The sequence below is a fragment of the Peromyscus californicus genome, unplaced genomic scaffold, assembly GCF_007827085.1.
Source record: "Peromyscus californicus insignis strain IS unplaced genomic scaffold, ASM782708v3 Scaffold_4__1_contigs__length_199733344, whole genome shotgun sequence".
Taxonomy (NCBI): Eukaryota; Metazoa; Chordata; class Mammalia; order Rodentia; family Cricetidae; genus Peromyscus; species Peromyscus californicus.
In genome coordinates, this window is record NW_026294562.1 from 18,752,614 (window position 1) to 18,824,421 (window position 71,808).

Consider the following 71,808-nt stretch of genomic DNA (forward strand, 5'->3'; position numbering starts at 1 on the left):
AACGGATGGCCTCCTACCTCTTGAAAGCAGCGGTGGTAATTCCTGGCCGGCTTTCCAGTGCAAACCTCTCTGCCTCCCTCCTTCATCACTGCCCAGATTGGCTGGCACTGACCCTGTAGGTGCGCCTGGGCTGGTGTGGGTGGGTGAAGCACAGGTTAGATGTTAGCTTGCCATGTCTTTGTTTCTGTTGGCACCTTTTATTAACATTGTTCTTCCAGATGTAAGATGCTGTCATGAGTAAGGGGAGGCGGTCACCCCAGAATGAGTTTTCTGTCATTCTCCCTAGGCGTGGCTTAAGCCATCAGGGGACAGTACCTTCACTGGGGTCAGACTTGCTTGCTGAGAGCAAGGAGTCTTGATTTGGCAGGAGAGATGGCTGAGTGGGTTAAGATTGCTTGTGGCTCTTACTGAGGACTGGGATTTGGTTCCCAGCACCCACGCGTGGTGCCTCACAACTGCCTGCGATTCCAGTTAAGGGCATCCGACAACCTCTTCTGGCTTCCAGTGGTACCTACATAGACTAAGGCATGCACATAAATAAATCTTTAAAAATAATAATCTTGATCATTTGATCCAAAATGTAGTTCTACTCCGGAAACTTTTACTAGGATGTAGTTAATTTTTCTTGTTAGGGAAAAGTAATTTTTCTCTAGGGGAAGTGCTCAAACCATTAGAAATAAGGGACAGCTTCAGTGGCTGTTCCAGTGTGCTAAAGATGCTTTTAGAATTAAAAAAAGTCAAGTGAGAATTTGGTGTTAATTGTGTGTGTATATGGCCTTTCGTTAGTGTGTCCTATACTGTGTCTAGGGCTCTGGATGTTTGGGGAAAGCTGTAGGACCTCTCAGACATGGTTCATGGTGGACTTCAGAGGTGGGGTTAGTGACAGAGTCTGTCTACTCACAAACAGGACACTCAGACTTGCCAGTTCCTGGTAGGGCAACCGTAAGCAAGTTATCCAACTTCTCAGGCAACCTTTGCGGGGCAGTTTTGAGAAATGATCTAATGGGTCCTTATTACAACACTTGGTAGTAAAGCCCAGAGCAAAACAATTGTTACCGTATTAGGGATCGAACAGCCTCTATTGAGTCTCCAAGGAGAATCTTAAATTGTTCTGGCATGGCCCACTAGTGGTGTTACACACCTTGCCAGCGGCCTGGCCTGGCTGTCCCACCATCCAGAGCTGGCTTCCAGCGCACCGTGTCCTCCGGCCCACGCCCCTGGTCTTCCCTCTCACCTCTGCTCAGGAACCACTGGATGCATGCCTTCTTTCCGGAGTCTGCAGGAGCCTGCTAGTGTGAGCAGCGGAGTCTCGGGCGTGTCTGGGTCTGGCCCCCAGGGTCCTGCACTTTTCTCATGGTCACATGGACTCAACTGGCAGCGTCCCTTCTCATTATCCTTAATACTCCCTTGTCTCCATTTACACCCAGGTTCCTGTTTCACTTCCCACTGCTGCCCTTCATTCTTATAAAATCGAACCCATCTGGCCTCCCAAAGTGAAGTACCTGAACGTCCCTGTAACCTTACCTCAGCCCCACACCTGCCTCGAGGAAGGCAGCAGGGCCACAGGTGAGATGTTTACACCCGTGCATTGTCCAACACACATCTCACATGACACCACTTTAGAACTCCGAAATTCCATGGGCAATTGAAGTGTCCACAGTCCAGGAAACACATTTTCATTTTATTCAAAAATTATTTACAATTTATTGAGCCTTCATAAATGCTTTATTTTAAAATCTTTTTTTAAAATTTATTTTAACCTGAAGAAAATGTGGGGGTCTGGGAGATAAGGAAAGGAGTGGTGACAGGCTCCTTAGATGTTCTGCAGGGGGGAGGGAATAATACAACAGCAGTGGCCTGGGCTGGTGGCCTAAGGGATAATGAGAGGGAGCGTTGTTTGTCCAGCAGGCTCCCTTGCGAATTCTCATTCAAAACTCATCACTTACTGGCCTAGGTCCGAGACCCCCAGCACCGAGTGCTGGCACTATCTATCCTGACCAGGCAGGAGCAGGCAGGGAGTGGTGGCTATGGAATTAGCTAGAACACATGCATGGCTGAGCCTCAGGCCAGCCAGGCTGAGCAAGGGGCTTGTGAAGTCAGGGACACACACACACACAGAAGAGGCATCCTGGCTCCAGTCTTCCCTCCCGTCGGCCGGGGCCCTCTCGGCAATACCGACTGTGGTTTGGTAGACAATGGGCAAAAGTTACATGGGATGTAGGTTGTACCATACTGTGTGGTGTGCCAAGGATTTCTGAGGACCCTGTCTTGGTGCCAACCTTCCCCCATTCACAAGAATGCTTGACCACTTACAATTAAACACCATTCTCAAAGTGTCCAATATTCACTCTGCATTGCAGAAACACTGGGCTGAAAGTTCCACTATTTAAAACTATTAAAAGCCTTTGTGGGTCTGGGAACTTTGAGAATATTAAGAAAGCTTCAAGTCTCTGGAAAACACACAAATATGCTAAGTTCCGACAGTTTTAAGGGCTTCATAGGCCCTCTGAAGTCAAACTACGGACTCCCCTGGAGTAACAGCCCCAGGTTAACAACCCCTGAGTTAAGTAAAGTTCCTGTGGGCAATCATTTTCCTTTGAGACACAGATAACGTAGAGGAATTATCAGCTGTCCATCTGCCTGTGACTGAGTGGGGGGAGGGGGAAAGGTGGCTTGGGAATGGCTTGGAGATGCAGCAGGCAGAACTGCATCTCTGGGTACTGACTGGAGGTGTGCAAGGGCTGGGAAATAAATCAGAAACTCAAATTCAAACTCAAACTTGACTTACGTTTTCCCTTAGGCTGGCTGCATTTCCCAATACCTACAATAGTCTTAGGAGTAGATATGCATGCTCACTCTGCCATCTTGTGGTTGTAATTGGAATTGCACCTGCCTTAACATCCAGGACTCAAACCCCCTGGATCTAGTAAATTTTTGGAATACTTAGCTGACCAGCAAGGGATATAGTAAGTGGCTGACAGTGGGGGTATGTGAAAAAGAAAAGTGAGCATTCAACATTCCTGTGTCAAGCACACTGAAGTCCCGTGACAGCACGGATCCTTCCTGTCTGAACTGGGCACTCTTTGGTTTATCATGGCTAAACTCACTGTAACTGAACCATTTTTTTCATGTACGTCTTTTTTTCCTGCTTTGATTTTCACTTAAACCCTGAAGTTCCACGTCTGGCTCACAACTTGGTCTCTGTGCTCCCTGATCCTCCCCTTGTGAAGCAGGCTTATTGAGAGATTAATCACTGGAAGCCCAAACTCACACGTCCTGGGGAGATACAGTGACCCAAGGCTTCCTCTCTTGCCCTTCCCCAGGCTTCAGAGAGAATCCAGGCACTGACAGGGAGTCCCACACTCTGAAGCTCTGGTAGAAGAATCCTTGTCCATCCCTGGAACTGATCTTCGTACCTGCTCCTCTAGACTCTAATACACCTCTCTCTGTCTGCATCACCTCCTGAGTTACTGCTAAGCATGAACTATGGTAGAAAGGGTTATTTTGTTCTGGAAGAAAGCATGGTGGGTTCCAGGACATGGGTCTCCTGTGGCTCAGGGACACCAAAGAACAAAGACTATCACTGGGAGCCTCAGAGTGGCTTTGTTAGCTTGGAGTCATCTCCCTGCCAGTCCTGGACTATGCTACGGACGAGACCACGTCTAGCATCTTCCATTACAGGCATCTCCTTCTGTGTCACACTGGAGACAACTGGGAAACTCGCCAAACTGACTGTGAGGGGTGTAAGGTGGAGGGCAGAGTGTTCTGTCACCGGTGGGAGGCCTTGGGGGAAGCAAGTGATGGGAGGGCGGCTCTTCCCCCAAAGCCTTGGAATCTCACACCCAGCCAATGAGGTCTTCCCCTCATCATGTGATCAGAGGTGTTAAATTGGAGTTTTCCTCGGAGGCTCTCTCTCCATCTGCTGACCTCTTCCTTTTCCCACCACCTGAAAAACAGGTTGCCAGCATCAATCCGGAGCTAGGGAGGACAGCCTCAGCAGGCTGAGGGCTCCTCCACACAGAGGTGGAGGAGGAGACAAACCCCCACTTTGGAATGCAGGCAACGGAACCCGCATTACACCACGGTGTTGATGTCAGCACATCTGCATCCTGAAGCAGTTACCCCCAATCCCAGGCATCAGTCTGCGACAGAGAGTTCATGGAAGGGACTAAGGTAGGCCCTGAGATGCTTTCTCTCCCTTCCCTGGACAGCCCCAGCTCAAGTGACTTCCAGACTCCCCCAAAAAGTACTAGTCTCCCAGTCTTTGATGTCCCATGGGCCGGAGTTGGCGGGTAGAGCTGGGAGCCATTCCCAAGGGCTCTGTTTCAGAACATCTGCCCACTCTGGGCCAGTGATGGTGGCTGCATAAATGTCCTCAAAGATGGAAGAGACACTTTTGCAGCTCTGCGGTTTTCAGGAAGGAACATTTTCATCCCGCTCTCTCTGCCACTGACCGCTGTCTAAGGAGGATACTGCTCTCTTTTAAAGAACATTTAGTGTGTGTGTGTGTGTGTGTGTGTGTGTGTGTGTGTGTGTGTGTGTGGTTTTGTGGGTACTGTGGTATACATGTGGAAGTCAGGCGACTACTTGTGAGTCAGTTCTCTCCTCTCGCCATGTGGGGCGTGGGAATCAAACTCAGGTCCTCAGGCTTGCAGCAAGCACCTTTACCCACTGACCCATCTCCCTGGCCCCTGCGTCACTTCCTGTGGTGTCTCCTGGACACAGAGGTTTTCTTCAGAGGACTATATAGTGAGTATTATGGGTTTTGTAGGTTCTAAGGTCTCTGTTGCGATTATTTAACCCTGCCATTGTGGTCACATAAAACAATGGGCCGAATGATCCAAAGATCTCTACCCATAAAGAACAGGAGGAGGAAGGAGGTCAGAATTTGACCTCAGGGCATGTCTGCAGACTCTTACCACCAGGTCACCAATGGAATGGGACAGATTCGAACAGTATTCCAGGCTTGCAAGTCTTCCCCTGGGAGAAGGATCCTAACACGCTGTTCCTGATACTTGGTGAGGAGCTTTGGTCAGGGAGAGAAGATACTCACTCAAGGTTCTCAGCAGCTTCTTGCCCATGGTTTCCTCAGAGTCGCTGCTGCAGGGGCTGGCCTCTGGCTCCAGGTGGATGTTACAACATTCAGCCTCGGAAGCTGAAAGGAGAGTAAACTCAGGTCTCCAACTTAAGTGTCAGGACCAGGCAGGGAGATTCCGAGTGCTGCCTCTCTGTGAGTGACAGGGTGGAAGGGTAGGACCTCTCAGTGTCTCAGTGAGTGGCAATACCGAACAGTGTGTGAGTGTGCATGTGTGGTGTGTGTGTGTGTGTGTGTGTGCGTGCGTGCGTGTGTGTGTGTGTGTGTGTGTGTGTGTGTGTGTGTGTAAGTCAAAAGACAACTTGGGTGTGTCCTGAAGGGTGTTGTCTATTAGTTAGCAAATGGCATTTTTACTGCCATGAAAGAAACAGAGAGACAATGGGTGCTGTAATCCAGCAGTCTATGATTCAGAAATAATTCTCTCTCCTCAAATGCCACCTGGCAAGAGAGAGGGAGAACATACTGTGTGCTCTGCCTAGTGTCTGTGCCAGACAAAAAGGACACCTGAGGCCACTAGATGTCACTTTCTTTTACCAGTAAAACCAAAGGCTCAGCAACAACTGGGCACATGCCCCTGGCTTCCTAGAATCTCAGAGCCCAGAAAGGGTCCCAGCTGGGAGGCAGGGTGCTGTGTTGGAAACTGACCTGCACCCAAAGCCCTGACATGGAGTCCACTTCTAACATGGTCACTGGGTGTGGACGATGCTCAACCTTGTGTGTTCTCAAGTCCACTCAGAGGTGGGCTAGATGTTCTCCAATGTCCATCCATCTCCATTCCCTCTCCTTTGCTCTATCTCCTAACTACATGCTTTAGCAGAGCTCCTAAATTTGGTGTGTGTGGGAGAAAAAGATCTCATTTTTTTTTTTTTTTTTTTTAGTTCAAATCCTGGACTGGTGACTGTTTGTGCCATCTCTCTGGGTTTGGTACACGTTGTCTCACTGATCTTACAAATTCAGGAGCCTCTGGAGATCTTTGCTTTGGATACTTGGTGTAGAGTGAGGTAGCTCTGAAGCCCTGGGACTGATGGCCTGGTGGGTCGGTGTGTGGAGTGCCCAAAGCTTGAGGCTGTCTACCTTCGTGAGGAAAGCTGGCTCTCATTGCTGCTGGGACACAGGGAGCTTTGAGCAGCTCCACCATCAAGGCAGAAGTGAACCGGGTCTCAAATGAAGGGATCTGAGAACACAGGGAAAGTTCCAGAGATTTTGGCCTGCTCTATGGCCCAGAGGAAGTGAAGAACCCCAGTGAGGATGGTGGCTGATGTCAGTTTTCTTCCTTCCTTCCTTCCTTCCTTCCTTCCTTCCTTCCTTCCTTCCTTCCTTCCTTCCTTCCTCCTTCCCTTCCTCCCTTCCTCTTCTCCTTCTTCTTTTTTAGTTTTTCCAGATAAGGTTTCTCTGTAGCCCTGGCTGTCCTGGAACTCGCTCTGTAGGGCAGCGGCCACAAGGCTGCCCTTGATGTCAGAGTGCAGCATGCTGAACTTATCTGTAGGGTAGTTGTAATATTTATAGAGTGTGATACCAGGCACCGGTGTGCTCTATATATACATTCTCTCCCTTAGACTTGAAACTGCTTTATGATACAACTACCATTATTTATATTTATTAACTTACTCTGGAAATTTACCTATTAGGATAAGGAAACTGAACCTTAGATTGAGTATTTGCTTAAAATTTCATAGTTCCTAAAAATCCAGTGTGGTGGCACATGCTTGTAATCTCAACACTTGGGAGGCAGAGGCAGGAGGCTCAGAAGTTCAAGGCCATCCTCTGCTACAAAGTAGGTCTGAGGCCAGCCTGGGTTACATGAGACCTTGTGTTAAAAAAAATCTGAATTGAGAGGCTAGAGTCTGAATCCAGGCAGAAGACAGCTCCTACCATTGCTCAAGTTTTCCTGGAAAGATGAATTAGATGGGCCCGATACATGGTAGGAGCTTGGTAAATGCCAACAGCACCCCCCTCGCCCCATCCCTCTCTCTCCCCTCTCTCTCTCTGTGATACAGGAGCTGGGGTTCCAGGGTTCCCCCAAGCCAGCTTGTTCTGAATCATGCTTGCGTCCCAGAGTGGTGATCTCCTTGCTCCTCTGGACCCAGCTCTGACCTGCTGTTGTGGGAACAGCTGCAGGGGACAGGGAGAGCTGGTGTGTCTTGTGCTCCTCAAAGCTGGTCATTTCTTCCTGGGGGAAGGCCATCTCCTCCATCCTCAGGTATACGACCTCGCCGGGGCTTCTCAGACCATCTGAGCGGCTGCCTAGGGAGGACAGTGAGTACATTACCTCTGTGCCTTGGAGGAGCCCTGTGGCTCTGTGAGGCACAAGATGGCTGCTGGGCAGAAGTGGGGAAGGAAGGGAGGGCCGTTCATACCACACAGCAGCCCAGCCTATCTGCCAGACTGACTCACACGGCAAGCTGGTCCTGTTGCTCAGGAGTGTGAGGACTGGGTCATCCTTTGGAGTCTGGGGTGTGCCCCGGGTCGTGGGGGCCTTGGTGGAGTCCCCATCAGTGAAGGCTTCCATGTCTGGGGACTGGGGCGAGCTGTCCATGTGGCAGGCCGTGAGCGCATTCTGGTACTGCTGTCGTGTGATCTGGAAGGAAGGAAGTGGACCGAGGCTCAGAAGAGCTCTGTGGACACTCTGTCCATAAGCAGCTCCACTGGGGTGCTTTGCAATGCCTGGTCTGAGGCCTGATGTCATGAAGTGCTGCATTAAGCCCAGCAGGGGAAGGACAAGGGAGGACCCTTTCCTTGCTGACCACCAATTCCCACGGCTCATTCTTATTACTGGCTTTAGACTTCGCAGTGCACTTGGAAGAACCTGCCTGGACCTCTTCTGTGTTGCCATAGCAAACTAGCTAAGCCTTGCACTTTACACAGAAAAGAGGTTTGTCTGGCTTGAGAGCCCCGTGGTTGGAAAGTATAACCAGTGTGGAGTTGGTGCTTGGTGAGCGCCTCCCTGGCTGTATCACAAGCTAGAGAAGCATAAAGAGAAAGAGCTGACTGCAGCAAGGGGCTAGGCACCCAGGCGAACCTTGTTCGACAGCAGCCTGATTTCCGGAAGACCAGTCCAGTCCTAGGAAAATGACACTAATCCCCTTCAATGGTGCTCCCCCAAACCCACTCACTTTCCTCTAGGCTCCACCTTTGGAAGACCCGCCTCCTAATACTGCTACACTGGAGACTTCGTTAACCCGTGGGGACACACTCAAACCATATCTAAACCAGGGGAACGGAACTGCTGTAAAATGCTCTATCTTCCTTTACTCCGTTTGCATACTTGGGAAGTTTCCACCCCTGCTGCACCTGTACTGAGCTCCGCTTCAGACACTGCTGGGTGGGGGGTGGGGGGTGAAGAATGATACAGGAATTAATGACTACTTCTTGATAACAACTCTAAGGGAGGGACCCCTGTGAGATGCTGAGGTCCCTGCCATTGGAAGCATTCACCATGTTAAACCCCCACTTGTTGACCCTGTCGTCCTGGCTAGTGTTACATCAACTTAAGACAAGCTAGAGTCCCTGGAGAGGAGGGAGCCTCAGCTGAGAAAAGGCCTGCATAAGGTTGTGCTGTAGGCAAGCCTCTAGGGCATCTTCTTAGTGGTTGATGGGAGAGGGTCCAGTCAGTTGTGGGTCAGGGCCACCCCTGGGCTGGTGGTCCTGGGTTCTATAAGAAAGCAGGTCGAGCAAGCCCAAAGGAACAGGCCAGTAAGCAGCCCTCCTCCATGGCCTCTGCATCAGTTCCTGCCTCCAGGTTCCTGCCCTGCTTGAGTTCCTGTCCTGACTTGCTTTGATGATGAACAGTGATGTGGAAGTGTAAGCCAATAAACCCTTTCCCTTCCTAAGGTTCTTTGGTCGTGGTGTTTCATCACAGCAACAGAAAGTCCAGCTAAGATGCCTGCTATAAAGAAGATCCAGACAGCTACAGCCAGGACTGGACGTGAGGAGAGGCACAGTGGTGTGTGTGTGTTGGGGGCAGTGGTTGGCCCTGGATACTGGATAAAGGGTAGAGTTGGGGGAGGGTCTGCGTGTCCGTAGGTGGCCATGAGAAAGGGAAGGTGCCGTTGATCGATTACCTCTCTGTTCTGACAGCTTTGCTTTCACACTGCTCTAAGGAAAAACAAAATTAAACCTGAAAGTACCACTGTGCTAATGCATCACTTAAAAACCCAAAACCTCTTGACATAAGGGGCTATAGAGAAGGCTTAGCAATTCGGAGCACTTGTTTTTGCAGAGGACCTGGTCTGATGCCCAGGCATACACAGCCATGTATGTGAACAAAACATGCATACACAGAAAATAAAATGACTACATCTAAACAAAATTAGAAAAGAGAAACTGTTGACATACACTCTGGTTTGAAAAATGGATGCAGGTTCAAATATCCAGTTTCATCATTTCTCTCCCTTGGAGCAAGTTTTGTTATTAGCGCTAGGGGATGAACCCAGGGCTTAGTACGTGCCAGACAAATGGGGTACTGCTGCCTTACACTCCCAGCCCTGACAACTCTTCAATTTAGCATGTTACTGTTAAATAGAAATACTGTCTAGTAAAGAAAAGAGAAGCAGACCAATGAGAGCTACATTGTACCACCCTGTGTCCAAAAAACAAACAAGAGAGAAACAGGCGAAAACATTTTATCACCATGGCCTTGACAGTCAACAGTTCTCACTGCTACCAGCCCAGAACTGGGGCAGCCAGACCCTTTTCGAGGTCTCTTCACTGTGCTACATCTACTGACCTTCCATAGCCATTTGTGGGCGGCGCTGCACACGACACTGCCTTAATTCCGCTCAGGTTCCTTCCTAATTTTGAAAGGTTCAGACAATCTCCAGATAATATAGTGCTTTAAAAATGCCACATAGGCCGGGCGGTGGTGGCGCACGCCTTTAATCCCAGCACTCGGGAGGCAGAGCCAGGCAGATCTCTGTGAGTTCGAGGCCAGCCTGGTCTCCAAAGCGAGTACCAGGAAAGGCGCAAAGCTACACAGAGAAACCCTGTCTTGAAAAAACCAAAAAAAAAAAAAAAAAAATGCCACATAGTTTAGTGCCTGCACTGGTCATTGTTATTTAACTTATTTTTTCCCTCTTAACTATTTGCAAGGTTGCTTTTATATAAAACATTTTACATTTTACATGTTTATATCTTTCTTTCTTTCTTTCTTTTTAGATTTAAAGTTTTTATGAGTCTGGGTGTTTTGCCTGTATGTATGTCTGGTGCCCATGGAGGCCAGAACAGGGTTTCAGATCCCCTGGAAGTGGAGTTATAGATGGTTGTGAGATATCATGTAGGTGCTTGGAATTGAACCGGGGTCCTCTGGACATGCAGCCTGTGCTCTTAACTCCTGAGCCATCTCTCCAGCCCCCATATTTGTATCTTATAGTCAGATATATTTAAAATACTGCACAGTGGTCATCTGCAATGCTAACGCTCAGAAAATGCACAGTGATTGTCTGAGGAAGCTAAACAAACTGATTTCCAACAGATACCATTTCCCCTCTCATTCTTGCTGCAATGCAACCATGTCCTAACAGTAACTGGGTTTAGAATGTCTTTTCTAACTTGGGCCAGTTAATAATTTAAGCATCTCCTAAATTATTACTTTGAAACTAACAAAAGGTAAGCTTCTCTTTTGGGCATCTTGATTTGGCAGCCAAGGCACCCAGAAGTGAACCTTTAGGCTGTGAGTATCTCTTGCCATTTCATGAACTTGTGATTTGGGGATGGTTTATTAACCTTCAAAATACGATCCTGCAATTTAGTGATTTTACCACTAGATGGTGATGGGGATCTTGGTCAAAGTCATACAACCCACACTTCTAAGGTACCTGCCCAAGATTCTTAGCTTAACAATGATGCCTACAGGACACACACTCACACCCCCCCACCCCCCCACCAACAACAAACAACAAAAAAAACCAACCAAACCAAACCAAACCAACCAACCAACCAACCAAACAAACAAACAAACAAACAAACAAAAAACACCAACCAAACAAAACCCCCGAAAACAAAAAATTCACAAGGACTGGTGGCTTTATAATATATTAACATCTATGAATTATGACTTTAAAACCTTTCCCAGAAGAACCATAAGATGTACCTTTCTATCTCATTTTAAACTTGTCTTGAAATTGTATTTCTCTTTAACTTAATAATTTTAGAACTTAAGTTTACTGGACAAGGAAGGTCACTGAGGACCTTTCCTGCTGCCAGCCACTGGAGTTTGGGCCCATGAATACACTTCTCCATGCAGTGGTCCTTTAGGTCCACAGGTACTGTATGGCTCAGATCACTTGCCTGGGGTATCTGAGGCCCCAGGTTCAATCCTCAGAACAACACAATAAAATAAGAAAGCATAGAGATTCTCCTGGCTAAAGAGAAGGTCAGAGCCGGGAGAGAGGTGGAGGAAGTTGCCTCAGCAAGTTCCTGAGCATCTTTTGAATTGGGAGGAGGGGATTTTTCCGCTTACATTTTAAGAACTATCTTATATTACACAGCAAAGGAGAAAACCAACCCCTAACGCATTTGTCTTGAATTTGAAAAGTGCCCCTCAGTAGAAAAGTTTTCTGAATCCACAGGCGTAAAGAGTTTGACTAACCCTTTAATTAGACACCCTTCTCAACTTTAAAACATTTAGGTGGAAAAAAAGGACTGTTTGGTGTTTCCCGGCAGCTTGGACCAGATCCCGATCCTCTCATGTGACAAAAAGAAACATACGATTCTCAGATCTCCTGAGAACTGGCCTTAGATTCAGGGTTCTCTCTGTCTCAGGCTGGAAAGTTTTCCTTGTTATTTGGGGAAATTTCCCTTTTCTTAGGTCTAGGAGTGGGGACGAGTTTTAGGAAAACCTTTACAAATTTCCTCTAGCCAAGGTCTTCTCAGTACATTCCTCTGAGGGACTTCCAAATCCAGGCCCTATTGTCCTATCCAATCTAGTCAAGACAAGGACCACTCCTCCAAACCCTCAGCTCCCACATCTGCTTATTTAAACCTGATGGATAAGTAATCTCACTTTCCACTCCATAGCAGCAAACCAGACTGGACACTAATTTGTAGTGGGTAGCTGTTCCAGCTATGACCTTGAAGCACAGCCCCTAGTGAGGTAGCAGGTAACTCTTACATCTGCCTATGACTTGAAGTACATGCCCCTGGGTCATGGCTGCTGGGGCTGGGGAGAACACCCTTAAGACCTGGGATATATGTACGCAGCACTCTCTTTACTCCCTCGTGGTTCTGGATGCTGGGACTGACCAGGCAGGTCTTAAAAGAAGATCAGCATGGGACATAGCTCGGCTTTTCCGGAGCCTACAATAATGCCTATGCTATAGTGAGTTACCTGTACCCTAATAAATTCCCTTGCTCATTAAATAGACTCTGGATTTCTCACATTACTGATTTTTCTGAACTTCAGCCATAAATAGTGCCATCTGACCCCCAAAATCTATACACTACATGCTAAAACCTAATCCCCCAGGAGAAGGTATTCAGGAGGAGGGCTTTGGGAGGGGGTTAGGTCTTAAGGGTGGTGGGTGCTGTGCCTTCTCTTCTATGAGGTCTTGTCTCCTTTCTCTGCTCTCTAACATCTGAGGACTCAAAGGCTGTGAGAAAGTGGGCCCTCAACACACACTGACCTTGACCTGCCAGCCTATAGCAGATTAAGCCATACAATTTGTGACAGTAGCCTGAATTGACTTCCTGAATTGAACAGGAAGGTCCAAGGGGGGGAAAAAAAAGCCCTCCTCCCCTCTTCCCCATCTAAATGTTTTAAAATTGAGAATGGTGACCAATTAAATGCCCTTTAAACCCGTGGCTTCAGAAAACTATTAATCCTACTTAACAGTTTTTTTTTCCCTTCCCAATTGATGGAGCAGTGCGCTAAAAATAGAACCCAAATTCCATATGCTGCCCCAGAAGGCCCAGGGGCTCTGCTTCCGATGCCCCCTTCCCATCTCACACCAGCAACTGCCTCTGCTCTTCACAGGCCAGTGTTCAGATCCCCGACACCCCCAGCACTGTGGTTTCCATTCTGAGCATGCTCCCTCCCTCCCTCGTCAGCCCTCAGCAAGTGCCCTCTCCTCAGCCCTCTCTGATGGCCACTTCAGGAGTAGCCAACCCACTTGTCTCTCTACCCAGTCTCTCTTCATGCCATGGCTCTGTCATCAGCACTTGAACTTACCTGGTTTATGACGTGCTAACCTGCCTCCCTCACCCTGCTGCTGTAAGCTCTAGAGGCAGCTGGCACAGTATCTCCTCAATGCTAAGGCAGAGCAGACAACGTGAGATGGCTGATAAACTGTGTCCTGAAATTTTGAGCCCAACACTGCAAACCAGTGGAGCTAGCACACTGGCCCCTCTTATCACCCTCCTCCTACCTCCACCTCGGAGGAAGGTCCCCAGGAGCACTGAGAGGTTTTCCAGGCTGGAAGTCACAGGGAGTAAAGTAAGCCTCTCTGCTCCCAGGCCTGTTAGATGTCCAGTCACAGCCCTGAGTAGTTCTCAGCTAGGCTGTGGTGGCTTCTCCCTGGGCTAACTTTCCACAACTCTCCCTTCAGTCCAGTGATTCCAGGGCCTGGACTCCAGAAGCAGACAGAAGTGTTAACTCTGAAGTGTGATTCCACCACTTTTCAGCCAGATGATCTTGCGTTCAAGCCTCAAAGTCATCTGTACAACGGGAATGGCGGTAGCACACACCTCAGAGAGTGGTAGTGAGATGGAGCAGGTGATTCTGGTAAAGGACTCAGAGAAGATCCTCGAAGAGTGCTGTCCACCCAGCAGTCCTTACCCGGCCCTGTCTTAGTCAAGGGTTTCTATTGCCGTGAAGAGGCACCATGACCAGCTCTTATAAAGGAAAGGCAGAGATGGTACTGGGGAAGGAGCTGAGAGTTCTACATGTTGATCCCCAAGCAGCAGAAGGGAATGCCATATAGGCCTAGCATCTGAGACCTCAAAGCTGTCCCCACAGTGACACACTTCCTCCAACAAGGCCACACCTCTTAATAGTGCCACTCCCTATGAGCCAAGCATTCAGATACATGAGTCTATGGGAGCCCTTCCTATTCGAACCGCCACATGCCCCCCTCTGGCACGTTCTGCCCCTTTTGCTGGTCATGTTCAGTGGTTTCTTCTTTTCACGGCTACTTTTATTGGCTGACTATCACTGAAGTATCTGCAGAGTCCTGGCACACAAAACCAGCCAGCACACCCTAGAAGTAATCAGTGTTGTGGGCAGAAGGAAATGACCTCCTGTCACCGTGTGATTTCAACAGTCGGCAGTTACCAAGTGTACTCACTGATGCTTCATTGCACTGGGATAAGTGGGCTCTAGCTAAGGTCTCAGGGCCGAGTTTATAATGGTTTGCTGGATGCCAGGAAAGAAAATCCAGCAGAGTAAGAGAAAGGTAGAAGACTGAAAGGACTCCCAGGCACTGCAACCCTACGGAAAGATCTGAAGAGATGCCAGCCTTTCTCCTCAGTGCCTCTGTCCACGCTGCACTTCAGAGTGGATCTTCAGTGACCCATTTTCATTTACGGCTTAGAAATGCTCTCATGTAAGTCAATATACTGTCGTAGAAGATGATCATGGTTTTCTACATGCTTGGCTTATTATTCCCTTGCTGACTGACTTTGAAAGAAATGGACAGAATCATTCCGGTGCCAGTGGCAGGGGTCCAAAAGAGACAGTTCTGTCTAGAAATATATCTCAGGCAAGCTCATCTCCCTTTAATTTGTGCCTTAGTGTCTCCACATGAAATAAAGGATCGGGAGTCTTGACTGGGACAAATGATTAACAACAACAATAATAATAAGCAGTCACGATCAAGCTTACTAAAAGCAGGGCTTTGTACAGTCAGGGAGGGGCTGCCACCCAGCATGGTCCTGGGACAGGGGGATGGAATGGGGAGAAAGGCCTGTCCCACTCCCGCAGCCAGCTGCCCTCCTGGAGGCGTTACCTTCACAAACTGCACATCACTGAGGATGTGCACCGAGTAGTCGGGTGTGTAGAGGTTGTTGCTGCTGCTGTACAGCTGCGTGTTGCTCCCACCAAAGTCACTGCGCTCTCGGTTTGGAGACTCGGAGCGATTCAAGCCGCTGCATCGAGAAGGGGACCGGTTTACTGCAGATGGTGAGGAAGAGGGAGGGGATGGAGAGAAGAGGCAAGGAATGGCAGGTGGGAAAAAAAGAGGAAGGACGAGAGGAAGGAGGAAGAGAGAAAAGGTGCTGTTTACCGAGGTCCCATGGCACTACCAGGCAGTGGTGGCATTGCAGGGTCAAGGGCCCACACTCCACCAAGAAAGGAGTGGCTTGTTGGGGTTGCCTCCTGTGAGGCACCACCTGACCCAGGGAGGAAGCCAGAGTGCTTGTTTTCCCTAGATGGTGGGCAGAGGTGGGCTGTCTTGGCTCCTGTCTTCAAGTTATGTACATGAGGACCCCCAAATATACAAGAGTAGTGCTATGTACATGGTACACAGCAGAGACCCCTCTATTGGGGCAAGGCACTGTATACAATGCAACAACAAATCCTTTTAGAGAGACCAAAATACATCTTCAGAATCACCTGTCACATCACCATGGCCATAATTTAGTGTGGCTAAACTCAGGTCTGCCTCAACAGTGGCAGGCCCTGGATCACGAGTGTAAAGAGAGGCCCATAAGCCATAAAGGTAAATACTTACAAGTTGTATAGCATGCTAATATGCAGTTAAAACGTTTTATCTTTGCCTTTCATAACTGTTTATATCAACTTGTAAGGAAAGGTTCAACTCCTTGATTTTTGTGGCAGAAACAGGGCTGTATGGATTGAGCCAGGCCCTGGTCTTCGGGCTTCTGGACTAGTATCTTTCAGGGATGTTTGGTTGCAGAACTTTAGGACTCTGCATGTTGAAGATGTGTAGCAGGAACTAACTCCCTTTGGTTCTATGAATGTCTTGCCTCATCCGGGGATGCAGCACTGAGGAGAGCCACAGTGGTCCTTGAAAATGGGGGTCATGGAAAGGCTCCGATCTAGCACAAATGGAGCCTGGAATAATCCACAGACTTTCTGCCAAAGACATACTCCACAGCTTCTTTAAATTCAGTAAAGACCAGCCATTTGGTTTTAAACGGGAAGTGAGCTATCTTCCCTAGGACCAATAGGTATGAGGAAGCTGAAGGTGACCCTAGGCATTGTCTCAACCATGGGATAAGCCTAATGAGAGAATACAAAGCCCTTCTCATCCCTCTGTTTCCCAACTGATGCCACTCTGCACATCTTCCCCAGAGGCTAAGGAGGCCATTGGCTTCTCAGAACTCAGATCTACTTCAGAGAGCTCAAGTGAAGATTCAAAATCTTCAAAGTTTTTTTCAGGGTGAAACAGTGATTTAATTCTGCCCCCTGAGATGCTGCTGCTGTCAGTCAGGATGTCTGCTTAGCACCTACTGGAATGAGTCACAGAGTTGGATGATTTGTCTATTTGCCAAGCTGTTACAGCTTGGCAAACCATGGAGCAGACATTAAAATAAACATAGGTCGAATCACCTTCTCTCTAGAACCACAAGAATCACTGCTTTCGTATGATTATAGAACTGAGGATCCCACTTTTATCTTAGTTGTCTCTGCAGATGCTGTTTACTTGTATGCAGCTATTTACCCTTAGAAACCTGGGAGTCTGCCTTGACTCCCCTACTCTCCAAGGAACACACCGAGACCTGCCATTGCCCTCTAACCCAAAGGCTCTCTGCTCTCTGTCTCTGTCTCTGATCAAGGACAGTTACCATCTCCATGGCTTGGGTCACAATCTGGCCTCCTCACTTCTACCCTTAAACAGCAGCTTTCCCTTTGTGGAGTGCATTCTAAGACTCCCAGTAGATGCCTAAAACTCTAATAGTACAAACCCAACTTATATGCTGTGTTTCCCTACACACACATACATACGATAAAGTTTAAATTACAAACAAGAGATCACCCATAATTGTGTATTCACTAATAAAACAGAATTATAACAATATACACTATAATAAAAGTTGCTTATACATTATGAATTGCCTATTTCCTAAATTTTCAGTTTAATATTTATGGATCTTGACTGCCACTGGCGACTGAAATCACAAAAAATTTAAAGTATGGATAAATGAGACCACTGAGATCCATTTCCATAAACTCATTTCTGATTCTCTCTGAATAAACCCAGACTGCTTGCTGGTGCCCACTTTCCTGACTGATTTCCTCTTGGGCCCCCTTCTCCTCTTTTGGCCTCTGGCCTCCTTGGCATCCTCAATCACCTAAGTGTCTCTCCCTTGGTCTCTTTGCCAGTCCCTTGGTTCCCAGACCTGCCTGCCAAGGTTTCTTCCTTTTCAATCCCTAGCTGTCACTGGAGAGGCTCACTTCTCTGAAGACTTCATCTGGGAGCCCTGAGAAGTCAACTTCATCTCCCCCATGTTCACTGTTGCTGCCCTTCTCCAGTCCTTCAAAAAGCACATTTCACGAAAATTACACATTCGTTAGATCTGCCTAACTCTAAATTCAGTGAGAGTAGAGACCTTGCCTTTCCTGGCCATCATCAATATACACCCACAGAACCTGACCTGGGGCAGGTACTCAATGGAAATGTAGAGTGGAAAAATCTGTACCTAACAGCCCTTGAAAGGACTTTAATTTAGAATCTACATTCTGTTTAAAGAGAGGTTTTAGAGCTCCAGAATGATCTTGGGGTCCCCAAGCCTTTCCTCTGTAAACTATAGTCATCTGGGGAACCCCTTCCTCTAAGAAGCTAGGGTTGGTAGCAGGATACCAGAAGTGCAGCTGGATGGAGTTAAATTCAAGAAGCCTCAGGCCTTGGCCAGCAGCTTAGGATGCACACACAAGACAGGCAGTCTTGGAGTCAGGGCCCATGGAAGCTGCTTATTTACAGGTGTTGGAGGACCAGATCCTCCAGAGCGACTAAGGACTGACAAGACAGTGGCAGAGGATACAGTGATGTACCAGCAACTGTGAATGATGAGACTGTGCTCTTGGTCCCTTGAAAACAAAGTGATGAGTTCTGGCTTGGCTTAATCTATTTACAGCTATTCAGGGTGGCAGCTGGCAGCCTGGTAGTTGTGGGAGTACCAGGTAGTCTTGCAGGAGGGCAGCTTCTTTGGCATATGATCAGGGTCTGGAAAGCTGAACCCTGACTCAATGGGTCTTGGCTTCCACTCAGTTTGGGCACAACTCGGGGAGAAGACGTGAGCTCTACCTGTGGCTTCAGTTACCCTGAGACAGCACCTCTATCTTCCATTTTTCCTGACCAGACAGGGGCTTCACAGCCCACAGCTCCTGCCCCAAATTCTTATCCTGGGTCATGTTTCTATAGATATTTGGAAAGGATAACAGGGAAACAGAACCTTTCTTATCTACTGAACTTCTCCCATCTGCAGAAGTGTTTGCCTGAATCACTTCCATTCCTTGTTGGGAGTAGAGGCAACCACTACATCCTAGTTCCCCATAAAACTCTCACCATACATGAGCATCTAGGATAAGGAGGTCACCCTGCTTTCACTCAGGGATTCACATGTCAAACACAGTTAGATACTTTGTGGTTGTGTTGTGAGGAGGAACATATTTTTAATTTTTTAAAGTAAATACACCACCGGATGTTTATTTATAAAATCCCAAAGATTTTCAACACCAAAAGATACAACTGTTTTGTAAAAGGAATTTTTAAGGGAAAAAAATAACCCTCATTTCGTGACAAAGAAAGTCCTAGCGCATCTGAATGTTGTGCAAGATGGATGTTTTAGTGTCCCAGAGCCTGACATTCCTCAATAGGTAGGATGCTGATGACTCGGCATTTTGGTAATTGTGTACACACACTCGGAGGCTTCAGAGCAAGGGAAATGGAAATGGAAATGCTTTTAATAAAAAAAGAGAAGAAATCAGTAACAGACGAGTGTCCCAGCAGCATGGCAAACTAGTTCAAGTTGTCTAATTCCCCTTGGCATTTCCTAAGAGCACGGAGGCACAGCTTGGGGGAATGAAGGGACGTGGAAAATCCTAAGTGCAGTGCAAGGAGGTCTGAAAGCAGCAGATCAAACAGCAGTACGCAATACTGCTGACCACAGGGACACCAGCAGGAGGTGGGCCAAGCGGCCAGCATGCCTTTGGCCTGCTTTTGGTATTATACCATACCATGGAGCTGGCTCTGGGGTGAGTGGGTGGAAGGGAGCACCATTTTCTACTCAGCATCACTAACTGCTCTTCCAGACCTCCGTCCTGCAGTGTGGTCATCCTGCAAGAACTGTCTGTCTTGGCTAGCAGTTTAGAGTGACTGAGGTTGGGTGGAGAAGATAATGCGGTGAAGCTGGGGGAGGTGGAGGAAGGCACGGAAGAAGATTTTACACAGTAACTGATGCTGGCCCGAATCCCCTGCATCCTGTACTACTATACAGGAGCCTTGAAGACTGCAGCAGTTCTGGACTGTTGCTTCACTGGTACCCACCTTTATCTAGGGAGCCTTCACAACCCTATTCAGGGATCAAAACTCAAAATTCACAAGTAGGATGTTTGACCCCCCCCCCCCTTGGGAGCATGAAGATTTGGGGAGCAGAAGGGCTCTGTGCCTCCCTGTCTACATCTTTTGGATCATCAGAGGGTTGAGGGGGAACAGCTTCCTTTGGCCATGGTTACTACCACAGACCATCTGTGTTCCCCAAATTGGATGGGGGTGAGGTTTAATTACATAGGCTTATAGGAGTACAAACTAAGATTATTAAAATTCATCATTCTTTGGTAGTTTAACATCAGACAACCAAATGCCAAGAGCCAGCCCTCCATCAAGCCCCATGTGAACTCTGCAAGTCAGCCCCAGTTACGATCCCAGATGAACTTGCTCACGTTTCAAGGAGTTTTAATGGTTCCCAAATGTTTACTACACAAGAGCCAACCCCAAGGAATATTTCCACTTGCCACATTGTACAAAGCTGAAAGATTATTTTTAGGGACTCTTTGTATATTCTGGGAGAAAACGCCATCATCTTTGATCTCAAAGCACATTATGGATAGACAATCGAAGCCTCAGTTGTGATGTCTCTCCTTTCTCTGTGTTCTTGTGGATTTGGGAGGATTGCCATGGGAAAGTCAATATTATCTGCACCAGGAGAAGAATGAAGGGATGAATTTGGTGGGAGGGAATGATAACTGCAGGGGGGCCAATGAGAAGTTTCATTTTTAAACAAAAGCACCTGCAAAGCTAGCTAATTGCACTGTACTCTGGAGGTGATCCATGGACCACTAAGCTCTCTTTACTCCAAACTCAAAGAAAGGCCCTAAGGATAATGATTTGCAATCACATGCTCAATATTTTTGAAATATTTGGTACAAGGACTCTTGGACTCAGTCCAACGTGAGCACCATATTCATTAGCATGGCGCATGCAAACTCACTGAAGCCCTCTAGGGGGTGCCAAATGCCTACATGGAGAAACGCAGTAACTGTCCCAGGCAAGAGAAAGCAGACCTAGGGACCTGGATCCTCATCCCTCTACCTACACTACACCTACAAGACTGACCACATGGTGTAATTTCTGTGACTCCGTTTCCCTATAATAATTCCTACCCATCTCCCAAAGTGGCTGTGAGGAGTAAGAGAAAATGATTTCTTCTTAGAAATTTCTTAACTTTTAAATTTTACTTTTATGTGTACAAGTGTTTTGCCTGCATGTATATATGTGCACAATATAGAATGCCTGGTACCCATGGAGGTCAAAAGAGGGCACTGGATCCCCCGTAACTAGGGTTACAGAGGGTTTTGAGCTGCCATGTGGGTATTGGGAACTCAGTCTGGTCCTCTATAAGAGCAGTAAGTGCTCTTAACTTTTGGCCTCTCTTTACAGTACTCTGATTTCTTTTTAAACTTGCTAATTTCTAGGGTTTATCTTTTTCCCTATGCAATACAGGTGAAGGTTTACTTCATATATATATGTATATATATATATATAAGTTTATATTTCTGGAGCAGAAATCAAGACTGGGAGTAGAAGGAACCCAAGACTTCTTGCCAAAAAACCCCTAGGCTTGCCACAAAACTACCAGACTTCTTTGCTAAAATGGGACAGAAACAAGGTGACAGAGGTAATGTTGTAGTGTAGGGTCCTGAGAATGTCACCCAGTTATCATGGAGGCCAGTGGTTGTCTAGAGACAGAGACCAGCAACAAGAATGGAGGAAAGAGCAGAGGCAGAAGGTGCTGGCTACTTGCTTTCTCTTGCTGCATCTGTGACTGGTCCACCCTGCAGAGCTGAACCAAGCCTGGAAAAGGAGGGCCTTGTTCTCAACTCATTTACTGATGGTTTCCTGAGGGACTGATTATCCATAGTCATGGAGAATGGGGAGAAGGTTGAAAGAACTCTCTGGGGCACACATCAGCCAGAGTAGAATTCTCTACCTCTGGTGGGAGAAGAGCCACACAGTGAGTCTGTTTATTCTCTGACACTGGGTTACATGAAGTTTTTCATAATAAATATCTGTGAACTACCACTATAATTTATGTTGGAAAATTACAACTAGCTGGGTTGTCTGGCTATTGAGGGTTAATTAAAAAAAATATGCCTGCTTTGATTCTTCTGGTTTAAAATCTTGTAAAAATATGCACATACCACCCCCTTTCTGCAGCACATTCACAATGCACTCTTGGCATTCTCCAAGATTTGAAGGTCCATGATGTGGTCATTTCTAATTTTGCTGGCATGTGGGGTTAGACCACGTAGCTGGTGTGGATACCAGATTGGCATCTCACAGTGACTGTTCTAGCCTGTAGCCATTGGGAAGGCATGAACTCTCACAAAGGAAGAAGAGCTTTATTTCTTAGTGGAAAATTACCATCCACGGAGAGAGAAAACTTTGGTGAAATTTGAGAAGGTGGTTAACTTGTCTTGAACAGATAAACATGGGAACCAGATGGTTTTGGATGGGAAAATGTGATTTGGGAGAGAAGTTAAAATAACTTATGTTTGAAGTTATGAATATGGGGTCTGAGGTCTCAGGGCATGGTCTTTCCAATGTAGAAGGTCAACTGACCAGACATAACTGGGTTTAGGATCACAGAGGATAGGGTGGGTATGGGTGGGGAGACATAGATGAAGAAACCACAGGGAACTGGACTTTTTAGCAGCAGGAAATTTTAACTAATAAATTCCTGCTTTGGTCCTCACTCATGGTATATCAACCTCTAAAGATAGAAACAACATAAAAACAGCTATTTAATTATTCAGATTTACTGTATTCAACTCAGTTATTGGGCTACTGAGCACTCTAGTAGGCTTTACTTGATTAAGAAGAAAACAATCAAATGTATTTCATTGACCTGAGGAGTTAAATTTAACAAAAAGCTACGTGGGCATGTTTACATACAGTGGCGTTTGTATGAGCAGAACCACAGGAATGCAACAACCATTCAGGAGATTGCTAGGACGAGGGTGATGGGTTGGTAGCTAACTACATCAGTGAAAAAGAGGTGGCAGGAATGTAGGGCAGGGTTTCATTATTTCCTCCTACTTTTCTCCTTCTGTGCTTTTCATCCCTCCATTCTGCAGAGTCAAATTATGTGGCAGAACTCACACGACTCCTCACCTCAACCGTTATTGCGTGTGTATACACGATATATCCTGGCAGGAGAATCCCTAACTGATGCTGCTGAACCAGCTCACTATGCAGACGAGTATTACTTGTGCGATGCACTATGGCTCAGTCATTGGAGTGCCTGTGGGTGGAGACCAGTTCTCACGCAGGACAGCGAGGGCGATCAGAGGCCTCCTGCTAACCCAGCTGGATCTACAGAGACCCGAGATACTCATGCATGTTTACCTGGGGAGCCCGCCAGAGAGTCCCCTCTGCTGAAGGTGAAGGTACGAGACACAGAGACGGGCACTAAAGAGTCGGGGGCCAAGGATATGTGAGTAGCAAAGGAGAAGATAAACACAAAAGAAGAGAGACAAAGAGCAAAATGGGTGAGACAGTCTGTTCCTGGTTCTTCACAATATCACATTCTTGGCAAAAAAATAACCCTTGCTTCAGAAAGCACAGGAATTGTGTGTTTATGAAGTCACTCTCCAGAGAGACAAAATAAAATGAACTTCACCGAAGTTCTCCTGAAAGGATAGGCAATAATCTCAGTGGGAATCACAGATGCCAGTCAGTGCCCTTGGAGGGAGCACATAAGCAGCTTTCTCTCTGAGGTGCCCACCTCAAGTTAGCAAATCTGCTAGAGCCCAGCACTGTCCCATGCCCTCCGCTCTCTCCCAGTTGTCTCAGATAGCCTCCTCATACAGGAGAGCCTTTGGGTAGACATTCAGAGGCCAGGAAGCCAGGTGCATGCTCCTGTGAGGGCATCTGCTAGGAGGCTGGTTCCTGCCTGGGCTACCAGGTGATGGATGCTCTACTATGGCACAGTGCTGGTGAGGAGCTGTGCATGGCTAGAGGCTTCGGGCAAAGGCAGGGCAGGTTTCTAGTTCAATTGTGAGTCAATTTTATGAATCAAACCACAGTTACTTTCTAGAAATCACAAGTGTTCCAACGTACTTTTCTTTTCTTCTCTTTTCTCTCCCCCTTTCTCTTTCTCTAGAGTCAGAAATGGTGGCGGCCATCACTCAGATTGTGCAGGACTCCAGTTCTTTCCTCATGTTAATCCTGATGCACTGCTCTACATAGGATGTCTGTCCGTCTTAGCTGACCGTTCTCAGTATCCCCTCCCAGGACCCAAGTGAAACTGATCTGTCGGCTGAACCAGTGAAATAGGCGTCTTTCTCTTCTGTATCACAGATTCGATCAAAATTACTTATCCATGCAGGCAAAAAGGAGGGTTTTTTGTTTGTTTTTGTTTTGTTTTGAACCTATCTGCTAACCATTAGTTCTGCCATAGGATGTTAGTGAGTGTTTGAACCGGCCTCTGTTCTGAGACACACTGGAGTAAGAGTCCCCAGTCTCCAGTTCTTCCTAAATTAAATGTCGACTCTACTAAGCAGATCTCAGGCTTGTTCTCCCTACTGCAAACCGCTGTACGCTCCTGTTCTACCTGAGCTCATGTGAGGCTCCACTAGAAACCCAGGCTCCCTCATCATGGACTCCTGGATTCCTGGCAAATCAAAATCAAGATAAAGAATAGAGTGTGACCTGGGCACAGTGGCATGCCTTTAACTCCAGCATTCAGGAGACAAAGATACACAGATCTTTGTGCGTTTTGGTCTACATAGCAAGTTCTAGGCTAGTCAGGCTACATAATGAGACCCTGTCTCAAAAAGGGGTGGTGGTGGATAGAGTGTGGATTGTGCTCCCCGTTCCACATTCAGGAACATCTGGGAGAATTCTTTGTAACATCAAGTTCAACCCTGAGGCACAGGTCACAGGTGTCCCCACAAATGCACCCTCAACTTCATGACTGAGTACACTGCAGCCTGCTAGATCAAAGCCCTACAAGAGTTTACTGCTCTCTGGTTTAGACTCAAGCTCCACTGCCAACTATACGCTGACGTTCTTGGCTAGTAAAGGGGAGCTGGAGTCGTGTGGTGGCGCATGCCTTTAATCCCAGCACCCGGGAGGCAGAGGCAGGCAGATCTCTGTGAGTTCGAGGCCGGCCTGGGCTACAGAGTGAGTTCCAGGATATGCGCAGAGCTACACAGAGAAACTCTGTCTCGAAAAACCAAAAGAAAAAAAAAAAAGGTGGAGCTGGGTGCCTCTGAACCTTGACTTCACCACCACTTAGGGAACAACCGTGGGGTCCAGGGGAACTTTGCAGTTGCTCCACACTTCACTCAGGAGGAAGAATTTGATGGAGGATGGACAACATCTCTTTCCCACTACTGGCCAATGATATTTATGTTTCCTGAACATGTATAAAGGTTCAGAAGCATGGGAAAGGAAAGAGAATTTAATGCTTTCTTTAAATTGAATACAAAGTATAATGACTCATGGATATGAAGAGGCCATAATAACCCATTACTTTATGCGTTAACTTAAAAAATGAATAAAATATGAAGAAAAAAGACAACTATTACCAGCTTACTCTTTTTTCACTGATAAAATTGAAGGCTTGCCGGGCGGTGGTGGCGCACACCTTTAGTCCCAGCACTCCGGAGGCAGAGCCAGGCGGATCTCAGGTGAGTTCGAGGCCAGCTTGGTCTACAGAGCGAGTTCTAGGAAAGGAGCAAAGCTACACAGACAAATCCTGTCTCAAAAAACCAAAAAATTAAAAAAATAAAAATAAAAAAAATTGAAGGCTTTTTGAGAGAACTAGAATCAGAGGAAGCCAGATAACATCTTCTTACTTGAAACTGTTTTTATATTTATTGATTTGTGTGTATGCGTAGTGGGTGGGTGGGTGGGTGTGTCACAGCATGTGGGTGAAAGTCAGTGATCTCCTTTTCCAATGAGGACTCCAGGGACCAAACTCAGCCATCAGACTCAGCAGCAAGCGTCCCTCCCTGCTGAGCCATCTTGTTGGCCCTCTTTAAAGAAAGTCATATGAAGTGGAGGGATGCGTGGGAAGACTTCTGAAGCTCTCTTTTTCTTTTCTCACAGCTCCTTTTAAGAGCTAGAACAGAGTCAGCATTTCTATGCAGCATCTTAGAGTGCTAGGAGCAGCACTCTAAGGGTGATGCCTGGGCACCTCCTTGTGAGAATGAAGGGTTCCCTGGTCCTGGAAACTGTCTCTCATTTGTTCAACTCTCTATACGGAGTACTGGTGCCTCTTTTATCAACCTTGCTTGACAGTCATTGGCTGACATAAATACCATACCATATCACTTCCTTCCTTTCTTTTCTTTTTCTTTCCTTAACAGATCTCCTTACTCAAGTTCTACATATCCCTGTGGGTAGAACAGATACTTAAGAGTTCATTTCAGCCATCTGGTGGGCTAGGAAGTAAAACGACATGGTAAATTACTCTATCATTTCCATATAGCTATTGCATTCTCAAACATGGACCTAAAAATCTCTTTATTGTGCTGTGAGAACTAGTCATGACACAGGAGTGGCCCTATCTAGGTAAATCATCAACTGGCTGGATGATATGGAACATGTTGTTTCTTTATCTTTTCTTATTAAAAATTTAATTAATACTCTGTTTATTTATCTATTTTTGTGGTGCTGAAATTTGAACTCAGGGCATTGCCCATGCTAGACAACTACTTGACCACTGCTCTATATGGCCAGCCCCGTTTTCTCATTCTGAAGTGACATCTACCTTGCTCTGTTCTTGGGATAGCAAGCTCCAAAGTCCTCTGATAAATTCCAGTATAAGACACTATGTCAAGTATTTTCTATGATGACAGGAAATATCCCATTTGCTATGAAAGTGGCCATCGCAGTGCAAAATTTAACTAATGAATCTAAAGGAAATCTAGAGAAAATTCTTTCTGGATCACGTTTACATCACAATGGAAGCCATGCCTTCTACACACAAACAAACTCTGTACAGCAAGAAGGTACAGCACAGAAGGGCAGATCAAGCCAACCATCAGCCCTGTGCCAGCCCCCACCCCAGGCAGCATGCACGGCCAGCTGGCAGCCACCTCCTCACCAACAGAGAGAGGTTGTGAGCAAGGAAAGAGCAGCAGCTAAGTAGCAGATTGCACCAGCCTTGATTTACAACACTGAATGTCACAGTCACTTTTCCCTGAGGACAAACAGCACAGACAAAATCATAGCACTCCAGGTAAAGGGCAGGGGTGAATTATCACTGCGGCGAAAGGAAGGCCGAACCCATACCAGAGCACACAGGTCAACTGCCTGCACTCCCCAGCAGGTGGCAACTCATGGTGCCCCCAGCCACACCACACACCTACCCTCCTCTACTTACATTCGTCACTTGTGTGTGAACAGAGAAGCTACCACACACATTTCAGACACACAAAACTTAAGCCTCCGTGCTCTGTGGGTACCTGGTGGGAGGCAATGTTCCTGGCAGAGCATTATACAGAGGCTGCCAGAATTTTGTGTTAGCCCATGTTCAAATAGCTTGGTTCAGGTTCCCAAAGTGGGCTGAGGCAGAGCCATGATGGGGAAGGTGAGGAAGGGGTTTGAGAGATACATACGAAAGACAGAGGATCCAGCCAGACTTCCAACCTTCCTCACGTCATTATCTAAGGACAGAAGGATGCAGTGGGTTTCAGAAGTAATTCAGAAAACATAACTTCTTATGGAAATCTCCACTTCCACTCCACCCCAGCACCAATTAACCCTGCAGAAATCAGGCAATCAAACAGGAGGGTAAGGAAGAGGGGTAAAAAGTGCAACGACTTATCTTTTCATACTGAAGAATACATTCTCCATCACAAACACTTGCTATGTGATTGCTTTTCCCCCCTCCCAACTCAATTTTCTTCCTCTTATTTTTAAAGCTAAACAAAATCTGAATGGAGAGTTATATTTATGTCCCTTTGGCCTGAAGGCAACCAGAGCCAAGGAAGTTAAACAGCTTACTTGGAGGGTCTTTAACAGGAATCATGTTAAAGGAGAGTCATGAATTAAGCCTAGGTTTTTCTTGCTGATCTCATTGCTTTCCCTGGTAAACTCCGGCTCGGGAACTGGAATACCTGAGCAAGCTGTGGTCATGATGGCTGGAACACCGTAGTAGGTAAAGGCTCCGTTCTCAAAGCGAAGGCCTTCCTTACCAACCTCCACTTCCACTTTACCCTGGAGAAAGAAGGAGGGTAAGGAGTGTTCTGAGGCTGTGTGATGAGCACTTGCAGGTCTTGTATCCACTCAAACACAATGTGCTTCTCTGTGTATGACAAGCAGATTCGTATTATCACAGGGCTGTGTTAATTCTGCCCTGATTTACAGTACAGAAACAGAACCTCCCACTTGAGAAGCCCTTTGTAGTGAATTCACTGCTTCATCAATCCTGGAGTAGCACCGAGTCATGAATAACCAAGCTTTCCAGACACACAGGTCTAAAGCACCAGCTAAACCAGAGCCCTGTGAACAGCTTCAGTGACTTACTCTCAGATGAGACCATTTCCAAGTCTGGATGAGATAGAATCTGATCTTGTTGAACTCATCGTCGTCGGTGACAGTGATAATCAATACGAGAGTGTATAGCTCCATCTACACATCCGATACTGTTATGTGTATCTTGTGGATGCTCACTGTCAGCCCCAAGCTCCACCGAGTATGTAACGTTTTTATGTCCAGTTGACAGATGCATTGATTCAGGCTCAGAGAGGCCAACTTGGCTTAGCCAAGGTTTGTTAGTAAATGGAAACAATGAAATTTTAAAGGCAAATCTTTCTAACTCCTGAGTCTACCTTCTTTCTACCACGTTTTATCCCCTTCAGCTCTGTTTGAAAACTTTTTGTTAAGCATAAGATGAAAGGCTGCATGTGTCCTTGCATTATATAAACAATGTAACAGGATCCATCTCAATTTCTAACAGTGAAGAAAGTGACCCCATTTTTGGGGGGCAGGGGAAAAACAATCATTTTATTGAAGTTATTTGAGATGATCTATATGAGACAAATCACAGTGTCTAGAAGGACAGGCTGAAGTGGACTGTAACAAACAGAGGCTATTTCTAACTTAGTGTGATCTTTACTGAGATCTTAAACCCATCACTCTGCTGGGAAGAGACACAGAGCCAGTGACAGAGCTCACGGTAGAGGCTGGGACAGGGCACAGCTGTGCTCCGGGGAACCATGCCGGACAGTTACTTCTATTTAATTACTTAACTAATTTTGAGATGGAATCTTGCCAAGTGGCTCTGCATACCCCAAACCCAGTATGTAGATCAGATTGTCCTAAAACTCACAGCTATCCTCCTGCCTCTGCTTCTTGAGTGCTGGGATTACAGACATGTGAAACCATGCCCAGCTTTGATACCTACTTAAGACAGGCCTGTTCAGATATCCAGGGCAGGTAAGTATCTTTATGAAAGTCCTGGGGAGGTGATGATTTCTTTCACTCAGTCACTGTCTCCTGTCCTGGTCCTCTTTAGAGAGAGATGTTTCAGGGAACCACAAGGAATGAAGTGTGGCACAGTGAATGAATGTGTTCCACGTGCTCCAGGAGGCAGAGCAAGGACCAGCATGGATGCCAGAGATGCTGAGATTCAGCTCAACAGAAGAGAGGTTTTAGCAAGAATCATCTACATCCCAGGTGGCCGTGGGGGATACCCAAGTAGATACCCAGAAGTATCAGGATTCCACAGGGCCCTTCCCATTCAAAGCAGAATGCCTTTACTGAACATACACACTTCGCACTGTCCCACAAACATGCTTGAGTGCTCAGGTGAAAGACCATCAGAGAAACTACAGCTCCCAGGATACCACTCTTCCATGCCCGTGGCTTTCCTGTGTGCAATGCAGGATGCCTACCCCGCTGGCCTTGTTCTCTAGGCATCTGGCACTGATGGACACCCACGGCCACTCCCCTTCACCCGGCAGATGCCATCCTCTTGCCGTTGGAAGTTCCCTGACCTTGCCACTCACCTGTAAAAGCAGCACAAAATAGTCCACGGGGCGGCTGCGCTGGTAGAGGTAATGTTCGGGGGCTTTCTTGTTTCTCTCATCAAACTTCAGCTCCTGGATCACGTTGGGGTGTTTCAGTAGCCGGAGCAGGATCTTCTCCGAAAGGTATAGAGACTTGAAGGGTTCCACTTCTAGAAGGCGGCAGGGGGTGGTGGTGATGACCGCAGACATCAGCACTTGTCTACCTCCCCCATCCCAGCAGAAAAGCTGGGAGGAGGCAAGCGCAGCGACGGGGTTTCCTCTAGAACAAGCCCCCTAAGTAGGTCGGGGGTTCTGCAGATCCCTTGGATTGAGGGGGTTTAGTCCCGTGTGTGCATCCTGGAGCCTTCCCTACCTATGCCTTCTGGGGATGACTGTGGCTTCACTGGCATCTCAGGAAAACCAGGTCACCATGTGGGAAATGCCAGTTTTGCTCTGAATTTCCCCCTTGTTTTTATTTAGAGTTGGACCTGGACAACTAAATCGTGGACACAACAAGGTCTTTCATTTTACAGTAGAGCAACACACAGGGAATTGAGTCTGGCTTATTTGGATAACATTCACCTGCTGGATGAAATGAAATCCCAAGTTCATGGAGACAGGTAATTACTTAAGTTGTCAATAATGTAAAATATCATCTATCATACTTAACTATTAATAGATATTATATATTGATACTTGCAGTATAATACTAAGCAGGCAAAGCTGCTTTGCTTTGGGAAATTGGTCTGTGATTAAAAGAAATTTCTATTCAGAACAAGATTATATGTTGAGAACGCTTCTGTAAGGAGGCTCTACTTTATAGTGGTCCACTTTTCAGCACCTGGAACAGTGCTAGCTAGCACTTACTATATCCTCAATAAATATATATTATATTAGCTAAAAATGGAACTTAGTGATGGATTGATCATTCTAGGTCAGCATATTAATTCGGGCTGAATGAACTCAGAGAGTTCAAAGGCAATGCTATCCTCTTCACAAAAAGGAGCTCGATCCTTCACCTGCTTTTCTTTCCAAAGGTACCAGGAGTTTTCTATTTTATAAACTCAGAGTTCACAGGCCTAAATGACTCCTGGAGGGGGTTTGTTTCTCGGTAGGATAATACTTTTCCCTCTGGGACAAACGTTCTGAGGTACCCAGATCTCAGCAGGATGGAGGTTAGCCTCAGGCTCCAGCTAGGAAGTAAGCAGAGGAAATGGAGGCACCACAGTGGCTGCCTTAGCTCTTTTCTGGTGCAAAGGAGAACACTCACTTCCTCTCACCAACACAGCCAGGGAGCCTGGAGCTTGCCATGCCACATCGCAGGAGGCAGCCTTCCTCCTCAAACAGTGGGGCACATAGGAATGGGGATGGAGGATACTAAAATATGTGGTGCCTGGTGCTCCTCTAGATTCCACTAGAAGTGCTAGGGTAGGACTGGGAGGGGCAGGTCCTACCTGTGGCCATGAAGCGGTGTGTGGCGAGCAGCAGCTGTGGCGAGATCTTCACTCTGATCTCCGAGTCTGAAAGCTTGAACAGAGAGAAGTCATGGCGCCTCCTCTCCCGGTGCGGGACCCTCTGCTTTTTCCGGTTGTCAGCTATAGGGTCACAGGAGAAAGAGGACACTCAGAATCCTTGTTTGTCTTTGGAGGTTTACACAGATCCTTTGGGACCCCACACATTCCGCAGTGCCAACTGTGGGAGGCACGACCAACTCTCTCCCAGTGGGAGACGGCGGGCAGCAGATGGTTCGCTCTTGTTTGCGCTTAGGTAGTAGACGAAAAAAGCTGCCGAGGGGTTTCTAAGCCCAGAGTTCTAGGGCTGGTTCCCTGACCTGATAGCTGTGCAGACTCTCCATGCAGCAACGTTTTGGATTGTATTAATCCATACAAGAGAGCTTATGATATTGAGTAGCTTTTCCACCGATGCAGTTATTGCAAGACCTCAATCGGCAACAAGGCCGCGTTTATACAAAGTCACGCAAACATGAATTGCTGGTGTTCTCGGCATTAAGGGGTTTGGGGCTTCTCCCCCTGTCCTCTTCCATTCCTCAGAGCTGGGCTCACACAGTCCCTTTCCTGTGGGCTTAAGCCATGCTGTGAATGGTACCTAAGGTATGTTACTCTGTTACGACTCATAATTCTCCTGCTTCTCCCCAGACTCTTTGGAGAAACAAACATGGGAAATGAAAGGGAAAGGAGTAAGAATGCATATACACTTTCTAAAAGCAGGTTCTTCAGATGAGGACTCAGGCAGCACCTAGAGCCTCAGAGCCTGTACACTGGGAATGTGCCTAGTCACTGAGAAACTTACTTTCTCCCATTTATTTTTAACCAGCTTTTTAGAAGGAAAAGCCAACATATGTATACACATATAGAGACACATGTTTATGTACATAGATGCATACATATGGGTAACATATACATAGATTTTTTTTATTTTTAACTTGCTTTTCAGAAGGAAAAGCCTACATATGCATATACATGTAGAGACACACATTTATGTACATATATACATGCATATGTATACACATATACATAGAATTTTTATAGGTAGAGGAAGTGTTAACTTTCACCACTTCTCTTTTGCTTTCCATGAGTGTTGGAAAAAACCCTCAGTGTTGAAAGTGCTAACACCTCCCACCCCCACCCCACATCTGCACGGAGGGGGAAAGTGATGTGTCTCTGCTCTTAAACTTGGCCTGGAACACAACAGGTCTGCAGGGGGCTTGTAGTACAAGTGGACCAGGTCCACTGGGAACCAGTGGACTGTGTCCTCACAGCAGGAAACCAGGTCCCCAGAACGCAGCTCCCTTGTCTCCTGCTCTTGCTTTCTTCTTTTGGAGCTGGTTTCTCTCCGGCCTTTGGGTTGTCTCCTGTCTACACAGCTCTCTGCCTTGGACTCTCAGCCTTTGCAGGCACCTGGCTCCTGCTTCAATACTACTTCTGCTCTGTTTGAGAAGGTGGGGAGATCCCAACCCAGGTGTCTGGACTGTGTAAGAAGTCACAGTCACATAAGAGGAAACACAGTGCTCTGGACTCCTCTGCCTTTTTGTGGCTCTTAGGGAATCATGCTACTTTACCGGGATGGGAACCCCTGGACCTTTCCTCTAGAAAGGGCCTCATCCAGAAAATGAGCATTGAGTAGAGATTTAGGACCCATTTTCTGTGCTCTCACTAGCGAGCAGCATCTGATTTATGACGTATTTGCTTATGTGTCTGTTAGCATGTCATTAACCTTTCCCAGTAGAGATATTCCTACGATCTCTGCCTTTATTACTTTGATTTTAACAGTGGGTGTTTGAGGCATTAGGGTTCTTTAAATCCATACCCCAGGAAGAGAGTATTCGTTTGGCCCGCCACTAGCTACTGATACTTTATGGTAAAGGTCTTCATCATTTTACTTTCAGATACCTGGGAATTCTAGAGCGAGAGTGGTGAGCAAAGAGAAAGGAGGGAGCCTGGAATGGAGAGATCCTTTCTGAGCTCCGCCTTGTTTGAAAATGCTCACTACAGCATTCCCAGGTCCCTGAAGGGGGCGTGCTGTGACACTCAGCTTATTTTTGTTAAGGGCTGGCCCATGTTTTGTATTTGATCTTTTCTTGGCACAAAGGTTTCACTGCCATATGGTATGGAAGCTTTTCGCTGTGAGGAACCAGTTTCTGGAAGACTGCTCTGGCAAACTGAGGCTGCTCATCTCAAATGAGTTATCCCTAGGAAGGGTAGGGGATGGCTACCTTAGGAAATGAAACTCTGAGGAGAAAACATTTCCTGGCCAGAGACTCCCATGGATTTAGATAACATTCCAATTCCATAGACAAAGCAGGCCCTTGTATTGCTGGCAAGCAAAGCTTTGATAAGGTTTCATGGGCATAAAACTGTCACTCTTTGCAAAGAGAAGTCCATATTGTTCCTGATTGGGGCAGGGAGAAGAAGAGCCCAGAGACAGAAACAGGAATAGGAGCCACACAGGAACCTGATCCAGGGTCAGGAAGGAGAATGGGAAACTTGAGGAGCTGTTAAAAGGCACGAGGGCCAAGAACAGTATCCGACAAGGAGCATTTAAGTTTTTGGCTTTACAAAGGGCAATGCCATGACAGTCTTCATTGCTCACTGGTGGTTGGGTCTGAGTGGAGTTCCAAGGGGAGCTGGGCTCTGCCTCACGGTACACAAAGAACCAACACAGGAACTCCTGGGCCTTCTCTTGGACACACTGTATCCCCCTAAGTCTTCTTTTTCCATCTGAAGGATAGGCCATCTTTTCCCAGTCTGACTGTGTTCACAAAAGTTCCCTTCTGATAACATTTTGCCAGCATGTTCTCAGTGACTCAGGATGCTCTGAACCAGGGTATCTTGCCATGCTAGCACTGGGTAGAGGTAGATGGCACACACCAGTGCAAGACTTGCCTTGACACCCTTTCACATTGCCTATCCAACTGATGCACTGCTGGGAGTCTCCCGGGAAAGTTAGCCAAGTCCAGAAAATAGCCAAGGGCACACACTTACTGTAGAGGTCAGTTTCATCTAGGATCTCCGACTTGATGATCTCTTCTATGATGTCCTCCAGTGTGACAATGCCCATCACCTCATAGAAAGGGTCCCCTTCACCTTCATTGTTCACTCTCTGGACAATGGCCAGGTGAGATTTTCCTGGAGAACAAATGAAACCATAATTAAGCATCAGGATCATTTTCAGAGATTGCTGTTGGAGAGAAAAACAATACAAAGTTGCTGTCTGACCAATATCAGGACTGAATTTACCATGTTGGGCGCCAGATGTAGCACGAATTGTTAGGTCTTATTAATAAAAACAAACCCAGGGCCAGGTATTGGAATGAATACTGGAAGATCAGAGAGACAGAACAAGCCACATCTTCACTTTGCCAGTTCCTCAGCTGATTTTGTTTCCTCAGACTGAAAGCCTCTGAGTCCTTACCCAAATGGATCTCAGCTGAACTGCTTCTCAAAAGCCTAAAAGCTTAACCAGGCTTCTAGTTCTTGGTCCTCATGCCTTATATACCTTTCTGCTTCCTGCCATCACTTCCTGGGATTAAAGGCGTGAGTCTCCATGCCTGGCTGTTTCTAGTGTGGCTTTGAACTCAAGAGATCCAGACGAATCTCTGCCTCTGGAATGCTAGGATTAAAGGCGTGTGCTACCACTGCCTAACCTCTATGTTTAATATTATGGCTGTTCTGTTCTCTGATCCCCAGATAAGTTTATTGGGGTGCACAATATATCAACCACAGGCTTGTGACTACTTGAAGCAATATCACTTGGAGGTGTCCTGAGGCTGGGTGATAGAAGGCAACATCTTCTGCTGTAGAAACCCTGTGAGAAGTCTGCTTACTGTCCTGAGGCCACCATGGTGTGAGAAGTCACCTTGAAAGTGGGCGCTACATTCACAGTTAATACGGCCTTTCTGGTCTCCTTTAGCAGTGGCCTGGGCACTGTAAAGCAGAGAGAAGTCATTCCTCTTGTACCCTTTTTAGGGCCTGGTTCATAGAAGCCATTAGCATAATAAACGGGGGTTGTTTTCTACCTGTCTTGAGGGTGTCTTGTTAGCAATAGTGTAACTGGAATAACCAGTGCCCACGAAGTGGCCATGCAGCTGGTGAACATGTAAAAGGTTTTGTCGCCGGGCGGTGGTGGCGCACGCCTTTGATCCCAGCACTCGGGAGGCAGAGCCAGGCGGATCTCTGTGAGTTCAAGGCCAGCCTGGACTACGGAGTGAGTCCCAGGAAAGGCACAAAGCTACACAGAGAAACCCTTTCAAAAAAAAAAAAGTTTTGTAAACTGTAGTGCAGCACAGGCAGATGAATTATTTTGATTATCAACTTGGTTGGATTGAGAGAGAGAGATCTAGGAGGTTACTGAAGCATACTTCTGTGTATATCTATGAAGGCATTTCCAGAAAGGATTAACAGAGGAGGAAGATCCACTCTGAATGCCTGTGGCACCACCAACATGCCTCAGCCCCAATGGGATAGCAGGGAAAAAGGGGAAAGCCTGCATCCACACCATTCTCTCTCTGCTTCCTGGCCTCCATGATGTGAGCTGCTCTTTCTCCCAGCCACCATGCCTCCCTACAGGGACAGGATGAAACCATGAACTAAATAAATCCTTCTTTGTTTATACCAGGAGCCTGTCACAGAGATGAACAGTCTAACATTGCAGGTGTTTTGTTTTTATATTGCCTAACAACTTAACAGCTGCTAACATTTATTGAGCTCTTACTACATGCCAGGCATGATATGGAACACTTGACACATGTCAAATCATTTAATCCTCAAAAGAGCCCCAAGGTGAATAGCAGCATCATACTCATTTTACAAAGAACTGAGGTACAAGTTGGGTTAGTGATAGGCCTCAAGTTGCACAGCCTAAAAGAGGCCGAGCTGGACTGCAGTCCTGACCTGAGGCCTTCCCTTCCCTCTTCTCCTGATAGAATTGGACCTAGGGGTTCACATGTGCTAGGCGAGCACTCTATTGCTGAGCTCTATCCCCAAACCCCATTATTTTGAGGTTAGACATATATTCTTTTTTTTATTATTTAGAATACCTGATACAATGAAAACATGGCGTTATTGAGTACTGAGGGCGTGCTAACAGGAAAATCCATTTGTACACACCCAGTTCGTATGTAATCTCCCTACTCCAACTATTTCTTTGCCCTGCTTCTCCCTCTCCATAATTTCTATTTCCCTTTCCTGTGTCTTCAGTTCTCAAACTGAAAACTGTGAACTGAAAACACAGCGACTATCATTTTGCAACTTTCCTGGCTTGTTTGTTAGGATGAAAACAATGGTGTGCTGTAGCTACTTTCTAAGTTTTGCAGGGGTTGACTTAATCTTAGAAGTTTAGCTCATGCTAAAGAGATGTGTGTAAGAATACTGCATAGTATTTTCCCTGGACATCATCTTCATAGACAAGTCAGAGGCCTATTTTGAATGTAAACTTTTTTGCAGTGTGTGTGTGTGTGTGTGTGTATGTGTGTGTGTGTGTGTGTGTGTGTGTGTGTGTGTGTGTGTGTGTATGTGAGAGAGAGAGAGAGACAGAGACAGAGAGAGGGAGAGAGAGGGAGAGGGAGAGAGACAGTCTTTATGTACTTACTTATCCTCTATCGTTTCCACATCTTGGCTACTTAAACGATGCCGCAATGAACATGGGGGTCAGCTATCTTTTGGAGGTTCAAACTCCATATTTTAAAGAAAAGTTTGTTTTAAGACAAGGTCTTACCAAGTTACCCAGGCTGGTCTTGAACTTATGATGTTCCTGCCTCTGAGAAGCTGGGATTATGGGCCTTTGCCGCTAGGCCTGGCTGAAGTATTTTCTAACAGCCCTCCTTCATGTCAGTCTGTCTCCTTTTATGATACAGACACATTTCCTGTTTCTAAAATGCAGACCCAAGTGGTTCTTTTTTTTTTTTTTGTTAGCTACAGGACATTTATAAGGAGAAAATCTGAGGTAGTGACTCAGATGAATTGGCCTTAAAAAAGACCCCAAAGCAGTTTTTGCTTGTTTATTCTTAAAAGTATCACTCAAGAATAAAACGAGGCAGCCTGTTTTCCAGAAGCATAATTAGCTATTATTTAGTTTTCCTGTTGCTGTGATAAAACACCAGACAAAAAACAGCTTAAGGGGAAAAGAGTTTGTTTCCCCCACAGTTTGAGGTTCCAGCCCATCAAGATGGGGACGTAACAGCATTGGGACCTTGAGGACCACTGCATCCTCAGTGAGGAAGCAAAGAAAGATGCCTGCTGCATCCAGCTCACTTTCCCTCCTATACAGGTCAGGATCCCAGCCTGGGGAATTGTGCCACCCATAGGTGAGTGTGCCCACTCCCATCAACCCAATCAAGATAAACCTTCACAGGTAACCCTAAGGCCCATCTCCCAGGTAATTCCAAAATTTATCAGTTGGCAATTGGGATTAACCATCACCACTATTAACCATCACACAGACACTCCTTGGGATTTTAAATGGAATTGAATTCATAGGTGGTATTTTTACCTTTAACCTGCTTCTACACTTCTAGCTATGCCACAGTCATGTTCAAGAACTCCCTGTGCAATGGTTAATATTGTCAACCTGACAGGATCTAGAATTGCCTGGAACACAAGCCTTTGGGTATGTCTGTGAGAGATTATCTAGATAGTTTCTTAGAGATGGGAAGACCCACTCTAGTTACTGACTAACTAAAATAGTGAAAGGGAGCTGAGCACCAGCATTTAGCACTTTCTGCTCCCAACTGAGGATCCAACGTGGCCAAATGCATTAAGCTCCTGTGGCCATGGTTCCCCTCCATGGTGGACACATGTGTACCCCGGAACTGTGAGCCCAAGGGAACCCTTCTTTCTTTAAGCTGCTCCTGTCAGCTATCCAGTCACAGGAACAGGACGAGTGACAATACAGGTGACATACAGGAACCAACAATGCTGACTGAATTGAGTCCGAACTCAATTCGTTTGGTAAAATCAAGACTGTACACTGAGGCTCTTCCCAATACTCGATCTGCTTTGTTAACATGCAGTCAGCAGTATATCCTCTGGGCATTCCAGACAAGCCCCACTTCCTAAGTTTCTGCCTGGTACCCTTCCTAAGAGCTCACCATGTGGCCTTCCCCTACCCCATCTCTGTCGGCCCTTCCGGTTACAGCTTCAGGAGAAGCCATCCCAGACTGACCCCATTCTGAATCAGAACCCATCTCCCACTGCCTTGGGTTCTGAAGCCTTTGAACCGATTGCAGCTTCCTGCTTCTTGTAAAACTGGTGACTCGCCGGGCGGTGGTGGCGCACGCCTTTGATCCCAGCACTCGGGAGGCAGAGCCAGGTGGATCTCTGTGAGTTCAAGGCCAGCCTGGTCTACAGAGCGAGATCCAGGAAAGGCGCAAAGCTACACAGAGAAACCCTGTCTCGAAAAACCAAAAAAACAAAACAAAACAAAAAAAAACTGGTGACTCGTGTGTTCTACATTAGTGTAACTTTTTCAGAGGGTGAGCTCTTTCAGGACAAAGGGTCACATCTTTAAACAGGTTCCTTCACCTCTAAATAAATATTTGAGGAACTGAACTAGGCTGAAGTCCAAAGAAAAACACAAAGCATATAAGACAGATGTTACCAAGGACCTTTCATTTCTGATGGTATACTACAGGCTTAAGATTTCAACCCTGCCTCAGTGCTCCAAAATGTCATCCTGTGAAACTGCTGTATCCTCCCCAACTGGACGGAGTGTTTTGTAGCTTAAATTAGATTATGCTAATTGTTAGAATGTGTGCAATTTAAAGATTAATAAAAAAAAACCCTTGCAACACATTTTCCTTAAACTTATGGCACCTGTTCTCACTTTTCTACTAACATGTGCTGGCAGATGACAAAACAAATGGCTAGCATCATGGGAAATCCAGGAAAACCAGTTTCTTAAAGCTGTTTTCTATAATTGGGTGTCTTTTGTGCCGTGGAGCTGAGAATGCATACAACACAGCCTCACCTTCCACAGCTGATGGGGTTGGTTCATAGGCTAGAATTAAATAAATAACAGAGCTTACTGTTTTATAAACAACTTCTACATTATGGGCACCCTAAGTTGCCCTCTGACCTCTTCGCACACGCCATAGTGTTCATACACAGGAAGATCTGCACACCCGCCCCAACGAAGACATTTTTTAAAAAAGGTTCTATACCTTATGAGGTCAATCAGAGGATCATGAAGAAATTTTAAGGTTTGCTTATATGCTATTCAAGATACCTATGTAAACCACTTAGAAACATTTTATAACCATCCTCTGAGATACCCTTCAGAGTTGTGGATACGATTGTGTATGTAATGTGTATTTATAAAAAGTTACAATGAAGCCCATCATTTTGAACAATTAATATACACTAATAAAAATGGTAAAAATTTCCCTCCACAGACATAGAAATCGACACACAAATGAAGGAAGCAGCCTTCCTTAGGGACAGACTGGGGTAGGAGACAGGGGATGACAATCATAAAACCCTGTTTTGAGCTACTACAACAGGGAGACAACCAGCTGTGTGTAAACACAACTCTCTTACAAAAGTTGGCCTTTCAGAGCCCTATCCCTGCATTCCCCCTTTTTTCAAGGCCCCAGGAGGGAGTGTTGCAGGTGGTCTCATGTGAAGTCAGTCTGTAGATATGGAAAAGTTACCCACCCTTTTCCTTCCTGCCATAATGCCCTATGAATATTTCTCATTTACAGTTAGGACAATGGTTATTATTATTATTATTATTACTACTACTACAGAAGCCACTATTTGTCACATACACTCTAGATGCCAGGCATTGGATATACATCATTTTACAATGACCTGTCTCTGGGATATATTAAGAAATATTACATCTTATGAAAAGACAACTCAGTTAAAATTACAAATGGTTTGAATAGGTGCTTCTCCAAGGAAGATATATGACTGATCAATAAGCATGTGAAAAAAATGCTGAACACACATCATAATCATTAGGGAAATTCAAATCAAATGGGAATGAAATATTACGTGCCTACTAGGATGGCTATAAGAGAAACAAATCACAAGTGTTGGAGAGGATAAGGAAATCAGGAATCCTCTATCAGTGCTATGTGCTCTGGAGGTTCTTCAAAATATTAAACATAAATTACCACATGGTCCAGCAATTCCACTCCTACACAAATGAAAATGTATGGCCAATATTATTAATGATAGCCCCAAAGTATTAACAACCCACATTTCTAAACAAATAAAATGTGGTAAATCTGTACAATGGAATATTGTTTGGCCACAAAAAAGAATAAAGTAATGCTATAAATAAATGAGCCTTGAAAACATGGTAAGTCTAAGACGCCAGGCACAAATGGCTACTTTCAATATGATTCCAGTCGTAAGAAATTTCCCAAAATAGGCACATCTACAGAGGAAGAAAACAGAACAGTGACTGCAAAAAATGGTGGGAAGAAGAAAACTGAATTTGCTACTGAGTTCAGGATTTCTTTCTGGGATGAGGAATTGTTCTGGAGTTAGATGGAAGCGATAATTCTGTGGGTATACTAAAAATGTAAATTATACATTTAAAGGAGTGAATTTTATGATATGTGAATTATATCTCTATGACAATTTCTTTTGAGGAAAGCCAACTGAATAAAAAGCTCCAATAACTCATGGTTGAAAGAACAGGAAGTCAGTAAGGCTTAAAGCTCCAACCACACGAAGGTGTGAGGCAGAAGCGGCTTCGTAAGGGATGTATGGAAATGAAAGGGTAATCGTGGTTTGCACTGGGGAAGTGTGCTGAGTGCTGGTGACAGCATTTTGTCATTCAGTGTTATGGATGTGGGGACCAAAAGTGGACATAAATAAGGCCATCGGAGACTAGAGGCAGGAAGGGGTACCATTTTTTCTCTTCTGATGAACAGGGACATGGCCTTGGTCACAGATGGCAGGGGAAGAGTCTGAAAACAAATGGTGGTAAAGCTGGCTCTTAGGAGGGTCATTTCTGTTAGCAGAGGTCTCACCGGCTCTCAGAGGTAACTAAAGAGTGCCTACAGCTCACAGACTGGGACAAGCTGGAGTAAGGGCTCTAATAGCCTAGTGTGTCCATTTTTTTTTTCTCAGCAAATGCTGGTCTTCAACCTCATTATCTTTCCTCCAGTGGGTCCATGCTGTGTTTGGAAGAGTGGCTTACATTTGCCTGCTTCCCTCTCCTACTTCCCCAGGAGATCCCATGAATTCAGACTATGACTTCTTCTGCTGAACCCTCTATAGACTAGCACAACTATCAACTGTCTTCACACGACTACAAACCCATCCTTCAGCTTGTCCCTGACTTTGTAGGACAGTGGGATACCTGTCAGACAATTTAGGTTAATGATGATTACAATTATATAGAACTTTCCAGTTTGTCAAGAGGCTTTCTAGAAGAAGAGCCTTAGAACGGGTGAGATGCTCTTGAGAACTTCATGAATTTCCTAAGGAGCGAGTGAGAAATGACTTTATAGGCCCCAGCTTGCTTTCGAGCCCACTAAGACACATGTGTCCTATGTACATTCTTTAACAAGTTAGCTCCCCTTTCAACTTTCATTATATAGTCCCTCTCTCACGTGGTGGCCATATTCCTAGGGCAGGCAGTGTTCTTTTAGAATCATGACTGCTAACAAGACAACATGTGCAGAAAAGCAAAGCCATGCCGAGCCGCAGCTGTGGAGGAGCACACTAGCTGATAGATCTGCTCTGCACACCCTTGGCATGTTCAAAGCAATGGGGCCTGGCACAATTACCCCTTCCATTTCTAAAAATAGCCAACGTAGCAATCTTTAAGTCAGTTAAGTCCGTGGGCATACTGTATCTTATTACTATACATCAGAGGCAAGAGTAATCCTTCAGACAGAAAGCACCAAGGCTAGTCACTACATTGGAGGCATGTTTCCATATCCCTTGAGCATACAACCGTGACATGGATGGAAAACCTCTAGGCTGAGTTGAAAGGGAAAGAAACAGTGGGTTTTATGCTAATTCATGTTCTCCCCCACGTGTGAGTGTGTGTGTGTGTGTGTGTGTGTGTGTGTGTGTGTGTGTGTGTTCACGCACGTGGAGGCCAGAGGTCACAATGAGTGTCTTCCTCTATTCTTGTCCACTTTATTCTTTTGAGACAAGGTCTTTCACTGAACCTGGAATTCACCAATTTAGTAAGACTAGCTGGCCACCCTCAGGAATCCTCTTCTCTCTGCCACAAACACACACAGCTTTTCATGTGGGTGATGGAGATCCAGATTCAGGTCCTCATGCTTGAGTGGCAAGAACTTTACCACCTGAGCCATCTCCCCAGCCCTGCCAATGTTCTCTCCTCCTCTCTATCTCTATCTCTATCTACCTATCTCTATCCATCCATCCATCCATTGTGAGACAGGATCTCATTATGTAGGCCTTGTCGGCTTGGCACTTACTCTGTAGACCAGACTGGCCTCGAACTCACAGAGATCTGTCTGCTTCTCCAATAGACTGACTTAACTTTCTTAAAACAAAGTCTCTGTTTCTGAATTGTAAAATGTACATTTTATTACAGGTTCACTGGTAACCTACTTCTAAATTGGTAACCACACACTCTCTGGGGTCTGGTTTGAATCTGGTGTCTAGATACCACAGAAGCCTATCCCTATCCTGATGGCGTGGCTCATCAGCACTTCTCTTTCCTTGATTTCTAGAAGCTCTGGCTTCCTTTATCCACCTAGAGGTCTGTTTCCCTGTATCCTTCTTCCTCTCTCATTTACAATCTCCAGATCCAATGCGCCCACATCCTAACAAGACACAAAGTAAGAATATGCACCTACAGTTTGACCCTGACTTGGAACACAGCACCAGGGTGGTGCTGTTGAAGATGGAGTAGTGAACCTTAATGAAGCTGAAGGAGCTTAAATCACACTTCTCTAGGATTAGGTGGGATTTACGGTGATGTATTCTCTCTATTAAATAGTACCACAGGTAAGACCCCCTTCGCTCCCAATGCTTTGAACCCTTTCACCTAACTCAGTGGCTTTCATGATTGGCTCTGTATTAGAATTACTCCAAAAGCTTTAAACATATTCTACACCTAGGACCCCACACCCAGATACCCTAGCTCCAATGCTGCCCACACACAAAGACCATGACATCAATGCTCAAAATGTTCCCCGGGGGATCGCTGCTTGCCCAAAGTCGAAAACTATTCTTTTGTTTAGAGAAACCATGTTCAGTTTGGTTTCTGGACCAACAGCATCAGTGTCACTGAACGAGCTGGACACACCAGTTATCAGGTACTGCCCAGACCCCCTGAATTAGAATCCCTGGGCTTCGCTGCAGTGATCTGTGGTTCAATACATTTTATAGGTTATTTTAATACAGGCCAAAACACCAATTTGGGGGGAAGATTTGTGTCACTATAGCTATTTGTCTGACATCTTTGAAGAAGGGAGGTAGATACTGAGATGTCTAGCAAACCGTCATCCCTTTCAGTACATCTGCTTTAAGATGCTGAGTCGCACAGGAAAGAGAAGAACTTTCTGAAACAAAGAATGGCTGTAGTCATAAGCTACATGATGTATTCTCTTACATGACATGGGGCAGTTGCAATAGTTTTGTTGACACAAAGCAGAAAGTAGTGAGTGATGTTAATGCTGGGCTTAGGAAGACATCTTCTGTGGCTTTCATACCAGTCACCTGAGGCAGGCTTGAGTTATCACCCTCTTAGGCTCTTGAGGTTAATTAAATTCCCCACTACTGTAAGTCAACTAGTTTTTGTTTGTTTGCTTTGTTGTTGTTATTGTTGCCCTAGAAACCCAAGCTGTGCTCCGAATACTGGGTTTTGGTAATTCTTTGTATACATATCTACAATCACCTGGCATTGTAGTACAACATCCAAAGTACAAGGCAGATCCCTTCGACGGTCAACTACATATTAAAACAGTACATTTAAAGACTGGTTATCAACTGGGGGCAATTCTGCATATTCCCTATCCCCCAGATCACAATTGGCAAAGCCTGAAGACAAGTTGGCTGTTACAACCTGAGTAGAAACCAAGGATGAGACTAAGTATCCTATGATGCACAAGACAGCTTCCTCAATGCCAGCAAAGACTGATCCTGCCCCAGAATTCAATACTGCTGAGGCTGGAAAGCCTGCTTTAAAGAGACTGAAAGTTGGGTAATTAGAGAAACTTTACATTACATATTTGTATTGGAAAAAGTTGACATATGTCAAGGGCTTGAACTGAAGGGACACTAGCCCATTGGAGCATGTGGCTTTGGCAGGCCCCAATTCTCCTTGCCTTGTTAAAAACAGATTATATTCCTAAAGCTAGCCACCAAGGTCTATTCCCTTATTTGGCCACTTCCTCCTCCTGAGGCTGAGTACCAAGGTCCAGCAATCAAGGCCCAGCAATCAAAAGCCCCCTTTGGTTCACCTAATTAATATGCTGAATCAAAATATACCACCGCATCCTATCCCATTCTAACACAGACCTCCTCCTTTTCTCTTCTTAAAAATTACACCTACAGGGCTGGAGAGGTGCCTCAGCTGTTAAGAGCCCTGGTAGCTCAAGAGTACTGGCTGCTCTTTCAGAAGACCTGGGTTCAATTCCCAGCACATACATGGCAGCTCACAACTGCCTGTAACTCCAGTTCCAGGGGATCTGACATCCTCACACAGATGTACATGCAGGCCAAACACTAATGCACAGCAATGCACATTAAAAAGGAAAAAAAAAAAAGCCGGGTGGTGGTGGTGCATGCCTTTAATCCCAGCACTTGGGAGGCAGAGGCAGGCAGATCTCTGTGAGTTCGAGGCCAGCCTGGGCTACAGAGTGAGTTCCAGGAAAGGTACCAAAGCTACACAGGGAAACCCTGTCTCGAAAAACAAAAACAAACAAACAAACAAACAAATTTACCTCTACAAGGTCATTGGCTGCTATTTTTCTGCCTGAGTCAGAAAGCAGCCACTTTAACTTTTCTTCCCCGCTTAATAAAGGATCTCTCTGTGAAAACAGATGTTTGGGTGGGGTTTGTGCCTAATCTGGGGTCCGAGATAGAGCCCCCAATATGTGCAGTATGGTGCTCTGCTCCAGATGGTTTAGGCTTGGCCCTCAGAGAGCTTTTGTGGACCCTGTTAGCATACTTCCTCTGCCGTGAGAATAACAGCCAATAATTGATTTGATTCCTCATTGTTTCAAAAATAGCTACAGCACTTTGGTAAGGTGAAAACAGAAGCCAGGAGGAGGGCATATTGCTTGGTAATAGAGAGCAGAAATGGGAAAGCAGAAATCATTTTATGGTTTCTGCTGCACTCATGACCTTCACCTTGTAAAACGCAGAGGCTTCCGTTAAGCTCTTTCAAGCATCCCCAAAGCGTTTGGCAGACAGCACTCTGTGACTTGCCACCACCGTCAACGTTCCTTAGAGCAACAGCCTGACCTGTACTTGTTCTGGGACGCCCACTTCTGACGCACAGAATCAGGATCTCGGGGGGTGGGGTGGGGCTGGGGAGGGGAGGGTCCGCAATCTAGAAGAATGAACTCCGAAGAAGATCCTTACACAGCCAGAAGTTTGAGGACTACTGCTCTTGACACTTGACTCTCAGTGTGTGGTCCTTGGCCTGGAAGGCTGGCAGTACCTAGAGACTTGTTTCAAGTTCCAGAAGCTCAGGCCCCACCCTAGTCCTCAGAGGTAGAATCTGCATTTCACTAAGACCCCTCGGTGGTTTTTCCATACGTTTGAGTATGAGAAAAACGGGCCCAAACTAACCCTAGGCCTGACCCTCACCTAGACACTTGATTGTCTGGGACTGTGTGCCTCATATACATAATGGGGATTTCAAACAAATGCTGACATCATGGTCATAGTGAGCAAAAATGAGTTTCTGTTTTGAAAAGATTTTTTACAAATGTAAAAGCTTTGCAACTATGAGGGATTATTGTTGCCATTTTTATTATTTTTCTTTCAAGGCTACAGTTTTTGCTGTCTTAAAGGTTGGGGAGGCATGGTGGTGCATACCTATAAATCCAGCACTTAGGAGGCTGAAGCAGGGAGATTTGGAGTTCAAGGTCAAGGTCAAACACAATGAAACCCAGTCTCCCCCCCCCAAAAAAAAAAAAAAACCAACCCAAAATAATTAAAAGTTGGGACCAAAGGTCTTTTTCTAAAATTATATACTGTGTAAATAATCTCAGGCTACAAGATGAGTTCGATTTTTTTGTTTTGTTTTGTTTTTCAAGACGGGGTTTTTCTGTGTAGCTTTGCGCCTTTCCTGGAATTCACTCTGTGGACCACGATGGCCTCAAACTCACAGAGATCCACCTGGCTCTGCCTCCCGAGTGCTGGGATTAAAGGCATGTGCCACCACTGCCCGGCAAGATCAGTTTGATTTTATAGAGTGCCTCTTTTTGATGAGAATATATTTAAGAATGTTTTTCATTGATTGCTTGATGGGGGGGACATAGGTGTGCATGTGCCATGGTGCACACGCTGGTGTAGAAATCAAAGAACAACGTGCAGGAGTTGGTTTTCACCCTCCACCGTGAGGAGCCTCGGGATGGAACTCAGGTCATTAGGTTTGGTAGCAAGCACCTTGAAATGCTGAAACTTCTTACTGACCTCAGAAATTTAATTGCGCCAACAATTACAGCCTCTGTGTAACTAAGAGCTCCAAACTCCTAATGTTTTTATCTTAATAATGGAGCACCCCACAGGAACGAGATAAGGAAGAGCTACTGTGTCACAGGCTATGTGGTTCTTATCATTTCTAAATAGTCATTCACCTTCTAACAAATCTGAAAGAGAACACAACAATATTCCCCACTAATCCTACAACAGCCACACTGACTTGAAGAAATAAAACTCTTTTTTTTTTTCTGGTTAAAAATAACAAGGAACTGCAGCCACACTGTGAAGTTGCCATCTTGTTCTAGAGAAATAAGAATAATCAGCACCTTTATCACACATACACACAAATCTCTTGAGCTACTAAAAGGCAATTATAAAAAAGCCAACCGTGTCATCCAGAGTACCATGGTAACCAACATCACCAGGGCATGAAAAAAACAGTTGTTAGTCACTAGAATCAAAGCCAGTTGGCAATTTGGCTTGCTAAGCAACACTACAGAAATAGCGGAGTAAGGGCTCATTATCTGGAGGTCTGACGCTGCATAGCTTGGAATCTGGCTCCGGAAGGAACTATCTCAGGTCTCTCCATCAACCTGACTCTGAGGCTCACAGTCAATGTCTAATCTATCACTTGTTTAAACCAGCATTTACTAAAGCTTGCTGCATCGGAGGCAGGTGGCTTGATAACACACATGTTTACTTGGGTTTTCAGCTGAACAGAAGCTGGGAGATGATGGACAGAACAAGAGTGGTCCTGCCAGAAGCATGATGGGGCAGGATTTGCCTGAGATGGACTCACAGAGAACTAACAGCCGACATCTACAGGACAGAGAAAACTATGAGGAGTAGACAGAGAGCTGGTTATAATGCAGCATAAAATAACTATATTCTCATGACCATGATCCTGCATCATCAAGAAAACGATGGAGTTATATTTAGGATCCTTAGTTAAGGCAAGAGTGAGTACAAGTGATTTTAGAACTACCACCAGCAAAATGATAAAACATGCTGTTTTGGCATTCTTGAGGAATAAAATTATGTTTGAAAAATACTTCATTCTTCCTAGTTTCCAATTTTGGTAGAAGAGATTCAGGCTTATGAGAATTGCTTTAGCAGCATTAAGATGTATTGTCAACTCTGTTCTGCCTTTCTTTTCCTAGCTCAGACTCCTGCTTCAGCTGGAATGCCTTTTTCTTTCATAATCGCTGATCACAGTTCTTTCAAGGCCAAGTTAAAATTGTACTTCCTCAGAGAAATTTTCTCAGATCACCCTAGGACGTATTGCTCCTTTCTCCTTTCACCCACAGATGTCCTTGCCTGTGCCCCAAGACCCTTCCTCGCTTTGTGTTTCCACATTTACATCCATGTCTGTCTGCCACGGCCCCAGTGCTGTGGGGAATGGTACTGAACGGAGCTGCCTAGTGTTGACAGTCACAGGCAGGCAGAGAGAGGCTGGTTTCCCTAATGAGTGGCACACAACCCAGAGGGAGCCTTGGACATTGCTATTCCCTTCCCCCTTCAAAGCCTTTGCATATTTGCTTCCATCTTCTGGGGACCTCTTGCTTGGAGAAATTTCTTCCCATCCTCTAGGGTTCAGTTTAACTATTTAGGGAGCAAGGCGTCTGCGCTTACCCACAAACCAGCTGAGGTTGCCCGCCGCCTGCCTTTTGTTCAGATAACATCCCGTTTTGTAATAGTTTGTCAGCTAGTGTTCTTCTCTCTGTTTAACTGCAAGCCCCAAGAGCCCACGATGATGTTTACCTGGTTACTATATCCCCATACAGAACAAAGCCCCACCAATACATGGAGGGCAGTCAGGAAAGAATGGGAAAGAATCTCAGTTTGATAAGGAACATGGACCAGAAAATGAGAGGACTGAAGATTCCTGGTTTCACAGAGTGTGCCTAGAGGCAAACCAGTTTAGGAGGATACCAGAAGAGCATGCAGAGCCTCCTCTTGGAAACCAAAGGCTTGAAAGATGCTAGAAGCAGGGCCAAATACATCTGGGGGTCTAAAACATGGAACGGAGGTGAGCTACAATAATACACAGTATCTTTCAAATAAGAGAGAACCCAAGAGAGATGATAAAAAGAAATCGAATTTAACTGCAGCCTGTGGGATTTAGATTAGATAAAAAGAGAGCCTGACAACGAAAGCTGGCGTGGCCTGGAAAGGCAGGCTAAATCTAAAAAAAGAAAGCACTAGGAATTAGAATTCCACTCAGGTTTTTTTAATGCTCCTTTGGGCTCTGATTATGTTATCTATTTCCTTTGCAGACTGGGTTGGGGGATAGCATAGGCAGGGAGAATATTGCAGAAAAACATTACAATGACCACACTGAAAAATATTAAGACAGAAAAATAAACCTACAATTTTGTCACCTTATAAAGTTATTTTCCTCTTTCTTGTTTCTCTTTATTTTCTCCCTGTGCATGAAAGACTCTGATTTGTCTACTGTTTGTTCTGGTGATTCAAAGATTCACAGCTCATCCTGAATCTCACTAATTATTTAGCAATGCCTACACATTTAATAACATCTTACATTTAATTTTACCAGTGCACTTCAATATTGTAACTCAGTGTAACCAATTGAAGCATTAATGTTTTGACAGGCTTCTATGGAATTAACCAATGGAATGATATTTTTTCCTACTGAATTATCTCGTATCAGAATTTGGGGTATGAGGTAAAACATTGACTTTTCAATTATTCATCAGTGACAAGATTACAATCTACAAGTGGGGCAGGGTCATTTCCTTGATGGTTGGAAATACTTTAGGCAAAGATTCCTTGAAGGAAGACCCAGCGCCCATATTGGGTTGCTAATAACTGCCTGTACTTCCAGTTCCAGGGTGTCTGACACCCTCTTCTGACCTCACTTACACACACGGTGCATACCCAGACAAGCAGGGAAACACACACACAGAAAATAAATCTTTTTTGTTTGTTTGTTTGGTTTGTTTTTCGAGACAGGGTTTCTCTGTGTAGCTTTGCGCCTTTCCTGGAACTCACTCTGTAGCCCAGGCTGGCCTTGAACTCACAGAGATCTGCCTGGCTCTGCCTCCCGAGTGCTGGGGTTAAAGGCTTGCGCCACCACCGCCCGGCTCAGAAAATAAATCTTTACAAAGTTATTTCATGATAATGGGATTCTTTTTAGGTGTTTTCACATTTCTGTTTTTTATTGTTTTATGTCTATTTTTTTCTATAAACTTCAGTACAATTTTTATGAAAGTAAAATATATTATTTAATCAGTTGCTTTGTCTTCCATGTTCCCATTGCATCTTTACATTTCTATTATAGCATTTTATCTCAATGACTTTTGTATAGGTTTGTCTTATATATATATTCATATATTGAGCTATGACTCATAAATTGTAATGTCACTGGAAGTCATGGTGAAAGATGAGTTAGCCTACTTTCTAGCTTGCAAAGAGAAATGGAATATTATTCTTGGTTTCTTGGCATTAGGCTTCTGGGAATAGATTTTGTAATTCATATACCTGGTCTGTGTAGTCTAGATTGGCCTAGAACTTGAGATCCTTCTGCTTCTACTTCTGAGTGACTACAGGTGTGCATCACCTTATCTTGAATGTTAAAGATAATTGTAACAGTTGTTCCTAAAGAGACAGAAAAACAGTATAGGCAGTATTTTTCCTCTACTATTTAAAGTTTAATATGTCCTGTTCTATAGGCCAAAGCTATTAGGTTAAAGACAATTAAAGATTCATTTACTAGAGCTCTGCAGAACTCATCTATTACATTATATATTATAGCTTAGCTCCTCAGTCATACATTCAGCCTTTCAAAATCATTTATAATGTACTAAGCCAGACATGGTGGTGAATGCCTGTAATTCCAGAATGCAGACTGTTGACACAGGAAGATTCTGAGTTCATATTGTTTATTTAACAATACATATGATGAGCCCTGGAGGTAGCTCAGCTGGTAAAATGCTTGCCTTATAAGCATGATGACCTCATTTCTACCCCAAGAACCTACTTAAATAGCTAGGCCCACATAAACCAACTAAGTATTGTAACCCATACTTGTAACCCCAGGGCTGGGAGGCAGAGGCAGATGAATCCCCAGGGCTCACGGGTTAGCTAGCCTAGCTTAATAGGCAAGTTCCAGGCCAATGAGAGATACTGTCCTCAAAATAAGGTGGACAGTGTTCTTGAAGAATGATACCCAAATTTGTCCGTTCACCTTCACACACACACACACACACACACACACACACGCACGCACGCACGCACGCACGCACGCACGCACACGCACACACACACACATATGTAGGCATATAGAACAATGAGTTTGGATACAACTGAGGTTTACAAGAGATGATTCCAGAAAGGGTGACCCCTACCCTGAGTATTAAAGAGGGAGTTGGTACTGGATTAGTCAGGACATGCATATGCAGCCCATCATATTCTAATATAGTATGAGAAGGTGACAGATAAGACACAGCATTATGCTGCTATGGAATTCAAGGCCATGGGCACTTAAAGCTGCGGCCGAGAGTGGGGTGTGCTGGGGGCTGTATAGGTAGTTAGGCAGCAGGTCACCAGGGTACCCACGGCTCCACCTCTGCTTAGACTGTGCCCTTTGGAATGCGGAGGCAGTTGAAGGGTTTTAAGCAGAGGATGAAAACACAGAGATTATTTTAGTGACACTAGAGAGGACAGGCTGTAGGGAAACAATGATTTGAGGAAGCGTAACTTCTTAGGAGACATTTTCACAAATGAGTAATAGCTAACCACAGCTACCACTTAGCACTTGTGATAGGTGCTAAATGAGCATCACAATGCAATAGTCTTAATATTCTCAACAACCTTATAAATGAATACTATTATCATCACCATTTCATAGCTAATGAAACAGATATAGAAAAGTAATTTGGTCAAGAGCAGTACCAAGCCAGTACCAGCACCAGGCTTCTGCTCTGAATCTCAGACTCGTTTGTTGATGTCCACCTCTTCTATTAGACCTGCAGCCTCCAAACAGACAAGGAGTCACACTGGTAGTGTTCTCCACCGTGTCTACATCCTTGGTACAAAGTAATTACTTGTTGAATAAAACCAATGAATAATCTACGTGGAAGAAATAGTGGGATTAAATCATGTAGGTTCAAGAGTCTGTATGCAATACTGAGAATCGGGATTTTCCTAAGGAGAGACCAGAGCTCTCTTGCTCTCTCTTCACATGCACTAAGGACAGGCCATGTGGGGACCAGAAAGAGGCAGACAGAGGCAAGCCAGGAAGAGAGCCTGCACCAGGAACTGTGTTAACCAGAACCATGAGCTGGGATGTCCACCATCTAGTACAGTGGGAAGAGGGATTTCTGTTGTTTAGGACACCCCAGTCTATAGTATTTGAGTATGGCAGCTCCCAAGGAACACGCCAAGATGAAGATGAATATGATAAGGATGGATAATAATGGAGAGGTTTCTGTCTTAGCACACTGGAGGGACCGCGCTGTCTCTACTGGAAGGAAGGGAAGAGACATTTGCAGTGGTCAGTAAACAACTCCACATCTTTTATATTTAGGGCTCACCTTCACTCAAACATAGAAATATGAAATTTACCTATGATTACTTACTCAGTGAATGCTTACTTATAATTGCATGGCAGTCTTTGTGCTTGTTCTGAGAAAAGTAGTAAGACTCATTCTCTGCCATCAAGGAACTCAGTCCTGTGGGAATAAATACCGTTCCCTTTGTGAAGCTGGCATGCCAACTGGAAAGACTATTTTCCTTTTCCCTACCCCTAAAGACTTGCAACTGATAAGTACAGGGGTATTCTCCTGCAGAGACTAAGAGCTTTGGGTCATGTGATCCACATTTGAATTTGGGTTACACAGGCTCAGTGGTGATCTAAGAATAACTATTTGGGTCTTAGGGTCAATCCTTGCAACTCTAGAATCAGATAAGGTAAGTAGAACCTTAAAGTGGAATATATATGCTAGTGGTTATTACAATTATTAAAGCTACATTCCTAACCCAAAGACACTAAAGCCATGGGCAGTAAGTCAGGAAAAAAGGCCAGTTTTTGCCACCACTCTAGGTAGCAGAAATGTCAGGTTGGAGGGACAAGATTAGAGTAGCCAGAGTCAGGGTGGCAGACAGATGGGCACTGGGCATCTACAGACCTAGTTTAATCACAGTTCAGTTATCGTCTATGGGAAGTTGAGTAAGTCGTGCTATCGATCTAAGCTTTAGAAGTTTCATCTACAAAATGGAGTTAATAATACCTACCCAGGAGGGCTGTTCTGAATATAAAAAGGGCTTGGCGTGGTGCCTGGCAGAATTGTCACTCAATTAATGGCAACTGTTGCTCCTATTAATATAATCATTTTCCTCTTTCACCTCCTAAGGGATTTGTTTAAATGGTTAAGTTACTTGAGATTCGAAGAAGTAAGGGAAATGGAAGAGCTATTAAAGACTAGCTTAAAAGTTATTTTTAAATATAAAGAAAAGCAGTTTAACTTGGCTTGCTTCTCCTGACATGTGGTGCAAGCATAAGTCATACAAGTTGGCCACTGTTCCATGGCTTAGAGCCTGATATAACCTCTTGTTAATGATTTCTTGTCTCCCACCCAAAGTAGGTCTACCAAGCATTGTTAATAAGGGTTCTCTGAGGGTGTTTAATTCCTTTCCAACTTTAATATAAACTCAAGTCACCCAAGGACTTGTTAGAAATGCAGATTTTCATCCAGGAAATTTATAGTAAGGCATGAAATTCTGCATTGCCAATACGCTTCCATGTGAGACTCGTGCTTTGGGTTCAAGGATGGCATTCCAAGGAAGTGGCAGAGTTCTGACAAGACACAGAAATACCTTTGTTGGCCTAATGCTTGTTGTCATGGCCTATTTCTCTTTAATGATCTTCCTAATAATAGACTATTAATAGAATAGAGCAAGCTTGTTTCAGACCAGACTTGGAAATTCTGCATGTGGATTCATTTTAAATCAATATCAACTATTTGAACAACTTTTCCTGGAACACAAAGTTTGCTCCTAAAGACTGCTCTTATTAACCTTATATACTCCATAAACTGTTAACTTCCTGAAGGCCTCCACTGTTACCCCAAACTGTGTATCAATAGATACTAAGTAGATGAATGAAAGAAATCACAGAGTCTCATTAAAAACATTTTCTGAACTAAAAATTCCAGTACATCTAGTGAGATACTGTCCCTCAGGTCTTTGTTCAGAGCTCTCTTAGAGACTTCCCTGAACACTATAGGTTATTAGCATCCCTCTGTTTGCTCATTAGAATTTGATGGTAGGACCCTATTGCTGAGGACACCATATACTTTAGTCACAAGTCACGGAGGAATGAAGATGGTACTGACTAGGAGGCTTCCTTACAGCTTATTTCCAGAGTATTGGAAGGTGCTATGTAGATTGCTGGGGGGGAAAAAAAGTCAACAGTCTTACTCAGCTGTGAACACTGTGAACCAAAACAATGACTTCTTGTGGCAAGATATACCCATGGCTGAAATAGTGGCATGAATATTATGGGGGCAGCACACTGCTTTCTGATTGGATTTAAGGCCTGCTTCACAGGAGGAAACATGCCTGGTACTATAAATCTGGAACCCATGGTTGGAGAGCTCACAGGCTGTGGTCAGGGAGAGGAAACCTACCACTAATTCTTCTGCTAAGTGGACTTAGTACCAAACTGCCTTCTAAATTTGTATCTCTCCCCATAGATTAGCGTAGCTCTCAGACCTTATGAGAGAAGCTTCCTTGTACAATAATAGATGGTAGTTAATACAGAAACTTACAACTGGTCAAAGCATAGAGGATAAGTGTTAGTGGAGTGCTCAGCCATAAATGGGACATCTATATCCCTGCCCTCAAGACCATGGGCCATCACAGAATGGGGGTGGGCAGACACATTGTAAAACCTGGGAGTCAGGGAGGGCCAGAGTGAAACAGTGTCTTCTGGGCATGACAGGACCACAGCAGTCATGAACTCACAGCAGCTGTGGTTGCCTGCACAAGACCTGCGTAAGATCAAGCCAGTCAACACCTAAGCTTAGATCGGGGAGTTCATAAAAGTCTCTACCTTTAACTGAGGAGCTATAGACAGTTGACGGTTTGGGGGACAGGAAGAATCAGTATTCTTTCAGGGTGTAGCCCCTGGTAGGTTGACCATACTCTTGTGGATATGAGGAAAAAGAGGACAAGATGTTGGGAGAGTAGGTAGGTGGGATGGATCCAGGAGGAGTAAAGAGGAAGAATGATGGTGAATATGATTATAATACATTATATAAAATGACCAGAGAATTAATAAAATATTTTCTTACATGTCTTCTGGCACTACATGACAATGAGACATTTTCTCAAACTAACTGGAATTGCTTTCAGCAGAAACTTAAGCCTTGGTAAGTCTCAGGGGGGTAAAAATCACAACTGGGAGACAATGAATCAGAACATGGCAACCAGTGAGCTAAGCAGAGTGGAAGAGGCCTGGGCTCAGCCAACTGTGAGGGAGACAGGGAAACATGAGACTGTGTTTTGAATATTCTCAATGGTGACCCCTGGACGTAGATTTGATTAAAAACAAAAATCAGGGGCATCTCTGGGCTAGATCTGGCAAACAAGGGGGCAGGGCAAACACAAGGCCAAGATGGCCAACTCTAAAGTGTCCAGGCTGATTTTTCTTGAGTGAATTTGTACTCAGGCTCAGAAGGCAGTATCCAAAGACAAACCCCATGCATGAAGTCAATGGTCATATAGCTTGCTATGGCACCATATTTGAGGTTAGGAGGGATGGGGAGCTGGTGATGGTGTTGAAAGAAACCCATTCATTTGTGCGAAAGTTTCCTGGGGCCTTCACTCTGAAGAAATATTTCCTTAAGTCCCCACCTACCCTACCGTGAGGAGCAAGAGCTTCTGGAAGTACAAAGACTCCTCTGTTGTAGCTAGCTCTGAATCCCTAACCTGGCCATTTTGTGTGTCAGACGAATGGCTGCTGGTAAGTTAAATATGGAGAAGAATGAATGTCGAAGGAACCTGGTGCTTATTCTACCTCGCTCAAAGGGCAGAACTGGGAGGCTCTGGAGACCCGTGTTTCTGCTCCCTGTACGGAAGACACTGTCAGCAGCTGGAGCTGTCCAGCAATGGAGTTCGTTCTCTTTGGAAATGGTGAGCTTCCAGCGCTAGGAGTTTGAGGCAAAGGCTAAGGGATTCTGTAGAGGGAACCCTGTAGTGGGTAGGGAGGTATGCAATTAAACTCCAAGGCTCTCCTGGGCTCATTCTCACAATACCTGACGCTTGGTAGACCGCAGAAAGAATTACAGGTGGGAGAGAATGAATGAGGTATATGGTTTAGCTGGTGAGCCAAGCAGACTGGAAGAGGCCTGGGGCTCAGCCAGCTGCAAGGAAGGTAGAGAGAAGCATGAGCTATCTAGAGAGCCAACAGCAGGCCTTCTTGGAGTTTCTGGCTCTGTAGATCAGAGGTATTGCTTTGGGTACCTGAAGCCTCCCGTGGTTATGAAAGGCAGTATCTTTGAAGGGGGATAGGAGCTGGGGAGGGATAAAGAGCACTGCTCACCCTTCTTAAACTCCTCCAGCACCGTGTCCAGCCGGGTATCATTGAAGACGCAATGCAGGGGCCGGTTGTAGAAGCGGGTGACTGTGAGCAGCGGGGTACAGTCGTCCGGGTCCACAAAGGCCAAGTCTTTGACGAACAGAATGTCCACAATGTTGTGCCTCTGGTCGCCCTCATACACTGGGATGCGAGTGTAGCCACTGCGGAGGATCTCGGATACAGTGGCGAAGTCAAGCACAGCATCGGAGCGCAGCATGAAGCAGTCCCCAAGGGGGGTCAGCACCTCCTCTACCACCTTGGTGCGCAGCTCCAGGGCACCCTGGATGATGTTGAGTTCTTCCTTCACCAGGTCGCTGTAAGGGTCCGCGGCCCGCAGCGTCTCCAGCAGTTTCTCCCTCGTGTAGAAGGTGCTGATCTCCTGGCGCAGCGCCCAGTCCAGGAGGCGGCCCAGCGGGTAGCACACCGGGAAGGCGGCAGCCATGAGGAGCCGGGTCAGACACACACTGTGCGAGGCGATGGCCAACCCGTGCCGCGAACACACCGAGTAGGGACAGATCTCAGCTCCCAGGAACACGGCGCCGGTGCACACGAGCGCGGGCAGCCACGGGAAATGAACCCCCGCCTCGCCGTAGTCCTCCCCCGAACCCCCGACGCCCGGCGGCAGCGAGGCGTACAGCCAGCCGGCCAGCGCGGCATTGGCACCGGCTTGGCCCAGGAGCAGGGTGCAGAGCAGATGGGTCCCCCTGCCGCGCACGGCCTGCACGCGGCGCGCCTGCTCCTGCTCGGCGGCCGAGCCACTGTTCCGCAGCACCCGTAACTCCACCGGGTCCAGCGAGAGCAGGCTCAGGCGCAGGCCGCTGAACAGGGCGGACAGGGCCAGCAGCAGGAGCGCCCCGAGCGCTCGCAGCCACGCGGGCGGCAGCAGGTCCCCACCCGGGCCGTAGAGGCGCGGGCGGACGCGCAGCAGGAAGCCGCCGGCCGCGCCGTGGTGGTGCCAAGCGCGCCCGTCCCAGGCGCACAGCGAAAAGAGCTTCCCGCCGCCGCCCGCGCCGCCGCGCTCCGCCTCGCCCTTACGCAGCTCCCGCACCCGCACCTGGACCAGGGCCGAGCCCGCCACGCCCCCGGGGCGCAGGGGCCCCAGGACCTCCACGTCCGACGCCCAGTCGCTCTGCTCGCGGCAGCGCTGCGATCCCGGGGGACGCGTGGGGACCGCGCTGGGCGCCACGCCGCTCGCACCGGGGGGCTCCTCGATGAACACGAGTCGTGGGGCCCAGTCGCCCGTGCCGTTCTCCCCCGGGGCCAGGGAAGGTGCTGGCACAGGCGCGGCGGAGACCGCCGGCCCAGGCTGGAAGTAGACCCGCAGGAGGAAGCTGGTGCCTTCGGCCGCACGCAGAGTGCCCCCCTCCAGGGACACACGGCCTCCAGCAGTGTCTTCGGGCCGCAGACCCAGAAGCCAGGCAGCAGCGGCCGGGGGCCGAGGTGACAGAGAGAAGAAGAGCAGGAGCACGGCGCCCCGGCTGCAGCAGTCCCGGAGCCTGACACCCAGCGCTGCTGCCGCCGCGGCCGCCGCCGCCATCCTGCACCCGGCGCGGCTGCACGTGATACTGCAGCAAGCCGAGTGCGAGCTGGAGGGAGGAGGAGCTGGAGCCGGGAATCCGGCCCCAGGCAGGTCACCACGTGTGCTCCCCTTGCGCGCGTGGGCTGGAGGCGGGGGTGTGTGTGGGGGGAGGGGGTGGTCGGAACCCGCCTGGGAGGGGTGCCCTGCGGGAGGCTGGAGATGGGCACGAACTGTCACAGTGCCTAGCCTGTGGACACACTTAAGTCTACCAGTGCGGTAGCCCTGGGAAGGCTTGGTTTGGAGCCTGGCCTCCTCCTACATCGGCCTTCCCCCCCCCCCCCCCCCCAACCTCCCTCCATTCTGCTCCCTGCCCTTCCTACCCGGCAGTAATTCTGAACTGCAGGCCCTCTCCTTCCCATTCGACCCAGGACATTTCCCAGCGTTTCTACTTCGTCACTTGTCTTCTTCCTTCTAATTAAAAGACATTCTGGTCATGAATCTGTGAAAAAATTTGGTCTCAATTCTAGCTAGCCTTTCATATTGTAAAAATTTCCAAATTAAATTTAAGTTCAACTCCTTGTTAAGATACCAGTGTTCATCAATGAATTGAAATGCATTATGGAATAGAGTACTATGCGTCCAGGAAAAAATTGCGCAAGATCCAATGTATATATATGGTTCAAAACAATGATGTAATATACCACTCTTTTGTTAAAAAATGTTCATGAATAAATTTTATGTACATGCTCGTGTATTCCAGTATCAGGTTTCAAATGGGAATGATGCACAAGAAATGTAGTAATAGGATTAGTCTCTTGATGTATAGATGAAAAGAAGTTACAAAAAATAATACACAGAAGTACTTCTACTTTTCACTCAGTTTATTCCATGGTTTACATCAAAAACAGGAAACGGACATTGGTGTAAAACTCATATCATTTTGTCATATCTAAACTTACATAACCACCCCCAACCCCACCACCATAGTAAAGATACACAGCTTCCTCTTTTTCCAACAAGATCTGGGAAGTTTTTCCACCGAATCGCTCATGTTATTTGTATCCACCATCTGCTAGTATTGCTTTATTTTTATGCCTCATTTCTTAAATGTATGTAGCAAATGTCACTTTTTTTATTATATTGCTATATGTTTCATTGCATTTTGAGACTGGGTCTCGAGTAGCACAGGCCAAACTCACTGAAGTGCCGAAAAAGACCTTGAACTCGGATTCCAGGATTGTACGCGTGCCCTCTGCAATGCTGTGGACACTTGGATGGCTGCATGTTCATGTGCCAATCACAATAAACAGTTCCATCTTTGAACTGGGGGTGTGGCTAGCTTGCCTAGTATGTTGTAGGCCCTGGATCCCATCTCCCATCCCCACCTGTGCTGGGAGTGGGTGGTTCCACCGTCTTCCTTTTCCTCTGTAGTTTCCTTTTCCAGAATGTCATATGAATAGCAAGTACGCAGCATTGGGGAGCTGCCACTCCTTACTCTGAATGCTTAAAATTCATCCAAGTTGCATTTATCAATAGCCAATCCATTTGTAGATGCGTAGAATTCATTATGTGGCTAAGTCACAATTTGTTCATCTGGTTAAAGAATAATTGCATTATTTCCCCCTTTGGCAATTCTAATAAAGAACTGTAGACATTTGTTAGCAGTTTTCATTCCTTAAGTGACTATACCATAGGTCTGTGCAACATTTAGTTAAACAATTGTTTATTCTGAAGTCACTGTGTGTGTGTGTGTGTGTGTGTGTGTGTGTGTGTGCGTATATGTGTGGGTACTCATGTGTATATGTATGGGTGTGCATATATGTGTGGGTACTCATGTGTATATGTATGGGTGTGCATGCACTATCCACCTTTTGTTTGTTTGTTTGTTTTTGAGGCAAGGTTTTGTCATTGGCTTGCCTAATTCTGCGGGGTTGGCTGGCCAGCACTCCCCTGGAATTCTCCTGTCTCCACTTCCCCGGCACTGGGATACCAAGCAAATACCAACAGGTTCCTTTTTTTTTTTTGTGGGGGAGGCATTTCTGAGGATCTTATTTGAGCCCTCATGTTGCATGGCAAGTACTTTTCTAACTGAGTTATCTTTCCACCTCTGGAAGTTACATTTTTTTAGTTTCATTTTTATATTATTTATTTTGATGTTGAGGATTAAACTCAGGGCCTCTTGAGTGCTAAACAGCTAATCTACTACAGCTCTGGTTTTATTTCCAATTTACAACTTATAATTATAGGGTATAACTGGCACAGGTATGGATATGGAATGATCACATTAAGGTCATTGACACCTGTCCCCTCAAATATCTTTGCAGAAATGAAAACATTAAAAATCTTCTCTTAGCTATTTCCAGATGTTCAGTATGTTAGCTGTAAGCAACTTGCTGTACAGTGGAACACCAGGCTTATTCCTCCCGTCTAGCTGTCACTTTGTAGCCATTGAACAGTATCTCCCTTTCTAGGTCAGCCTAGAAGCTACTGATAAGCACTATTCTACTCCACTCCCAGGAGTCTGACTTTTTCTTTTGGTTACATGTGTGTTTTTAGATTCTGCATGATTCTATTTGTGTATTTGTCTGTGTATATGCATGCGGGGTAGGGGGAGGCAGGAAGAGAGTGTCAGATCTTCTGGAACTGGACTTAATAGACAGTTATGAGCTGCTCCATATTGGTGCTGGGAACTGAACTCTGGTCCTCTTCAAGAGCAATAAGTGCTCTTAACTGCTAAGCCACCTCTCCAGCTCCTCACTTCTCTCTTCTAACTGGGGTCCACGACCCACTAATCATGGGACTGTTTAAAATAACCCAATTGGAGTCTCATGGTTTTCAATTATGATGAGGACTACAAGGGATAATGTACTTGGTATAGCCTAAGCCCTCAACACATGAAAACAGATTTTGTTATTATGAGTATTAGTACATTTTTGTTGTTTAAAAAGTAGTGAAAAAAAAAAGGTCAAAATGCATGGGGTGACCATCTACAATACAACCCCTACACCTGACTAGGGATCAGGGAGGAGAAGAAGAGGAGAAGGAAAGACTGTAAGAGCCAAAGGCCAGGATGCTTGTGCGGGTTAGTGTGTTCTATATATGACCTGTAACGTGACAACGTCAACTGACATGCCAATGTATATGAGCCCCCGATAGGTTAGCCAATCCCTACCCATTAACTCTAAACACATATACATATGAGCAACATTAAACAAACGCAGCAAGTTGTATTTATCTGTTTATTTGTTTATATATGTAACAATAATAACTAAACAAAAAGAGGTCATGGATTTGAGAGGAAGCAGGCTGGGTGTGGGGATGGCCATAGGAGGGGTTGGTGGAAAGAGTCGGGGGATGATGTAAATACAGTCCACATATATGAAATTTAAAAAACAAAATAGTCTAAAAAGAAATAGAAGACAAAATATTTTCCCAGTTCTTCAAATTCAAAAACTCTTTTATTTCTATCTTGTTTTTTTTTTGGGGGGGGGGGGAACTATTTTCCCAAGCTTTCTTTGTGGTCCCAAAGTTACACATCCTCACTAAAATCTCTCATGTCTCTCCAGGCAAATTTCTTTCCTTCTCAATAGAAACTTCTAATACAAAGACACTAGCTTATCATAAAGGTTCTTGCACCTCTATTATGCCAAGAACTTGATCATCACGAGGGTATCACCTAACACCTTTTATCAAGCTGTAGATGTACGTGAGAGCCCTGTGAAGTAGAAATAATTACATCCATTTTACAGGGTAGAGTAAATGACCAGTAAGACGTTTCTGGAACTCTATACTGATGCTCCTTCCACCTTGCAGAATGGAGCAGTAGAAAAAAAACTCTTCCCAAAATACTAGATAAGAGATTTAAAGCCTAAATTTCTGATTAAAAAGGATCATGCACTCACAATAATAAAAATTTAACACAGTAGAACATGAATAAAATAAGCTATGAAACAACCAGAGATAAATGTGTAATCTTTCGGCATAGTCTTTTAAAAATTACTACATAGATAAATAAGAAAAAACACACATGCTTGAGCTCCCTGCACTTTCTATATTTCCTAGTTATATACCAAATTTGACTCTGCTTCTGCTGCTTGACATATCAAGATCTTTTCCTCCGATGTAACAGAAAATTTTTCCAAAAATAATAATACTTCTCTTACCCACTCCTTCCCCTGTTCTCAAGTACCCCACCAACGCCTCGGGCATATAAAGTGTGAGTTTTCTACCTAGCTACATCTTAGCCCCTCTTCCCCCGATAAAAGTAAGTTTATAATGAGAATAAGGGTGAGGGAATAAGAATCTTCATGTTTTCAATTGCATCAGATCTATAAACAAGTGGTAGGCTGAGAAAATCAATTAGTTTTCTGAGCCCAGAACCTCATCTGTGAAATGAGTTTTCAGATCTCCACCCCTTCATGAGTCAGAGTGTAAGAGCTAATGAACCCCAGGCAAAGATAATCTAGAGAGACTGAGTACTTTTCCTTTTGCTGAACATGAGGTCCTGGAAAAGTACCGGGTTTCCAGAGCTCTGCTGTAACTGCAAGGATTCCTGGGGACAGGTTCAGCTAGCGTGATTGTCCAAAGGAAGAGCTGGCAAAAATAGCTTCCAGAAACCAAATGTTCACTCTCTTCCTAATTTATAAGATAACGGTTCCCCACTTCTTAGAGAGAGGGAGGAAGTAATATTTCCCTCCAATGTCATAAATGTGCTGTTTCAGAATATACTTACCAGAATTCTTTGCCTTATACCATTACTTGTTCATCTATGCGAAAACGTGTTAATTGACAAAGTGTCAGGTTCTGGGCTCGATATTAGCACCATCCTTGCTACACTGGAGCTTAGATTCTGCTAGGAAGACAGGCACGAATGGAAACTGCTTACTTACTGAATTAAGGCAATCTCAAAGTACGCGAGACTGTGTAATTTCCAGCCTGTCTAGAGAGAAGAGTCTAGAAAATAATGTTTCAAAATGAGATGTAGAGAAAGTAGAAGTTTATACATTTGGAGAACAAGAAAAATATTGTCTTGTATCTTTTATTTCTTGTTATAGTACTTTTACAACTGTGAAATGATATTAATGACATTTCTAATGACAATCTGTTAACATGTATTGCTCTGTACCAAGCGCATTATGCTTATAACCTTCATAACAATTGAAAGAATATTTGATTGGGTGATTCTGTGAATTACGCTAATGAGTCTGTATTGAGCCTACAACTGAAAATTTTCACGTATATTTATTTTGTGTGTTCATATGTGGGTGGATGTATGTTGGTCTGACCGACAGGTAGGGCGGAGGCAGGACCGGGCCAGCCGGCTGGGGCTGAGAGGGATGATGAGTGTCGAGCGCCCCCCCCACTCCTGTCCACCGGAGAGAAACACACTGGGCCAGGAGTCTTGTCGAAGCAGGAACTCGCTTTATTGTATCAGGAATGAACTTATATAGGTTGGGGTGATGGGGGGATGGGGTGAGGATAGCGGGCCAATGAGATGATGCCATCTCAGCAGTTACAAGGCAGAGGCCGATTCTAGGTCAGGTAGTGCTGAGTCACTCATGCGGATGTCATGTCCCAGGACATGGCCACCAAACCCGAGCTAGGCTTGGGAAGTTACACTGGGCCTCACACCCGGGCCTCAACAGATCTATATGCTGTGGTGCTCATGTGGACACTGGGGACAACTTGCAGCGTGAGGGTTCCTCAGATCAAACTCGGTGGCAACAACCTCTATCTTCTGAGCCATCTTGTCAGCACCCCCATAGCCTACAGTTTATTGGTTTTTTAATCTTTAAATTTATTTTCAATTGTGTTTATGCATGTGTGTTTCTGTGTGGGGAGCCACCTGTGGACCTGAGTGCAGGCGCCTGTAGAGGCAGAAGGATACTGGATTTCCTGGGACTAGACTTCTAGGTGGTCATGGGACACCTGAGATGGGTGCTGGATGTCAAACTCAGGTCCTCTGCAAGAGACGGATGTGCTCTTAACCATGGTGCCATCTCTCCATCTACGTTTTAAAAGATCAGCATACAGATGCTGAATTTTACTTTTATATTCTCATACATGTATACTATTGTGTATTGTTCAGACTTAACCTTTCCATTAACCTCTCTGGCCACCCCTTCCCTTCCCCTCTTCCTGACCCCAAATAGTTCCCTCCTTTTTCATGCCATACATGCACGTATATTTACATCTAGATTCTTCAAATAGGAAAAGATATTTATCTTTCTGTGTCTAGCTTACTTTATTTTACAATTTGATCTCCAGCCACACGCATTATATTGCAAAATTATTTTCTTCTTTATGGGTCAAAAATATTCCATTGTGTACATATACCACATTTTACTTGCCTATTCATGAACTAGTAGACATCTAGGCTGATTCTATATCTTGGCCATTGTGAACAGTGACACAAAAAACAGGGATTTTCAGGCATTTCTGTGATAGGCTGACTTAGATTCCTTTGACTATATATCCAGATTTCCACCAGAGATGCATAACCTCTTGTTGTAGAATATTAGTTAAAGATGTGTTGGTCGCATTTGTTTATGCTGTGGAACATTTGTTTAATGATGCAAAGATGGGTTTAATTCTTTTATGTTGTATGTGTTTAACTCTATGAAGCTGTGTTACTTTGCCTGTCTAAAACACCTGATTGGTCTAATAAAGAGTAGAACAGCAAGGCAGGAGAAAGATAGGTGGGGCAGGCAGGCAGAGAGAATAAATAGGAGAAATCTGGAAAGCGAGAGAAGATCAAGGAACAAGAAAAGGAAGGAGTGAAAAAAGAACGGACCAGTCACCCAGCCACCCAACAAGAAATGGTTATTTCCTTCTTATTGAAGGAAAAAAAAGATATACAGGAATAGAGAAAGGTAAAAGTCCAGAGGCAAAAGGTAGACAGGATAATTTAAATTAAGAAAAGATGGCTAGAAATAAGCAAGGCTAACAAGCATTCTTAAGTAAGAATAAAACTCCATGTGTGATTATTTGGGAGCTGAATTGTGGGGCCCCCAAAAGTGCAAAGAACAAAGAGTAAAGAGTAAAAGAGTAAAACAACCAATTACACCCCTAAGTATCCTCACTACCATTTCTCACCTGCTTTCTTGATGGTAGCCGTTCTGACGAGGCTGAGATGGAATCTCAGTGTGCTTTTGATCTGTATTTCCCTGATGCAGAGCCTACAATGTAAAACGTTAGGAAGACCGGACTGGCAGGATGACTCAGCAGCAAGGCTGCCTTCCCTCAAGTCTGAAGACCTGAGTTCAAGCTCTGCAATCAGCATGGCGGAAGGAGAGACTTGACTCCTGACGGTTGAACTCACACACACACACACACACACACACACACGAGAGAGAGAGAGAGAGAGAGAGAGAGAGAGAGAGAGAGAGAGAGAGAGAGAGAGAGAGAGAGAAAGAGAGAGAGAGCGAGAGAGCAGGGGAGGAGGGAATAAATAAATGCAAATAAAAAATTAAAGTTAGGAATATGGTATGGTAATTCCAGGCAACTTTGACAGAGGCTTACTATGTATTAGGTATGAGGTAATTTATTTAATTTTCAGAAAAATCTTTGGAGGTAGATATCATTACCATTTCCATTTGTAGCCGAGGAAGTTCAGCTACAGTGATTAAACTTGATTGTTCAAGATTTATCCACTACACACAGTATTTTATACTATGTTACAACTACCTTCTATACTTTTGTTCAATGACGTATATAGTTTTACATGGTTGTACTATGATGTCCCTATAATTTTAGTGTTCACTCTTTCTTTTTTTTCTTTCTTCCCTCCCTCTTTGCTCTTTCTCTCCATTCTTCTCATTCTCTCTTCTTCAACATTTCTAGAAACAGTACCTGACTAATAAACAAAAGAAAGGTCCCTCAGCGATTCTTTTCTAGCTACATCCTGTTCACAAATATGTTAATGAAATTCTCAGATGACTTTAAAAGAAGACGTGCTGCAGAACCTAGGACAAGCCAGAGAAGTATAAACATTAGCAATATGGCAAAGAGAATGACACTGAACTTGGAAAAATGTCAAGTACAGGTGCTTGGGGAAAAGTAACTGCAAAGGAAAACTTTTACAGGGAGGGTAACACCTGCAAACTAGTAATGGCTGTAGAGGCCCAAGGGTGATGCTGAGCAGCAAATCAGATACACAGTTGCTGTGTAATACTGTGAGAAAAATGTGACGCTGGCCTCTTGTCATAAAGCAGGGAAATAATGGCTCTTTCTGTCTGACCGTGGTGACAGGTAGTACCTGGGATGCTGCTTTTAGTTTTGGGCACTTCATTAGGAGAAAATTGTTGATTAGCATTTGGGAATTTGGAGGCAAGAAACAAGAACCATTGAAAGCATTTATTCCACATGACTCACCCTTTGAATTCCAGTGGTGCAGCAGGATAAAGGAATACAGCTCTGTACTTAGCATGTGTGGCTGAGAAACTGAAGTCTCTTCATTTTAAATTTAGCGTAGAATCACTGGTTGTTGAAGCAAGGAGGGACTTTGGAGATGACTTTTTGTGACCTGAAAGTCCCCAGGCTAAAATTCTTCTAGCAAGAGCATACTCCTCTTTGGTTATGCACTGAACAGACATCTAGGAAGTTTCTTAAAAATGGGTTTGATCACATTAATATTATTTATCTGTTTAAAAACTTCAATAGTTTCCTTTGGCATTTAAGTAAATTCATCCATCTATCAGGGGCTCAGAAAGTTCTGCTGAATGTGGCCTTTACCTGAATCTCAACTTTAGTTTCTACCACTCCACCCCAAGCACTCCAATCTTCATCCATACCCTCTTTCTTACTGTTTCTAGAACCCTCCAAGCTCCTCCTCTTAGACCAGATTCTTGCATTGTGGGTTCCTTCCCATCTTTCTTCTTGCAATGAGCACCTTATTTCCAGTCTCCATTCCTGTTCTATAATCCTATGTAAGTACCATCACGATGTGTAATTTTCATTTTTATTTCTTTATTTCCTTTTCTCTAGTAGAGTACAAAATCCAGGAGAGAAAAGACTTTTCCTGTCACACTAATTCCTGATTCCAGGGCTTAGCATGTGGCAATAGTTGATATTATATTGTTGCAATATTCCTGACTTTATTCACTGTTTCTCATAAATCACCTCATTTATTACAGAAATCCTATGCACTAGCACTGTCGTTAGCTCTATCATAACTAGCCATAATATATAGAAAATATGAGGTAGAGCTGGGATTGAGTTTAGACAGTATGAATAGCCCAGGGTCCGAAGCTCAATTACTTGTATAGTTATATGCTATCTTTTCCCCAGAGAAGAATTCAGGCAAAGAATTCTCTTCCATATTTGAGTCATCAGTCACTCCTATTAGGAAAAGTGAGAAAATTTAGGGAGAGCATAGTTGAGGGAAGAGCCATGGGGACCAAAACAGGATGTGGAACTTCTGAAGGAATAAGAGTTGTGTTTTTGTGATACAACTGTGGGGGAGGTACAAAAAACAAGGGTTGTGTTTCCCGGTTTATTAGGAAGTTGAAAATTGGGCTGGTGTAAAGGGGTTGGTAGCAGACACCGTATACGAGTTTATTTATCAGAGGTCAAAATATGACCGTATAACTATGTTGGAGTGAGTATTGAGAAATAGTTATCTAACTAGCAAAAACAGACTACAGTGTTTCCAAAATTGAGACATTCAAAAAACTTCTAGGAACTGAACCCAAATCTTGAGCATGCTACATAGGTGAGCTGCCACTGAGCCACACCCTTGGTCTTTCCAAGGCCTTTCTTTATTGAACATTCAAGTGACCCTGTGTCTATTATCTGTGGAAGTAAGGGTACAGGAGTCAAGGACAACCCTGTTATAAAACCAGAGAGGCATATTTTGATGAAGGAGCCAGCAGGGATAACACCTCAGTTTTCATGCTATCGGCTGCTGTGCAGAACAAGTTTGTAAATAACCTGTCAAAACTGAAAGGATTTCAGCAAGAAAGGCCTGATGATATATTGAAATTATTTGTACAAACTACTGTTATTTGTGTAGGTGAATATTATCAGTAATAAATTTCCTTTGGATGAGCAGGAATGAAAACATATTTATAAGGAATTTTGTTCATTCACTAATAGTGGCCTTGGCTTCTTCAAATTTAATTTCCCTGTATCTAGTCCTTTTCCTGTTTCTGTTCTCCATTATTATAATTATTACTTTTGACAATTTCCAGAGTAATATTTATAAAACATAAACCCAATGTCCTGTTTTGGACCTTCCATTGGTTTTCTGTTGTTTGTAAGCTGAAATGTAAACTGCTTACCAGGGCCAATCAAAGTCCTTCACAAGTTGCTTCTTCTCGCCTTTTGCTTTATTTGTTTGGTAGGAAGTGGCAGAGTTGAGACTTGATCCAAGAATAAGCTACATCCAGAGCCAATATTACTTTTAAAAAAAGCACTTTTTATTTTATGTGTGTGAGTGCTTTGCCTGCATGCATGTATGTGTACCACATGATGCAGTGTCCATGGAAGTCAGAAGAGTGCTTCAGATTTGTGAGCCACCAGGTATGTGCTGGGAACTGAGCCCTGATCCTCTGCAAGAGCAACCACTTCTCTTACCCACTGAGCCATCTTTCCAGCCCCAGAGCAACAGACAGAGTTTCTCTTTGTAGCCGTGGCTGTCCTGGAACTAGTTCTGTAGACCAGGCTGGCCTTGAACGCATAGAGATCTGACTGAATCTGCCTCCCAAGTGCTGGGATTAAAGGTGTGCACCAACATCACTTGGTACCAATAATCTTGACTGCCTTGCCTCCATTGCCTCAGGATTCAGCCATCTTGACCACTTTTTCCAGTTTTTTCTATGAGTTACATGTTTTCTTGTTTTGCTACATATTGCTGCCTCTGATTGTATTTTTTCCCATTGGTCTCTTGCTTAAAAATCACCTCCCTAAATTTGGATATTAACAATAGATATTTTTCTAGGATCTTTATTCTACTTGACTTTTAAAAACATACTCCACTTGTTTTGAACATGTAATAGGTAAGCTAACTTTCATTTCTCTCTAAACATGGCAATTTGTTTCTTGTCCTTATCCATGAAAATCATGTTTAAAAAAGCAATATTTCAAAAAATAAAAATAAAAAGCACTTCCATGTTATCTTTTGGATCTCATCTTGGTAGCTTCCTCAAGATACTTTCAGTGATTTCCCTCACGCTGAAGTTGAAATCCTGTGCTTTATGTTACAACAGATCCTCCATCTCCTGGCATCTACCATTTATTATATAGATATTTCCAACTTATGACAGTTCAGTTTATGGTGTTTTGACTTTATGGTGGTGAAAAGTGATACACATATTTATTAGGCTGATTTCCTTTTTCTTTTCTTCTCTTCTCTTTCTTCCTCTTCCTCCTCCTCCTCCTCCTCCTCCTCCTCCTCCTCCTCCTCCTCCTCCTCCTCCTTCTCCTCCTCTTCCTCCTCCTCCTCCTTCTTCTTCTGAGAAGGGTCTTGCTTTGTTGCCCATGCTGATCTTGAACTCATCCTTCTGTCTCAGTTTGCCAAATGCTGGGATTAGAAGAGTACAGTCATCATGTTTGGCTAGTACACTTTGAATTTTAATTTTTATGGACTAGCAATATGTGGCATTGAGGCAGGACAGTTGGCTAGGGGATGTACAAAGGTTCCGATTTTCATTTTTTGTTGGTAGACACACAGAAATTTTAACATAACTAGGCAGACCACTTGCAAAAATACGGCACTTCTTTTTCTGAGAAACATCATAAACAAGACTGAAAACGAATAACGAACTATGTCTTAAGTCCACATGAACTATGTTGTAAACCTCTTTATAATGTAAGGATCCCTCTGAGCAGTTTTATCTCTTCTAGTGGTTCTGTCTGCATCTGTAAATGAACTGAACAATGAACTTAAATGTTTCTTCATCAAGAACAGAATTTTGTTGATATGAAAAAAGAATCTACCAGCATATACTTTATAATATCCACAAGTAGTGGAAGATTAGGTGGCTTCAAAGCCCCCAAAACACATATCTAGTTACCACTGAGGCGTTTCCGTGCTTTTCTCTCCCACCCCCTACACTTCAGCTCGACTCTTCAACTGCCACGTGTATTTCTGCTTAACCAATAAGTCATTGTCTCACTGTGAGCATTAGTTACTTTTCTATTGCTGTGATAAAAAACCATGCCCAAGGCGACTTAGAGGGAAACATTTAATGGTTCCAGAGGGTTAGAGTCCATGATTGTAGAGTGAAGGCATGTCAGCAGGGGCAGGAAGCTGAAGGCTTACATCTTGAATGACAAGCATAAATCAAAGACAGGAAATTGGGAATGGTGCATGGCTTTGAAACGCCAAAGCCTGCCCCTAGTGACATACTTCATCCAGCAAGGTCACACCTCTCAAACCTACCCAAAAAGTGCCAACCAACTGGGGACCAAGTATTCAAATGCCTGACGCCTCATTTAAACCACATCCTGATCCTCCTGAAACTTTTCTGTGGAGGATATTGAGGACACATGTGCACCTGAGAGAAGGCCACCAAAAGCTCTGACGTGTACCCAGCAAGATGGACTTCACGTGTTACTGAAAGTTGTATTTCTTGCTAGTGGTGACAGCATGATTCTCTCCATGCCGTTCATTCACATCCACTATGACTGCACTACGTTGCTAAACTGATATTCCACAGATTAAGGTTATTAAATACATTTCAGTCTACAGAATTTTCAGTTTATATGGGTTAACACAGATATAAAACCTCATTATCATTGGGGCAGGTCTGAATTACAAATGCCAGTTTATTTCTCGACTTTCCTGACAAGGCTTTGGATTCTGCCCCTTCAGGGGTCCATCATATCGTCAGCACTAGGCACCGAGAACATGCGTGTTGTCTGAACAAAGAGACTGAAAATTTCTGACTGGGGTTTTCTACTCCAGGGAGTCTCCAGGAACTGAATTTGGGGGCTGGGAAGGGAATCTCACCTCTTCTTCTTCTTTGACTCGGCGGGGGCTGTGCAAAGCCCTGACTGATCACCAGACTTCATCCTAAGGAGAGAAAGGAGGCGGGGATCTGGGCCAGGTTGAATCTGGGGCTGCTTTGCTCCCAGCGGTCCCCTCTGTGGTGCGGCCAGTGAGGTCAGAGGGTAGAGACACCATCTGGGGAGCCCCCCCCGCCGGACGTCCGGCTTCCGGAGCCGCAGGGCACGTCGGGAGTTCCCTCCCGGGTCGTCGCAGTGCGCTGCTCGAACCACGTGCTCGGCCTGGGCCCTGACTGGAGCTGGTGGGCTAGCCAGCTGGTGCGGGAAGGGGGTCACCTGACCCAAGGCCCTGAGGAGAGTGGTCCTGCCCGGGCTCTGTGGGGCAGCGTGCTTCTCTGCCCGCCGCCATGCGGGGGCCGCTGAGGAGAAAACCCCGGGCGGGCCGAGTAACTGCGGTGAGAAAACTCCATCCCCGGGCGCGGAAGACACGGACGGTGCGAGGCGTTTTCCTCGCCTGGCCCCTGGCACCGCCTGGGCCACTCGGGGGAGGAGTCTGAGGGGCTTCAGTGACCGAGGAGCCCGCCCTTGGGGGGACCGGCAGCGGCGGGTGGCCAGGAGGAAGGTGAGTACTGCCCTCCTGGGGGACCCTCGGATGCTGCAGCCACGTGACTTACGGGACTGAGGACAGATGAAAGAGTAGGACCCAACCTAACAACCTGGTCACACCCTGGGGCTATAAAGTCACCATAGAAATAGCCACAGTCCGGGCCAATCGATGGTGGCCAATCGATGGTGGCGCACGCCTTTAATCCCAGCACTCGGGAGGCAGAGGCAGGCGGGTCTCTGTGAGTTCGAGGCCAGCCTGGTCTACAGAGCGAGATCCAGGAAAGGCGCAGAGCTACACAGAGAAACCCTGTCTCGAAAAACCAGAAACAAAACAAAACAAAAACTACAGCCCATTCCTGAGCCTGAGCCCAGATAGATTAATTCCATGTTTGCTCACCTTCACCATTCCATTCCTTCCACCTGTCCGTCCTTTCTGTCTCCTCAAAGTCTCCTTCCTCGAGCTGCTTTTCATCTCCCTCTCTCCAGGAATTCCTTTTAAAATTGTTT

The 71,808-nt window shown here is 45.3% G+C and overlaps 1 protein-coding gene across 3 annotated transcripts; it reads right to left on the minus strand.

Moving 5' to 3' along the window:
* Window positions 1-1,660: 1,660 nt before the first annotated feature.
* Cnnm1 (cyclin and CBS domain divalent metal cation transport mediator 1) lies at window positions 1,661-57,885 on the minus strand. 3 transcript variants are annotated; one of them, XM_052713440.1, is made up of 12 exons: window positions 56,193-57,881; window positions 34,016-34,159; window positions 30,968-31,108; window positions 29,514-29,683; window positions 27,621-27,720; window positions 27,120-27,167; window positions 22,897-22,959; window positions 15,034-15,197; window positions 7,490-7,673; window positions 7,190-7,339; window positions 5,054-5,155; window positions 1,661-3,946 (listed from the first exon to the last, which is right to left on the minus strand). In XM_052713440.1, the coding sequence occupies exons 1-12, from the start codon at window positions 57,763-57,765 to the stop codon at window positions 3,867-3,869; spliced, it is 2,919 nt and encodes a 972-aa protein (XP_052569400.1). In that variant the 5' UTR covers window positions 57,766-57,881; the 3' UTR covers window positions 1,661-3,866. The 3 variants fall into 3 exon arrangements, with proteins under 3 accessions (XP_052569400.1, XP_052569401.1, XP_052569402.1); XM_052713441.1 differs by lacking the exon at window positions 22,897-22,959 and having other exon boundaries at window positions 56,193-57,879; XM_052713442.1 differs by lacking the exons at window positions 1,661-3,946; window positions 5,054-5,155 and having other exon boundaries at window positions 7,207-7,335; window positions 56,193-57,885.
* Window positions 57,886-71,808: the final 13,923 nt, after the last annotated feature.

What these genes read in the sequence shown, in the direction of transcription:
- Cnnm1 (XM_052713440.1), bottom strand. Translation starts at nt 57,765, where the DNA reads ATGGCGGCGGCGGCCGCGGCGGCAGCAGCGCTGGGTGTCAGGCTCCGG. An exon ending in GCTGGAGGAGTTTAAGAAGG is followed by an intron (nt 34,160 to 56,192) that starts GTGAGCAGTGCT and finishes TTTGTTCTCCAG; the next exon opens with GAAAATCTCACCTGGCCATT. An exon ending in GAAGCTGCTGAGAACCTTGA is followed by an intron (nt 3,947 to 5,053) that starts GTGAGTATCTTC and finishes CCTGTTTTTCAG; the next exon opens with GTGGTGGGAAAAGGAAGAGG.